Source organism: Muscardinus avellanarius (assembly GCF_963383645.1).
Source record: "Muscardinus avellanarius genome assembly, chromosome: 7".
Classification (NCBI taxonomy): Eukaryota; Metazoa; Chordata; class Mammalia; order Rodentia; family Gliridae; genus Muscardinus; species Muscardinus avellanarius.
This window is the reverse complement of record NC_137793.1, coordinates 80,733,697-80,804,749: the sequence shown is the minus strand read 5'-3', so window position 1 is coordinate 80,804,749 and position 71,053 is coordinate 80,733,697. Positions and strand designations below refer to the sequence as shown.

Here is a 71,053-nt window from a genome sequence, read left to right as displayed (position 1 = left end):
GCGCACGCTTGTAATCCCAGCATTTGGGAGGCTGAGACTGGAGGATCGTGGTTCAAGGACAGCCTCAGCTACTTAGTGAGGCCCTCCACAACTCAGTGAGACCCTGTTTCAAAATAAAGAATAAAAAATTGGGCAGGGGGTGTAGCTCAGAGGTCGAATGCCTCTGGGTTCCATCCCCAAACCCACAAAAGAAAAAAAAAGGAATAAAATGAATAAATAAAAATATAAATATAAAAAACAACTTCAGAGAACCTTCATCTAGTTCTATCTCCTCTTTTAACTAAGGAGGACAATTTAGAGTATCTGTGTGGAGCTGTACAGCTCCTCGATGCCAATCTAAGTCTGGAACCAAAGCCTGGCCTCCTTCAAGCATGCCTCTCAATCCAGAGCATGATACAAAGTCTAATATGGGACAGAGTTCAAGAATTGTGGGGCCAGAATAAGAAAAATCCCCTGCATTCACCCTTTTCCCCTTTATAATCCATTGTAGTATATATTTCCATGATTTAATGTGCCCCAGCCAGGAGGCAGGGTCCATTCTTATTAAAGAGGACCCAACTGATAAGCTCCCTCCCAAAGCCCACAGGATTGATGTAGTCATGCTCTCAAGGAATAGAAAACCTGCAAGCAGAGAGTGTAAAGCTATCTTGGGGTACACTGATTCCTCTGAGGTTATAAAAGCTGGGCAAGCTCTGGAAGCCGGTGAGCCTCACTCACTGTGCCCAGAGTGAGTCACTCCTCCTTGCTCAGAAGCTCCAAGCGAGGGCTCCAGCAGAGCATGGTGTCTCTTCCCATGGGCAGAGCTGAGAGCCATTATCTGTGGGTTCAGGACCACAGAGGTGCTGCTCAAAGGATCTCTCTTTCCTGTCCCCATCTCCTCTGGCTTGCCCGGGACTAGTTTAGGAGCACCGCCGCTGTTCTTGCATTACACATATATTGGATTGGATTGGATTGGATTGGATTGGATTGGATTGGATTGGACTGTCTTTGGATCACAATGATGCTCCCAAGACTCTGGGAATAAGAGCACCTATTCCTTTAATAAGCACCCCAGACTGGAATTTTAAATGGCTGTGACTCAAGTAGGAAACTTTGGGTAGGGAGATCAGGGGTTGGAGAGGGCCAGAATACAACTCCAGAAAGTGGATCTAGGAAGCATGGAGTCCTTGGGTGATCTAGCACTTTGGGTTTGTGCGACAGCAATGAGGAGGCCTCTACAGAGGCACCTCATTTGCCTGAGAGTTCTGTCTAGGACCAGTGATGCTCCCATGACCACACGAAGCCTCGGGAGGAGGGGAGAGCAAAGGCCGCCTGCCTCCTGGGCTCATGGCCCAGACATCTCTCACCAGCACCTCATTAGTGCCCAGGCTGGCTGCCACCAATGATCACACAGCCTGTTCCCAGAAGGACAGAGAGGGCTGCACTGAGAGGGACCCTCTGCCCCGCAGCGCACTGCCTGCCCTTTAGGAAGAACATTCCCTCTGTAGTCTCCTCACTAGCTGCAAAATTTTCCCTAAGAAACCGGAAGACCATCCAAAACTTACAATTGCACAGTAACAGGGAAGCAGGCATGTGATAGGCTCAAGAGAAACAGCAAGATGGGATGCCAGGCGTGGTGGCACACGCGTGCAATCCCAGCATGCCAGAGGCGAAGATGGGAGGATCGCAGTTCACAGACAGCCTCTGCTACTTACCAGGCCCTTCGCAACTCAGTGAGACCCTGTTTCAAAAGTAAAAAGACTAGGGCTGGGGATGTAGTTCAGTGGTAGAACACTTGCCTTGCATGCCTGAGGCCCTGGGTTTGATTCCCAGCACCCCAAAAATAAATAAATAAATAAATAAATAAATAAATAAATAAACCAAAAAATAGGGCCAGGGGTGTAGCTTGGAGGTACAATGTCCCCTGGGTTCATTCCCGGTTCCACAAAAAAAAAAAAAAAAGAAGAAAGAGAGAAGGAAAGAAAGGATGAAAGGAAGGAAAGAGAGAGAAAGAAAGAAAGAAAGAAAGGAAGAAATGCAAGATGGACAGTTTTCATACATGTGGAGTTACTTCCTAGTGAGGATGCTGGCCTCAAGCAGGGTAATTTCATTCAGTCGAGTGTATCACAGAAGACAGGATCAGCTTATCTGGGAGGGGGTGCCCTACTTAAGTATAACAGTCAATGAGGGCTCCTTTGAGTGTCCAGCTCAAGTTCTGAGGCCCTACCTACATAGTCTGTCCCTAAAGAAGCCAGGATGGTGCTGATTCTGTGGCCGCTGAGTCCTCTTCTGCTGTGGTGATAGGCAGAACCTCGTGGCAAGGGCTTTGGAGAGGGCGGCTTTGCCACTCTCTGTACCAGGGCTCAGATCTCCTTGCTACAGGTTCCTCATGAGAGCAATGTAAAGATGCTCACCCACCATTTCATACCCATCTTAAGCCAGCTCCTCTGCAAAGCCTCTACCAAAGCCTGATTGGTAGCTCTCCAGGGCTAACCTCCTCATTTAACGTGGTCTGGTCTTTAGTGTGTGTCAGGTAGTCATAGGCACTAGGGACTCCAAACTGATACATGGTTCCTGTCCTTTGAGCAGACTTCCCAAGTTTTGAGTTGCTTACTTATATGTCTATATGCTTATATTTGGTGTTTCCAGTGTTATTAAATATTTTCAAGACCAGACTCATGTCACAGAAATGTCTGCATTTTTTCCAGTTGGATATATAGGAGTTATACAATTAATAAATGCTTTTTGAATGAAGAAGTGTTATCTCTACAACTCAAAGATGGTCCCATGAATAAAACTGTTTTAGCCGGGCGTGGTGGCGCACGCTTGTAATCCCCGCACTTGGGAGGCAGAGACAGGAGGATCGCGCAGGTTCAAACCCAGCCACACTGGCTTAAGAGACCCTGTTTCCAAATTAAAAAGTATACAAAATAGGTCTGGGAGTGTAGCCTGGAGGTAGAAGGGCTTCCAGGAACCCCAGTACTACCACAAAAAAACTTTTATTTATCAGAAAACATTTTTTGCCAAGGGTATTTTTGTGTGTATGTGTGGTACTGGGGCTGGAACCCAGAGGCATTCTACATCCAAGCTACACCACCAGCCCTATTTTTTATTCTTTATTTTGAAACAGGGTCTCGCTGAGTTGCAAAGGACCTCACTAAGTAGCTGAGGCTGTCCATGCATCATGATCCTCCTGTCTCAGCCTCCCAAATGCTGGGATTACAAGCGTGCACCACCATACCCGGCTCAGGAGGGTATTGCTCTGTTGAGGAGTGAGGGGCCTGAGCAGCATCTCCTGAGCTGGTGATATGAAATCAGCCCTAAATCTCAGAGAAATCTGCAGTGGCTGCTCCCATGCTCTGAAACCCAATGGAAGTTGTTACCGGAAATAGAGTGAGAGGCGGGGAGTGCTTTGGAAGCAAATGAGAGCAATATTGGCGCTTCAAGCTTCTGAGAATTTGTTTTCCTTTCCTCTGAAAGGGCTTAGATTACAAAAGTCAAAAGAGGAGGGGGAGGACTTTACCGGAAAGAAGCAGGGTGCGCCCAGGGAACACGCAGGACCTTTTGGGACCCCACTGTTAGACCTCTACCACATCTGGCGTCAGGGTCTTAAGGGGGTTTCTTTGAGGTCATGGCCAGTGGGAACAGAGCTGCTGGAAGGACTGGGGTTTTAGATCTGGGCCCCTGTGTTTTCCACATTGCTGATGGTGAAACGAAATCATTAGGATTCAGTGTTTGGGAGGAGGGGTGGGCGGGAAAGATGTTTTCCATGGCCCAGCCTCTGCTAAGAATACTATGTTTTTAAAGCTATTTCAGAGAGATGAGGAAGAAGGAACAGCGAGTACCGATCTGCTAATGAGGTGGTAGAGCCTCCTGGGGAGCAGGCCATCATCCCACGGGCTCCAGAAGGGGGCTCCAGAAGTGGGAGCAATGTGGCTGGTGGCCCCTGAGCTGGGCAGGCCCTGAATGCCCCTGCCTTGGGAAAGCATTGGCTTCAGCCCTGCTGTTCTATGGAGGAACAGACCGACTCTGTTTTCGCCTTTAAACCGCCAATGCTTTACCCTGACCCCACTCCCCAGTTGCAGGTGTCTCCCCAGTAAGAAGCTGCTTCCTCAGCTAAGGGAGCCCTTTGGCACCTGATATGCTATAGGGATCAAGTTCAAATTGGAACTTTTCACTGCCTGGTGGAGTGGGGAGTCCCTACGTTCTGGGTGTCAAGCAGAAGCAGCTAGATTCGGAGCTAGAACATGGAGGAAGCCGGACGTGATGGCACATACCTGTAATCCCAGCGCGTGGACAGTTGAATCAGGGGGATGGAAGGTTCAAGACCAACCTCAGCAATTTTGCAACATTCTTGGCATCCTAGTGAGACCCTTTAAAAAATTGGGCTGGGAATATAAGTCAGTGATAGAATGCCTCTGAGTTCAATCTCCAGTACCTCTCTCTCTCTCTCTCTCTCTCTCTCTCTCTCTCTCTCTCTCTCTCACACACACACACACACACACACACACACACACACACAGTATGGGGGAGAGAGCATTGGCAAAAATGATGTCTCACACATCACTCCCAGATACTCAGTAGCCTGCCATCCAGTTGTGATGGGTAGCTAGAGCAGTACCCAAAGAAATGGAGAGTTTCTCTCTAGCATTCTTTACCTCTGTAAGGGCCATGTCACCCCAGATGCTCCTGCCTGAAACATCGGCATCATCCCAGAGCCCTGCTGCTTCAGCAGGTGGCACATCACCCAATGCCACAGATTACTGGACCCCCAGAAGGCACCCCAAGCCCATCTAGTTTCCCCTTCACCACCCTGGGCAGAGCCACCACCATCTCGCCCCCAAGCTCTGCCTCCACCTGCTTCCATATGGCCACTCTTGCCCTCACCACTGCCTTCTGCACCAATCAGCCATAGTAGATCTTTAAAATGTCAGTGGTGCAATTTAAATTCCCTGCTAAAAGTCCTTCACATCCTCATGTCTCAGAGAAAATCCAGTGTCTCTAACAAAGTCTATACAGCCGCTAGCTTTCTGCCCGTTTGCCACCCATGCCCCGCACAGCGCACTCTGCTGAAGCCACATTGCCCCTTTCATGTGGCTCACAGTGAGTTCTGCCTCCCCTGGGGCCTTAGCATCTTTTTCCTTCTGCTAAGAAGCTCCTTCCCCTGTTCTTTGCCTGGTTGGCTCCTTTACAAACTTCTAGCTCAGCCTGTATGACCCTATCCAAAGTTACCCCTTGTTGGTCTTTTATGTACCCAGGCTTCCCGCACCTTTGGTAAGCGTGAGCATGGGAGTTTGCTTCCTCACTGCCTGTCTCCTTTGGCAGCCCCAGGAAGGCAGGCCTTCATCTATGTTATTCATTATTCCATATCCGGCACCTGGCACATCATAGTTGCTAAATAAATATGTGTCGATGACTTTGATAGAGCTAGGACACAATTCAATTCAAAATTTAATGAATAGCTATTTGCCCAGCCGTGTGCTAGATGTCAAGGGAGCTGCAGAGGAAACACAATGCCTGTTCATTACAGCCCTAACAGGTAGGAGAGAGTAGGCGTTAAGAGCGACTGGGGGATGGGAGAGAGCTGTGATTTTAGAAAGGAACCAGGCTGACTCTAATCTAACTAAACTTCTTAGTGATCATTGGAGGAAAAGGAAATGCCTCAGCTCCACTCAGATACCCTCAAGGTGGGTATTTCCATGGTACTCAACACATGCACAGCACTGACCTTAATTACCACATAGGTCACAAAGTAAGGTTTCCACCATTGGGACTCCAAATTCCTTGAGTATGTAGCAAGCAGCGTGCCTAAGTAGCAGATATTCAAGAAACTTGTTGTAATTATTTTTAAAAGCCTGTGGGAGTAAAAAAAAAAAAAACTCTTTTATTTTGCCAATTATCCACACTTTGCTCCCAATCTTTCCTTCTGGTCATTACGCAAATGATGTGAGTGTTTTAGATTATTTGGCAATCTGCTCCCATCTCATCTGAGAAATTAATTAATTGATGAGACCTTTTTTTCCCCCTCCTCTCTCTTTCTGCCCAAAAAAGCATCCCCAGAAACTTCAACTCTGGAGGCAATGGGTCGAAAGGAAGAAGATGACTGCAGTTCCTGGAAAAAACAGACCACTAACATCCGCAAAACCTTCATCTTCATGGAAGTCCTAGGGTCGTAAGTCCTGGGGTCGGGAGCCCAGGCAGGTTGGGCTGCCTGCTGTTGGGAGTTGGAAGAGTTGTTCTGGGCTAGCAGTGACTCGTGGACTGGACTAAGCCTGCTGTGACATTCTGGTAGCACTAAGGAACCTAGAAAGTTTTATGGCCTCGGGGTGGTGGGTAGAGCAGGGGGAAGGTTTGCTTATGTAATACCTGGAATGATGTATACACTGAGGCCATCAGGAATACTAGTTCCTTTTCCCAGGTCTTGTGTCCTTCTGAGCCATTTCACAATGGCCCAGTCATACTTGCTAATCTTGACAACCTGTGGATTCTTGCCCTAGTGGCAGAAGAGAGAAACTGGGGAGCACTTCCAGAGAATCCATGACCCTAACACTTTCCTGGGCCTCCTTACCCAGCTTCCTTATCTCCCCTATCAGTACCCAAGCCAACCTCATTGTCTGCTTTAGACAGATGAGAAGGGGCTTCCAAGGCCCAGAGAATTGCTGAGCTACACACACCTGAGCCAGTTCCCCAACTTTTACATATTGCTTTTTTTGTGGCACAGGAGTCTGAACCCAAGAGAATTCTTCCTTTGAGCTCTACTCCCAACCCTCTTTATTTTTTCTTTTGAAATGATTCTAAATTGCTGAGGTTCTTACTAAGTTGCTGAGGCTGACCTCAACCCTGCATCCTCCTGTCTCAGACTCACAAGTACTGAGATCACAGGCGTACACCACCATGCCTGGCTCCTTCTGCATATTTCAATAATGTGTGGCCAGTGCATAGTCCAAGCTCTTACCAGCCTGCGGGCGCCTATGCTTGCCCCTTGACAATGATTACACGGCTGGCAGCCCCGAGACAGCTTGTCTGGAGCTGACACTCTGTTTAGTCCTGCCTCTCCCCCAGGAGGCTGCAGCCTCTGACGCAGGCTGGCACAGCTCCGGACCACTGGCCCCCACCTCCTCAGAGCCCCAGCTGGTCAGCTAATTAGTCAGGCTAATTGGGCCTGGCCAGTGAGGAGCAGTTAGTGGGCTGTCCGTATAGGCAAGCTTCCCCTCTAGTCAATTCTGGAGCTGTGCTCTGCCCTGGCTGGGAGGCAGGGACCTTGGGCAGTGACGGATGCCATCACTCTCACCACAGACAGAAAGGAGCCAGGCATGGCTGACAGACAACCTCTGGGCTCTCCCAGCACAGGAAGACTGTCGAGCCCTATACAGGCAGCAGGGCCTCAGCAGTGCTGCTGGTTCTCAGAGCATTGGCCTTCCATCAAGCCTCTGACAAGACAGGGGTGGCTAGCCAGAGGGTTTGGGCAGGAAGGAGGGGCAAGGCTCATGAATGAAACAGAAATAATTTACTAAGCATACCCCGAATCAAAAGAAAAGAAGTGGGGCAAAGGAAGTCCAGGTTGGCAGGAGCAAATCTACCTTCTTTTAGACTTGTGCTGCAGAACTGTGAGAAGACAGACATACCCTCCCTCTTGGAGCCCAGCAAGGTCTACTGTAGAAGTGCACCTAGACTGAGAGGGACGAAGGAGAGTCATCTGAGAGACTAGCACTCTAAATTTTAACTATAAAATTGTTTAAACATGTACATTGTAACAGTACAATGAACACCAATATACCCACAACCTAAATCCAGCAATTGTTAACATTTCATTATACAGTTGGCCCTTCATATTCTTGTGTTCCACATCTGCGGGTTCATCCAACCATGGACTGAAGATACCCAGAAAAACAAGACATGGTGGATGCCTATAATCCTAGTACTTGGGGTGCTGAGACAGGAGAATCACAGGTTTGAGGCCAGCCTCAGCAATTTAGTGAGGCCCTCCACAACTTAGTAAGACTCTGTTTCAAAATTTAAAAAGGGCTAGGGGTATATAGGTTAGAGGTAGAATCCCCCTGATTGTGGTGCTAATCGTCCTTAGTACCACAAAAAGAAAAAAAAGAAGAAAATATTTAGAAAAATATTGTAACTACACTGAGCATGTAGAGGTTCTTTCCCTATCACTATTCCCCAAACAATACATTATAAGAGTGATTTACATAGCATTTACACTACATTAACTACTGTGAATAATCTAGAGGTGCTTAAAGTATGCCAGAGGATGTGTGTAGGCTATAAGCAAAAACTGCGTCATTGCTGCTGGGCGTGGGGGCGCGCTTATCATCCCCGCGCTTGGGAGGCTGAGACAGGAGGATCGCACAGGTTTGAAGCCGGCGTCAGCAACTTAGTGAGACCTTGTTTCTAAATAAAGTATAAAAATAGGTCTGGGAGTATAGCCTGGAGGTAGAAGGCCCCTGGGTTCCACCCTCAGTGCCACCACCACCACCACCACCACCACCACCACCACCACAACAACAACAACAACAACAACAAAACTGCATCATTATATATAAAGGGACTTGAGCATTCACCAGCCTGATATCAGAGGGCGTCCTGGAACCAATCTCCTATGGATGCCTTGGGATGTCTGCATTTGTTTTACACACAGACACAGATTCTCAGAAATATTTATAAACAAGTTGCAAATACCATAACAAGTCACCTCTGAACCCTGTACACATCTCCTGGAACAAAGGCCCTGCCTGTCATGCCTTCTGACCCATGCAACCTCAGTTATTCAAACTAGTTTTCTGCTCCCCATGCTGGCAGCGGCACGGTGAGACCCTCTGATCCTCCTCTTGCACCCCAAACTCCACCCACCACTCACAAAGAAAGTGGCTTGATACAGCTTGAGCAAAACAGTATATGCTCTCAAACTGCCATAACAGCACACATCTCTAGGTGGCGCCATTTACATACAGTGCAGTGTAAATGGTACCCTCAGGTCTGAGCAAACTGAAGGCCCTAGAGGGATGCCATTCCCCAGAAGGTTCAGAGTGAGTGTCAGCTTTGAAACCAGGCAACCACACACACATGGCTCCAAAGGTACAGGTGAAAGGAAGAATGCAGAAGGCAGATTCTAGTGTGTCACAGCAGGAAGAAACATGTAAGGCCATGTAGCTCAATTCATTCATTTTAGGTCTAAAGATGAATAGAATTTGCAACTAAACCTAGTCTAGATATGTCATACATCCATCTATTCTTAACTTAAAAAATACTTATTGAGCAAGTGTTCTATGCAACCAATGCATTGGACCTGGTGCCCATCTGCCTGCATCTTCAATTATGCCCTGCCTCACACTTCATACACAGTGCTGGCCACCCTTGCTGTTGTCCTACACCTCTGTGCTTTATTGATTGATTGGCAGATTGATTATAATGCTGGAGATTGAACCCAGAACCCAGGGCCTTGCACATGCTAGGCAAGAGCTGTACAACTGAACTATACCCCCAGCCTCCCCATAATATTTCTCGCTTTTTTTGGAAGGGGGTTGTGGTTTTGTTTGTTTGTTTGTTTGTTTCTTTCTTTCTTTGTTGCACTGGTGTAACTCATTCATCTCTTAAAACTGAGCTTAGGGTGTTTTAAGTCATTGAACAACATATTATGTGTTACTCAGCTCTTCCAAGTGGTCGTTTTTGTAAGTGCTCCTTTCCCCAGCACTCGGTCTGGCAGAGGAAAATATTGTAATAATTATCATATGAACATGTACAGTGGCTACAAAGTGAGTGGCGTCCACTAGAATTGTGTACTGCACTATCTGCACAATCACTTCCCACAGGACACTGTGTTGTGTCTATTTTCTGTGGTCCATAATATGCCATTTTTATCTGTATGGATCTGTCTCTCACACTAGAGTCTACCCTAAACCAATACTTGTCCCAGAGCCAGATACAGAGATTCTGCCAGGTCAGCAAGTATTCACTGAATGCTTGGTAGCCCTTTTCAAATTAAGTGCTATTTGCTTATTTGCCTGTATTCCTTACTAGTTATAATCGCCTTCAGAACAGAAGCGCTGATCTTTTCTTCTCTTTCATGTCTAAAATTCAGTAGATAGGTGCTCAACAAATCCTGCTTGAAGGGATTGAATGGGTGAATGGATGTATAGTGCAGGCTCTGATTAGCCCTGTTTCAAGCGCAGCTGGAGAACAGGAAACGCAGACAGGAAACTCCAAGCATTCTCTAATGCAGATTTTTAAAGTCCTTACAAAAGCTGGACCGCCATTGGGCCTTCATTCTAGAACACCCAGATGGCAGAGGAGAGAAGGACTCAGCTCTTTCCTCACTTAAATTCTGTCTCCTCTTGCTAGGTATGCTGCCAAATGGCATCCAAACAATGATAAGAAGTAGTAAAATATATATGTGTATATACACACAAATATATACACATATATGTATCATATATACACACAATATATACATCTATGTATCATATATATATATATATGGTTTTAATAGATGTCAGAAACACTTTTAAGCACTTTACGTATGTTGTTTCATTTACTCTTCTAAACAACCTTAGGAATCAGAGTGTATCAATATTCTTACTTCTAAAATGAGAAAACTTGCACCGGGCGTGGTGGCACATGCTTATAATCCCCATGCTTGGGAGGCGGAGACAGGAAGATTGCGCAGGTTCTAAGCCAGCCGCGCTGGCTTAAGAGACCCTGTTTCTATATAAAAATATGCCTTGGAGTGTAGCCCGGAGGTAGAAGGGCTTCCAGGAACCCCAGTACCACCAAAAAACAAAAAACAAAAACAAAACAAAAACAAAAAAAGGAGAAAACTGAATATATAGAAGTCAAGTTACTTGTCTCCCAAAATGCTGAGAGTCTAACATGGATAACTGGCTCCAGCCTCCACTCGTAGCTTACTTGCTGTTCTGGTGGCTTGGTTCCTAGAGCAGCCTCTGCAATTTGGAATACTACTCTGTTTTCCCATTGTGTTCTACTGACTCTGTCTTCAGATGGCCCAGCCTAGATGCTGCTGGGTTCTGTCTTTAGTCCTTGAAGATTTCACTGAATGGAAGAGAGGTACCCAGCCCCCTGTTTCTCTAAAAAAGTGCTTCAGGGTGATCATCACCTTCAAAACTAAGACAGCAGTCTTTTCTTCCTTGCTGTATCTGAACCTCCCTCCTCTTGCCGCTACCACAGACACTCCAGTGGGCCACGTGTACCATATTGAAAATGAACTGACACTGCCGTAGCTTCTCTTCAGTGAGTTTGCCAAGAGAGAAGCAGAGTCTCTGGAAATTTCTCCCCTACTATAGAAGCAGGAAAAGCATCTGCCTAGTTCCTGAGTGTGAGGTGGGTTCCCACGTGACCCAGGAAGGGTAGAACACACTGGCAGGTCAGGTAGACCTTGTCATCAGTACAGCTTGGGCCAACACACAATGACAGTGGACAATGTTCTCTGGCCAGCCAGAAGTAAGTGTTATCTCTTGTCATCTTCCCCCCAGAGGAGCTTTCTCAGAAGTTTTCCTGGTGAAGCAAAGGGTGACAGGGAAGCTCTTTGCCCTGAAGTGCATCAAGAAGTCACCTGCCTTCAGGGACAGCAGCCTGGAGAACGAAATCGCCGTGTTGAAAAAGTGAGTGGGTTGTAGGGTTGGTGGGGTGGGACAGTGGGATTACAACATGTCCTTCACCTATTACCTTTGAGAAAAACTAGGCGAGACTTCCTCACCCAAAGACATCGCTCCCTTTGATTGAGTCAATAGGTCAGTTTGCTCAGTCAGCTAAATTTAGTCAGACAGCTGTCCTGGCTGGTGTTTTTCTTTTTTTCCCCTGGCAAATTGACTAGTGAGCCCACTGGTGGCACAGCTGGTTTTGTACATAGGCTAGAGAGTAATTAGCTCAAAGGGTCAAAAGTCAATCGATGGCCAACATCAAGAAGAATCAGTAATGAAGGAAGCAGCATAAGACTTAGAAATTAGCCTCAATGTGATCCAAAGTAAATGCATACTCTGCACCCCATCTGTCATATAACAGTTGGTGACAATTACACATTATCAAATGTTTACAGCGAGACTTTTACAATGAACACTATGACTGTCCTATGATGTACTGAAAGTTTGTTAGGCACAGTGGCCGGGATCAGGACCACTGGGATGAGGCAGATGAAATTTATTTTCTAGGTGGAGACAGAAGAGTCCGTAAGAAGCTCTAATCCTATCCGATGGGAGGCACACAAGCAGAGGGCAGAGTGTAGAGATGAGGATTTATTCTGCCTGTGTGTGTTTTACGATTATGGGTTACTAAGTGCCTTTGCAAAAAAGAATGACAGTGAAGAATAAGTAGGATTTTAGGGTGAGGGGAAAAGAGCAACGAAGAAAGGGAATCCAGGCTGATAGTAGCACAGACTTTAATGTAGAATCATGGAAGTGCAAGGTCTATCAAGGAGAAAGAACTGAACTTGACATGAGTGTCATAAAGAGACAAGAGCTAAAACTAAAATGTGAAATGAAACCTGATCACAAAGGATTTTAGATGCCATGATAAAGAATGTTGGCTTTATTTCATGGACAGAGAGGAGACCTAGATGATCACATGATCAGATTGGTATTTTAGAGCCACCCCTCATAAGCATGGTGGAGGATGGGTTGGAGGAGACCAGCCAAGAGGGTAGGAGACCTGTCGTAAGACTTTCACAACAATCTAGGCATGGGGTGAGGAAACAGAAGAGGTGGTGGCAAGACCATGTGGAGAAAAGAATACTAGAGGCAAGAGGCATTTCAGAAAGAAAAGTAATTGGGTTTGGGGTTGATCCTTTAAAGTATAGAAGGGAAAAGCACAAAAAGTGACACAAGATTGAAAAAGTAGCCACTAAGTGAAAAGAAATTTCATTGCTTAGTATGGAAAAAAATAGGGCAAACTTAGAGGAATGGAAAGAGATTGGTTGAACAAATTTAATGTAGGTATTCACGTATCTCTATAGACAGGTGTATAGTAGGATGCTAGAGAGAGAGATCTGAGCTCCAGGGATGTTAGGGAAGAGATAGAGATTATAAACAGATTAAGAGCAAAGATAATAGTGGTCTTTCTTATCATTGCCCTGAATTGGCAGCATAGATACTCAATAACTATTTGTTCAGCGAGTGAACAATCAATAAATTAAAATTAGCTCTGTCAACTTATGAGTATAATTGAATCCATTAAGCAACCAGTACAACAGGTCTGTATTGTTAAAAGTAAATTACATAGACACTATTGATTAGGCATTTGCTATTCCCCAGGCATTACACTAAGCAGTGTTCAAGCATTATTTCTTTTAATCACGATAAAAACCTATGAGAAAAATGTACCTTTCAGGTAAGGAAAATGAGGCTTAGAAGGTTTGAGAAAGCCAGCCAGTTACTGGATTAGTAAGTGTCTAATTTGGATCTGAACTCAGGCCCAACTGACTCAGAATCTAAATTCTTAATACCTATGCTGTTCAACCATGAGTAAAACTTCCTAGAGACTTTCCCCCTCTACCACATGCCCAGAACTGTTCCTTGGAAAGCCAGACCCCTTTGCTAACATGATTATTCTGCTTGACTCAGCCTCTGAGTAACCACCGACAAGGTAACCTAGGTCAGGGTTTCTCAGCCTCAACACCATTGAAAGTTTGGACCACATCACTCATTGTTGTGTTGGGGGCTGCCCTAATCATTGTGGGATATTTAGCAGCATTTCTGCCTCTACCTACTAGGTACCAGTAGCACCCCTGCTCCAGTTGTGGCAGACAGAAATATCTCTGAATGTAGTCAAATGTCCCCTTGTAGACAAAATGTCACCTGGTTGAAAATTACTGCTAAGAAATTCCACAAAAATCTAGTGTCTTCCTTGTTTTACCCAATATCTTGAAAGAATAGTTTCTCAGCAACTTCCTCATTGGTTAACCAAAAGGACACTCAGCTAAACTATATCTCTTCTCCATGCAATGTCTCTGGAAAAAAATATCTGGATGTCTGTTTTGTAGAATAATTTCATGTTGATGCTTCCTTACCCTTCCTCAATTCTTTTATTTTTGGAGATCTAGGGATGGAGCCTGGGGTCTCACACTCTAATGAACAATAAGTACATGATCTACCGTTGAGCTATATCCCCAGCCCTTCCTCAGCTCTTTTACTAAAGTTTAATGATATTCCTGGAGTAACACTGAAATGTAGTTCCTCAAAAGCAGGATGGTCAATTACTCAATCAATAAACATGGGTTGAACACCAGCCTGGGAAACTTGTGTCTGGGATTATTCTGCAACAGCTTTATTATGAAGGCTTCCCAAGGACCCAGTATTCCTAATCAATGCCATCAAGAGTCTCCAGCAAGCCAGGCATGGTAGTTCACAACTGTAATCCCAGTACTTGAAAGACTGAGACAGGAGGATTGCAAGCTCAAGGACAGCCTCAGCAAATAGCAAGACTCTCAACAACCTAACAAGACCCTGTTTCAAAACAAAATAATAAAAAGGGCTGGGGTGTTGCTTGGAGGTAGAATGTCCCTGGGTTTAATCCCCATTACAAAAAAAAAAAAAAATCTCAGCAGATTCTCTGGAGCTGGGGCTGACTTTTGTCCAGATCACCTGAACCACATACCTTTCACCATGATGCTTTCTCTTTCCCAGGATCAAGCATGAAAACATTGTGACCCTGGAGGATATCTACGAGAGCGCCACTCACTACTACCTGGTCATGCAGCTGTAAGTGAAAGGTGACTCACTGCCTCCACAGAGGTCTGCTTGGGCTCGGGAGGCCCAGAGGAGGCTGTTCAGAATGAGAGGATGGTGATTAAAAGACAATCAGAAGTATTTCAGGAGGCTCTGAAATGCTGAGAGTCCTCCTGGAGTCGGTATGCTGCTGGTTGGGTACATTCTGCATGGGCTGAGGGAAAATACCGAGCTAATTGTTGAGTTGGTATGCAACCATACAGACTTCTCACTTGTTAAAAAATAGTTCCTGCAAATACGAAAATGGCTGGGCTGTCCATATTCTTCTATAGCCCTATCTCTCCTCTGGGATTTTCAGGGACTTCCTACAACCCAGAAATTGATGGGTAATGTCAGGCTTAGTTAGTGTGTGCTGTCAGAACCCTTCTCTGAGTACAACATTATTGAGTCCATTTTGACCAGTCCATGTCCATCGACTGGATAGCAAATGTATTAACATCAATCCAAAGTAAAATTACAGTAGGATTAGAAGGTACAGCTAGATAGATTTTAATTCAATATAAGGACTTCCTCAAGAGAGCCATTCGGTTAAAAAATAGGCTTTTGTGTATGTCCCACTGTATGGCAAAAATGATGCTTCATTAGGAGAGTCTCTGCATAGACAGGTATGGTGGCATAAGTCTGTAATCCCAGTACTTGGGAGGCTGGGACAGGAGGATCTCGGGCTTAAGACCAGTCTCAGCAATTTAGTAAGGCCCTCAGAAACTAGTGAGACTCTATTTCAAAATTAAAAAATAATAGATACATTTACTTATCTTAAATAATTGAAATTCAGTGTCCTCCAACCAATATATCTCAAACAACATGCCTCATTCTATTTTACATAAATTCAACATTTTAGATCTAACTATAGGTGATTATACGTAGTATTTGTGTTTCTGTGACTGACTTATTCACTTACTATTTACCTGTATTCATTTTGTCACAAGATAATAGATTTTAACTCTTGTTACAAAAAAGTCACAAATATGTAAGTTTAGCATATAATAATTAGCTCAATTTAGGCATTCCATGCTGCATACATTTTTCAAAACAACATATTGTACATGATAAATTTGTACAATGTTTTTCAATTAAAAAATAAAGAATTCAAATAATCTCAAAAAAATTAAAAAATTAAAAAAAATAAGTGGGCATGGTGGTGCATGCTTGTAATCCCCACGCTTGGGAGGCTGAGACAGGAGGATCATACAAGTTCAAAGACAACCTCAGCTACTTGGTGAAATCTCAGCAACTTAGTGAGATCCTGTTTCCAAATAAAATATAAAATAGGTCTGGGAGTATAGCCCGGAGGTAGAAAGCCTCTGGGTTCCACCCACAGTACCACAAAAAAAAATAAAATAATAAATAATAAAATAGGGTTGGGGTAAAGCTCAGAGGTAGAAAGCCCCTGAGTTCAATTCCCAGTACCACAAAAAAAGGAGGTTTCTGCATCTTTTATGTCCACATAGGAACTCTGCCTGGTAGTTCCCTGAGCATGGGTTGCTCCGTGTCCTCAAGGGCTCAGCCTTAGGCCCAAAGATACCTCTACAATGTGTAAAGAAAACACATGCATCCACATACACCACTCAGCAATCTCAGCAAGAGGGCTGGACACAGTGTGGGTTTGGTCTGACAGGCGGAATCCTTGGAAGTGTTACTGCACTAACTCAGGTCTAGGTAGCTGATTAATTCCTGGGCCTCAGTGAGCCCACGAGAGGTAGCAGGCAGTCAAGGGACTGAGGTGGGAGGGCTCAAAGCAGCACTATGGAGTGAGCAGGGACTATATGGCACCTTCAGGGGACCAATTCATTAAGAAGAACATGTAGGTGTTTGTCAGACTAACAGGAGACAAGGAGGTGGACAGGTTTAGGTGTCACTCAGGAGACACCAAACCCCCTGAAAGCACCACTCCAGGAACCAGGCCACCCCCAGTCAGGGGTTCACAGCTTTTGTGTGGGCCACCAGCTCCTACAGCAGAGCCCGGGTTTTGAAGTCAGAGGTGAAGGAAGCAGGATGGTGTGCTCTTGATCAGGGAACTGCTCTTCCATCACCACCACATGGTGCTGTCTGGTGTACCTAGCTATATCTAATGTCAGATAGTGGCGGGAAACAAAGCTAGGATGCTGAAAGAATCAAAAACCCGTAGTAAGGGCAGAAAGGCTCAGGGATTAGAACAGAGAAAAGAAGTCCCCCTCGGGAGAACACTCTATTGGCTTTGCACACTTGCCAAGACTCGTGTGAAAGAATGTTTCTCTTGTTCTGTGCAGCCCCAGTGGGTGGAAATGGTATCTGCAGGAAGGAATTACAGGTGTCAGGTTTTAACATAATATAAAGAAATATTAAGAAGATGTCATAAATGAAAGAGTCTGTCAGAAGAGGTAGTGAGCTTTCTGACACTTAGGTGTTTCAAAACAGATTAGAAACTCCTAGGCAAAAATAGTGTCAGTGATATACAAGAGATGGGGGTTGGATTTTATTTTAAGCTCCCCTGAGTCCTGAGATATCAGACCATTTGAGTCTCAAAACACTCCTATGACCTCTCTGTAATTTCAGCTTTAGGGAGCCCAATTTCTCCAAATGGGGAAAGAAATCCTGAGATGAGCATTCTTGTCTCATTTTCGCACCTTCTCTTTCTGACTTGGCCCAACTTCTGTCACATCTCTCTTTTATCGTGACTTCTCTGACTAGGGAAGGAAGGAAGACAGCTAAGAAATGTGTCCACTGTAAGAAATTATCAGTTTCTTAGGCAACCCCAACCAAGGACATTTGCATTTTAAAGGAAATTTCCAGAGATCAGTCAATAACTCCCTAGCAACATCATGCCAGGCACCCCAGGAAGTGTTCAGAGATTGGAGTAGATGTCCCCATAGTCTGAAAATCTTAGTTCTTGGGCACCTTCCTGATCTGTCTAACCACAGAGCAAATACATTGGCATTCTGTTGATCTGCATTAAGAACTAGATTCTTGCCTTTGTTTCTGTGTCCACAGTGTTTCTGGTGGGGAGCTCTTTGACCGGATCCTGGAGCGAGGTGTCTACACAGAAAAGGATGCCAGTCTGGTGATCCAGCAGGTCTTGTCAGCAGTGAAATATCTCCATGAGAATGGCATCGTCCACAGAGACTTAAAGGTGCCAAAGGGAGAATGCTGCCTGGAAACAGAGAAGAACCCTTTAGGAAGCCACATGGGTCATGAGAAGCTGGAGCTCTGTAAAATAAGAGGATTGGACTAGTTGGACTCCCAAGGCTTCTTCTGCCTTTGGATTCCGTATAGAAACCTTGGGTAGCCACACAATCATTGCTGATTTGCCCCTTAGCCTTTCCTGAACCAATCACTATGCCTTACCCCATTAGGATATCAAAATAATCTACAGATTTCTAGAATCCAGCCGCAGTCCAAATCAAATTCAACCAATACTTATTGAGGGTGTACATGACACCAGGCATTGCAGTAGACTTTGGTGAGATCAGAAGCAATTAACCAGGGTGGGTTCCCTCCAAAAACAGACAGTTCTAGAGATCTGAGAATAAGGGGAGAGGGGAGCCAACACTGAGCAAAGCCAAGGTCATAAACAAGACAGAAAGATTTGTGGTACAAAAGTGATGGTGCAAGTAGAAGGAAGGAGGGAAGAATGGGAGAAGATGAGGTTGGCCGTGGAATCAAGATCCAGGGCTCAGCTTCCTAAGGCAGTATAGCAATAGAAAGGAAAGACATGTGTTTCAATAATTGGGCCCTCTATCGCTTATTTCTTTCTCCTACAGCCTGAAAACCTGTTGTACCTTACCCCTGAGGAGAATTCAAAGATCATGATCACAGATTTTGGTCTGTCCAAGATGGAACAGAATGGTGTCATGTCCACAGCCTGTGGGACCCCTGGCTATGTGGGTGAGTCTGGGAGTTGGTGGGAAGCTGACCAGCTGACTGTGCTCAGCCATGTGGATGTAACCCACATTGAGGAGTAATTGTGAGGACACAGGGCTCAGCTTTAGGAGTTATTCAGTTATAATATTCACTTATGGGGTCCGGAGCCATTGATCCCGGGAACTACCCCTACTTCTTCAAACCCTATGTCTTTAAAGACTGCCTACTTCTGAGCCCTGTCCACAGCCTCTACCTATACTTTGTCTCTCCTGCAGACAGATTTGCTATCTCTATCTTTCCAGCTGAGCCAAGGCCAGAGACAAGGTCACAAGCCCAGAGAACAGTGGAGAGCTGAAGGATTGAGCACTAGCACCCCTCCTGCTCCCAGTCTAGAGGAGACCTCAGACCCAGTTATTAGGAGCCTGTAAGCACAGGGTTTTAGTGTGGGCCTAAAGAATCCAGATCTGGTCCCAAATGTTTACCTAAGGAAGTACTCTGGGAAACTGGCAGAGGTGAGGCATCCTGCCTGAGAAGCCCTGTGGGCTTCTAGAAATCCCAAAAAGGGTACCTGGTGAGGACATTTCTAGGATCCATATGGAAGAAAATAGAAACACAATATCCACTCCTGCTCCTTTCCTCTTAGCCAGTCATCACCTGTTTGGAGTTGGGAAGTAGGAAACAGAGCTCTGACTCCAGGAACCAGCTCTCTCCTAAACAGGGAAGTCAGCCATTTACCAGAAGATCCTGAGTTCCAGTGGGTACAAAGCTGAGGTATCTGTGGTAGATACAGAAGGCAACTCTGTACTACTGGTCAGAGGAAGACATAGCCCATTCCTTCATAAAATTGATGGAGCAGACCAAGCCCCTGCTCTGTGGCAGCACCCCAAGTCTGATGAGAATGTTACATCTGCCCTCTGGGAGCTTCCTAAACTAATGGGAGGACTCAGCCTCCATTTTCCAAGGCGCCTGGGAGGAGAGACAATGCCTCCTGGGAATCTGCTTGTCTGAACGGAAAGATGTGACCCTTGTTCGAGGGAATTCTCCAACTTATTGGGGAGACATAGGTCTGGCCTTCAGAGAATACCTGGTCTAATAGGAGAGGCATAGCCCTAGAGAAATCCAGTCTGATGGAGAAGTCAAAGACCCTATCCTGGGGAATTCCCAGTCTGATGGTGGAGTCACAGTGCCTCTTCATGGGGAGATTTTGTCTTCCTGGGAGAGAAACAGCCACAACCCTTGGGGAGTTTCCAATCTCACAGGATCTTTATCATCCCCTGGGCCACCCTGTCCTCTTTTCTAAGCCTCCTCCTTCAGCATTCACCCCATAGCCCTCTTCTCCGGCCCCCATGGTGACTCTGCCATTGGTTTGCTGCAGCTCCAGAAGTACTGGCCCAGAAACCCTACAGCAAGGCTGTGGATTGCTGGTCAATCGGTGTCATCACCTACATACTGTGAGTAGAAGCCGGCACTGACGCTGACTCAGGCTCTGAGAAATCTCAGTGCCTGCTCACCCCTTCAGGTCCCCTCTCCATCTCAGGTCCTCCTCCAAAGCCAAGTGCATATGCGCACGCCCGCACTCCCCTCCAAAGACCCCTCTGTCCTAATCTCCACTGAGTGATGATCCACTCAGCCTGTACCCACTGCTCAGCCACCTGCAGCACCCTTCTGCCGTACCCCACCCCATTTGCTGTATGTAAATGTGTTGAGTCCCACTCTGTGGAATCAACAGTGAAAGAGTGTACAGCCAAGCCAGGCTGGGAAGCCAGGTGAGCAGGTCTTCCTACATCTCGACTTTCTCCCCAGCACTGTCAGCCCAAGACAAACCTATGGACTGCATAAAGCTAGTCAGGAGCTCTTCTTTTTGCTTTTCTCCTTACCTTCTTAGGTACTCCCTTTCCTAAGCTGTTCATCACCTCTCCCCTCCCTCCCTGCCCCATCCCTGCTCGGCCTTAGCAAACTTTTCTCTTAGGATAATAATTTACCCCTTAGCATGAATCTAGTTCTCTAGTTCCTCAGTTTATGTTGAATAATTTATCCCATTCATTCATTTACTCAACAAAGATCCACTTAATGTATTCTGAGTCAATTCCTGGGTAAAGAATAGAGGAGCGAATAAAACAACCTAAATAAATCCCTAGTGATATTTTTGTGCAGATAGACATTCTACCGCATGCTTAAATATTTTTATAGAGCACTCAAGAGTGAGAAAAAGTATGGAGAGAGAGGTGGCCAGGGGAAAAAGGTGCAGAGGATCCCTCTGGGGACACCTGCTCGGGCCTTGGATCCTGGACATAGTCTTTATGGGACCTGTGTCATTCCTGACCCGGGGCAGATCCATGTCCTGGTTACAGTGCTGACCTGGGGCCCTCACTGTACCTGTGGGTACAGAGGAAGAGAAGGAGGCAGGGGGAAGAGAGAGGCTGGTCCAGCGAGGATGAGGTGACTCAGAAGCTCACCTCTTGTCCCACTTCTTGTCCCACTGCAGGCTGTGTGGGTACCCCCCTTTCTATGAAGAAACTGAGTCGAAGCTTTTTGAGAAGATTAAAGAAGGCTACTATGAGTTTGAGTCCCCATTCTGGGATGACATTTCTGAGTCAGGTAAGGCCAGCAAGTGTGAAGGACAAAATAGCAGGCTCAGGCACAGGCTTCCCTGAGAAAAGATCTTAACAAAGGATGACAGTCCTGGCTCTTTCAAGTCCCTGGGGATCTCCCAGAACAAGCTGCCAAGGAAAGTAGAGAAATCTTCATCTGGCTCAAAGGCCAGATAAATTATTTGCATGAAAGGTTGATGCTTTTGTTTGTCTACACGGGTGCAGGGTATAAATGAGAGGCCAGGAGGGCAGTCAGGTGGAAGAAAGCATTCCAGACAGGATTGGCAAAACCCAGGGATCAGACGCCAGGATGGAGTGCACAATATTCATGCAGGAAGGCATCATATGTGCCTGCTGTGCCTGTGGAGTGGAATAAGCCAACATTCACATGTGTGTCCATGTGCCGGTGCTGGCCCATGTTCAGGTGCAAATGCACGCATGCGTGGAGTGCAGGCACGCTGGTGCCTCGTGACGGGCCACGCTTCTGCAGTGTCGTGTGGGTGAGGCTGCTCCAAGCCGCTCTCCCTGGGTGGCTTGTGGTGGGCTGTTGTTAGGTGGTTTGGATTTTTCTTTTTTCTCTTTTAAGACTCTCAAAATTGCCTCTTTGGAAGATTAGCTAGAGATGTATTCACTGCCACCCACCAGCCCGGAAGTGAATTTCCATCAGTCATGAAATCTGGTCCTCAGCTGTCATGTGTCTGATTGCTCCCCTTAGCCAAGGACTTTATTTGCCACCTGCTGGAGAAAGACCCGAACGAGCGGTACACCTGTGAGAAGGCTCTGAGACACCCCTGGTGAGTGAGACATGGCCTGGAGCCCAGTTCCTCTCCCTGAAGCCCCAGAGCCACCCAGCTCATACACAGCAATCCCCTGGAACTGGCTCACCCCGATTGCTGAGTCATCCGGAGAGCACATGAGTGGCATCCCCTCCAGGAGGAAGTGCAAATGGTTCTCACCTAAGGGTGGCCGCTGTGTCATCCAGGCGGCTCAGGAAACAGATTCGGCCGGGCACTGTCATGTACTGGTGGGTGCCAGCTAGGACATACAATACTCAGTGCTAGTTACTCAAGAGGCCATTCTCTCCGGTCCTTAATAGCGCCATTTTACTCTAAGATCAAAACCTATTCCATGGGAAGGAATGTAAAAACAATCACAAGCAGCCAGTTAGTAAAACAGTCTTGAAATGCCTTTAAAAAAGAAATACTACTCCCCTGCTCAAGAACTTTCAGTATCTCCCCACACTTCTCCCACAGCAAGCTTAAAATTCCTTTGTCTTTCTAGGCTTTCCCTAATCTGGACTGACTCTTCACCTCCAGTTTCACTTCCCAGGGTTCCCAACACCTCTTCTCTGTTCCAGATAGACCTAAGAGCTAGGCTTCTCTGCCCGCTACCCACCAGCACTTCACATACCAAGCTCTTTCCTAACTATAACTATACCTATAACTATAACTATACCTTGGACCCTACCTTTCCACCTTTGAGAACATTCTGCCTCTTGCCGTCTGTGTCCCATGTTTTAGTGTCCAGGTTCCTTCCTTGAAGCCTGTGACTTCCCTACAGAACATGCAGAGCTCCCACTTCTCTTTATTAACTCTACGGCTTACCATTAACTTCCCTAGTCCATAGTATGTAAGAACCCCACACACTTGGACTGTAGGCTCCTGGGGATCAAGGTCCTCATCTCTCACTCTCTGGGTTCCTTAGTACTTGGTCCATTACCGTGCACATGGCAAGTGACTAAGGAACACCTAGAGACCAGTGAATAAGAGGCTAAAGGGAGCTTGTATCAGATGTCTCCACTGTGAAGGACCAGGAGTATCAAGGTTCCAAGTACAGTTTAGAGCTAAAAGATGTAATAGATGCTTTTAGCTAAAGCAATGGTGACCCATGTTTTCTATAAAGGGCCAGGGAGTAACTCTTTCAGGCTTTGCTGCATACCATCTCTGTTGCAACTACTCACCCCTGCGGCTCTAGCACTAAAGCAGCCACAGTCAACACCTGAGTAACTGGGCGTGGCTGCTTTCCAGCAAAATCATATTTATAAAAGCAGGCAGTGGGTCAATTCTGCCCACAGACCATAGTTTGCAAACTTGTTCCCAAAGTATTTGGTTTTGCCAAAGCACCAACCCACTATGACCTGCCCAGGGGAACAGAGGAACTATGGTTCCAGCCCTTCCCTGTTGTGTTTCCCCATTCTCCTGGAGCATCTGCTCAGCTCTAACCTGGACCTGCATGACCCCCTTGCCTACACCCTGGCTGATTGTCCACAGCCACCCAGTAGTAGAGATCCCTCCTACATCCACAGGATTGATGGAAACACAGCCCTGCACCGGGACATCTACCCATCTGTCAGCCTCCAGATCCAGAAGAATTTTGCCAAGAGCAAGTGGAGGGTGAGTGTCCTGTCTGGGGGTGGCTAGGCTGTTCTGGGACCCTGGAGGATGAGGGGGATGGAGGTGGAAGGGTTTTTCCTGGGGCATCCCTTCAGGCAGTAGCTCTCCTTGCACCCTTTCTGAAATGCTAAGTGGACACATTGATTTCAAGAGGCCACAGGGCAAGGGAAACGTTGAGCCCCGTGGCTGAGGATGTGGGCCAGACACTGCTCTTTGTCCTTAGCAAGCCTTCAATGCAGCCGCCGTGGTACACCACATGAGGAAGCTACACATGAATCTGCACAGCCCTGGAGCACGTCCAGAGGTGGAGAACAGGCCGCCCATCACCCAAGCCTCGGAAGCCTCTAGGCCCAGCTCCCCTGAGATCACCATCACTGAGGCACCTGCCCTGGACCAGAGCATGTCACTCGCCGCCCTAGCCCGGCCTCCCTGCCAGCACAGCCCCCGGCCCGTGGCCCCCGGTGGCAGGTCCCTCAACTGCCTGGTCAATGGCTCCCTCCGCATCAGCAGCAGCCTCGTGCCCATGCACCAGGGGCCCCTGGCTACAGGGCCCTGCGGCTGCTGCTCCAGCTGCTTGAGCATCGGGAACAAAGGAAAGTCCTCCTACTGCTCAGAGCCCACGCTCTTCAAAAAGGCCAACAAAAAACAGTAGGTATTTCTAGGCAAAGACAGAGCCCCAGCCCAGCTCAGTCTGGTCTGAAAGAACTCGGGCCGTGGCACTGAAAGAAACTGACAAAAAAGCATCCTTCAGTCAGGCAGACCTCAGGGTGGGAAGAGCCTGGATTTGTGACAGGTGAATGGTCTAGCCCTGCCCTCACTGCTCAGCTAGTGGCGAGGCCATCGATGAGTCAGCACATGCCTCTGTTTTCTAGTTTGCTCATCTGTAAAATGTCTGGAAAATGGGTTGAGTGAGGCATGTTTACCTGCTAGCCTAGCTCACAGAGATACTGTAAAAGTTTAGTGAAGCAAACATATAAGAGATTATAAGAACCTGCAGAAAACTGGGTAGATGTGAGTGCTCAGCATAAGAGTCCTTGAGTTTCCAGGACCTCCATGTTTGGGAGAGAAAAGCATTAGGGACGTGCTGGCTGTCTTGTCTGTTGCAGACTATGCTTTCTGAACCTCATGAAGGAAAAGCTGGGTGAATGCCACAGGCACCGAGAACATCCTCCCTGGCTCTTCCTTCTTCCTCCCTCAACCACCTCAAGACCGCTGTTCATTCCTTTCCAGGAACTTCAAGTCAGAGGTCATGGTACCAGTGAAAGCTGGCGGCGGCTCCCACTGCCGGGTGGGGCAGACTGGGGTCTGTCTCATCATGTGATCCCCGGGGCCCATGCCTGTCACTGCAACTTTCAGGTGAGGCCTAGAGGTGGAGACCAGGGCACAGAAGAAAAGCCCCATCCCAGGGCTGAAAGGGTGGGTCTGAAGGGAGAGGCAGCAACCCCACCTGCACCCTGACCCCTTTCCCTTTGCAGGGGACATGTATGGCTCTTCTCTGCCCCTCCAATTGTGACATCTACCCTGCAGAGGGCTGAAGGGGAGCACTTGGAGCAGTGCCTGGCAGGAGCGGGTTCCGGTCTAAAGCAGCAACCTTCTGCAACCTGGGGCAGGCAGGCCCTTATTGGCCCGGGAGGGAGCCTCAAGGCCTGGAGGCTCCTTGAAGCTGTGGGCAGGGGGAGTGGCATTGGCTGGCTCCCAGGTCTCCCTGACCTGCCTGTTCTGTGCCCCACACCCTACGTGCCGTGGCTCTGTTCAGTGTGCGTAGATAGTGCTCGCCTGGGTCTGTGTCGTTTGTCGTGAAAAGCTTAGTGGGCTGGCCAGGCTGTACCACCTTTTCCGAGCAAAGCCATATGGAGCCTGTGCTCAGACTCCCCGCGCTGCACACACCCGCTCTTGCCTCTCTGGCCTTGGCCTCAGGGCCAGACTGGGCTCATTACTGTAGTTGTCTGCCCATCTGCATGAATGCCAGGCAGCCCCCAGGGTTTGCCTGGAAGCATCCAAAGCTCTAATTCTGAACTCCAGGATTAGCACCCAACTGCACTGAGACCCGGCAGACCACTCCTAGACAAATACTTCGGACCCTTCCTTCCTTGCCTCAGTCTAGAAGCAATGCCATACCTTCCAAGGTGGGATGCAAAGAAATCCATGACTAGGGGCTGTGAGGACGTCCCACCTGGCCACACAGCCTCCACACACAGCCCTATGTACACAGGGAGCTGCTATCCTCATTTCAGCCAGCAATCCAATCCTGCCTCCGTCCCCTTTTTCTCCCCAAAAGTCAGGTGCGTCATTCTTGTCCTTCCTAGTTTTCTTGTTCCCACCCCTTCCAGCTTCATGCTCGGTGTCATGCTCAATAAAATGGACATATTTTTCTCTATGAGGCTTCATTTGGTTCTTTGAAAGTCGGGAGCAGCTTGGAGATTTCTGAGCCCATCTGGAGTGGATTGGGCATGAACAGCCTGAGGTCAGGCAGAAACGCAGGACCGAGCAACAGTAGCAATACCTATTAGGGGCCCATAGGTGCCAGGCGTCCAGTGACATGACGTACGCCAGGCACAGCAGACCCCCATGGTGGGTTGTGCAGAGACAGGTAGTCTGACTCCACCCCTCCCTTGTCTCTTAGTGATTGCATTAAAAAACCATGAGTTTGAGGCCCAGATCTGCCCTCCACCTGCCATTTATGTGACCTTAGGCAAGTTACTTAGCCTCTTGTGTCTTGGTTTTCTCAATGTCCAAAGGGAATAACGATGCCACTGGCATCATGAGACCGTGAAGATGATGTGAACTACACAGAACTCAATAAATAAATTACATGATCGATAATGGTTGAGAGGTTACATTAAAATGCCTAGCATGGTGCCTGGGTTGTGCTTAGCACACCAATATTTATTCACGCCATTCCATATGTGCTTGCACACACAGACATACTTGTCTACGGCTTCTTTCTGAGACCCTGAGAGACGCAGATCCCAATCATAGTCCTGCCACTAAGAATTGTGTGAATCTGGACATTTTACTTCCCTTCCCTGGGTTTCTAGTTCCTCATCTGTAAGCAAAAAGCAAATGGCTGTTCCAAGGGGAAAGCCATTCCTCTGGTCTCTCAGGGATGGAATCCACCTGGTCCTGGCACAGAGGTGCCCTAAGTTCAGATGCCAGGCAAGCTGGGCTGAGTGCGCAGGCAAGCCCATAGGAACCCCAAGTGGGAGACAGAAACAAGTAGCAAAGTTTTATTTAATGAGGACACAACCCATTTTCCCTCTTTAAGTTTCCAAGCTCCTTTCCAGAGATTTTGACTGGGCTCTTCATTTGCACATCATTTTTCACTAAATGTATATATATATATATTAGTCCCAATAGAGAATAGAAGGCAGAGACATGGCCCAGCCCAGCTCCCAGGTGTGTTGACGTGCCCACCTCTGCCATCTCTGTCCTTCAAATGTAGCTGCCCCACCACTCAGGTTCAGTGACAACCCAAGTGTATCCAAATAGCTGCACACCTGGGGTGGTCCAGACTGTGCCTTTGGAGGTGTCCAGATCTCCTAGAACTGGAAAACATTCCACCCCACTTTTACCCCAAAAGCAAAGGGGGGAAGATGAGCGGGGCCAGAGACTGGTGCCGAAGATCACTTGCAGGTGGCATAATAGAGCACGCGCCCGTTGATGTGGTCTCGGATCTGCTCCACGCGCTTCTCCAGCCCCGTCAGGTCGGCTGAGCGCAGCAGGATGGCCTGGCTCCCCCGCAACAGCTCCGACTCCATATCTGAGGCAGATGGAACAGCCAGGGATGGAGGAGTGGATGGTGAGATACCCAAAGATTCCCAGCCACTCCTTTCCCTCCTTCTACCTGAGTAGGAGAGCTCCTCAAAGGAAGATACCCTTGGAGGCAGTGGTCTCTCCATCCTTGGGCCTCCCCAGTCCCTGTCCCACTCTTAGGGAAACCTGGCAGAGCCAGACCCAGGGAGCCCTCACTCCCAGTCATCCCCTTGTCCCCACCCCTGTCCTTGTCTTCTGACTGCCTCAGCTGCACCAGCCTGAGAAGGGGATGGTCATGGGTACTGATATCAAGCCAAGCAACCCAATGCTATGGGACCCAGAGAGCTGCTATCCCACCAATGAGCCTCCAATGGGTATCGTGGCAACAGAGCGGCCCACAGTGACCAGAATACTTGCCCGCTTTCCCTCCCCAAAAATGCCATTTCAGATAAATCTAGCCCTCCCCTCTGGCCCATTCTATATACCACTTCCAGATTTTACTTGAAGGTTTGGAGGACTCTGAAGTGACCCAGTCCAGTCTGTCCCTTAATCAGGCATCTCCTCTAGCACAACCCTTAGCCTAAATGTTGGAAGGAACATACATGTAGGGAGCATGTACTGCCTTACAAGGCTCCAACTTTAGGCAGCCCTGGTTATTTTAAAAGTCGTCTTCCCATGAAGCCAAAATGTGACCCCTCCTTGCTTCTACCCACTTATCCCAGGCCTGCCTCCTATATGTGCAGAAATATATCAGCTCTGCTCCTACATGGTAGTCATACAAATCTCAGAGGCTTTATTTTCTCTGAGTTAAATGTCTCTATTCCTCATCTGATGTAATTGCTGGGTTCCTCCCTCCCCACCCTGATCCCTCTCTTTCTGATAGATGCAGGTTTGTCAATATCCCTACTGAAGACGTAGTAGCCATCCCTGGTACAGTGCCCTCCAGCAGAGGGAACAGTATTATTATTGGGCTGACATTCAGCCAGAGAGCAACCACATGGACCTGCAGGTTTGTAAAATGTTGAAATGTATCCATGATGGTGGTTCAGTAGCTGCTGCCCTGTTCCCCAGACCTTACTTCCAGCAGTTCCCCATTAGCCTCCAATTAAAGGTAAATTCCTGCAGGTATGTAAACACCTGTTCCAGTGCTATGACCTGAGCCTTTCCTGGTTGGTGGATACAGGCCATACCAGTTGCTAATCAGCTTTAATATTACCCTGAACTCTTTTCCCCCTTTCCTTGACTTCGTGTGTGTTTGCTCTTTTGGCAGGAGCAAGGTGTTGCTGGCTCCTAGCAAGCTCACGGTTACTCAGAACGCTTGTGTCTTCTTCAGGTGAGTAACAACTTGTATTTGTCCATGGCTTACAAGATATAAAGTGTTGTCAGTGACAGGGGCCACTGAGAAGCCAGGCCTTGCCTCAGCTGCACTTGTGGTTTGGACCCAAACAAGGCCAGTGGTGACTTTGACTTTTCTCATTATTTAATTTCATCTTGCTGGCTCCAGCCCATCATTTGAGACATTTGCAATTGCCTTAGAATGCTGATTCTGTTATCTGATATATTAGCTTCTATCATCCACAGATCTCATGAACACATTCTTTGTCTTCATACAAAGTATTCATGGGCAAGGCAGGACAAGCTCTGAGCCAGATGCTGGCTTCTTCCTGGAGTCAGCTGCCTGCCCTTCAGGGGTGAGTGGCCAGAGCCCCGCATCTCTTCATTATTAACTCACCAACCCAACTTCCTTTATGGTGTCAACCTAGCCACCCAATGAGATTATTTTCCAGCCACTTTTTCTGAAATTCAAAGAAACTATGTTAGTGGCATTCACTGGACACATGGGCCCAAGGCCAGGAGTGAGTGACTGGTTCCTAGATTACCCCTATTCCTCTTACTGGGGAAACCTCAGAACCCTTTTAAAAGCTACCATCATTATGTCTCTGCCTTAAGAGCCTTGGCTGGCTCCCTACTGCACCCAGGGTGAAGTGTTGCCCCTCATCTGGGCACTGGAGGCCGCTGCATGGACCTAGCCAGGGGGAGCCATGCTGCCTCCTGCCCATAGGTTCCTCTTCAAGCCTCCTCCTCTCCTGCGGGGTGAGTCCTATCTCCACCCTCAGAACAAGCCCCAAGCAGATGTCTCAATTCCCTCCTCTTCCCCATATCCTCTCCCAGGCCTGCACCTTCCTCCAGCCCTACCTCACACCTTATCTTTTCTTAACATTACCTTACTTCTGTCATTACCTCTGAAATTAGCTGTCTTCTGAACCCCTAGGAGTCTTACTATTCATGCCCCATCACAGACCACCTGGTGCTGTTTTAGATAGTTTCACGTGTCTTGCAGATGATAAGGAAAACAGCCCCAGCTGGATGGCAAGAGCCTTCAAAGCAGGCCAGATCTATGTAAACACCTCTGCACTCCCTACAATCCCATCATACACACTAGGTTCTCAGTACATTCCAACAGGTCGCACTTCCTTAGCACTGCTGGTGCCAGCAAAAGTGGGCCTCGGGAACCCGAGGCGGGGGCCAGCCTCCCAGCAGCCCACCCTCTAGGCCACCCCTCACCTCTTATCCTGTCCATCATCTCCATGGTCTCCCCAAACAACTCCTCTGCCTCTGTCTTGACGGTTAGGATCCGGCTGCCCTGCTCCCCGAGCATGGGACTCTGACCCAACCGGTTCTTCAACTCAGCATACTTCTGCTTTATTCTTTCAAATCCCTGAAGAGCATAGAACAGTTTCAGTATCACCATCATCATCTCAAAGGCCTGTGGACAAAGAACCTGACATCCCCCAACTCAGCACGTGGTGATAACTACCTCCCATTATTCCCCAAAGGGTTGGTTTTGCCTATAACCCTTCCAAGCCCCAGATTATGCCTTAAATTTCTCTCTTCTGTCTCTAGCCTCTGTCACTCCCCACCTCACTTCAAGCACAATGCCAGGCACATAATAGTAGGTTAATAGTAAGTTGTCTTTTAAGAGTAGACTCAGCAATTTGGTCTCTGTCCTAGGATTGCACATACCAAAGGTCCTGGCCCCTGGCCGAACCTGTGACACACTTAAGACACTGTTATTGGCTCTTTGATCTCCTCTGATCTAATTCTGATGGCAACAGAGCACAGCTCATTAGTCTAAGCTAAGAGTGTTCCCCCTGGGGATAGAGGAGAGAAGCTCCTGGTCACATATCAATAGACCTGCTGTGGGCCAGGGGCAATTCAACATATCCTATACAGTGGGCCTGGATGGTCTTCGGCGACCCTGATCCAGCTACGTGGAGGCAGCAAGAGGTAGAATTCGGATGCCTGGATCATTTGGGGTTAATCCTGAAGCTCCTTCTGATTCTGTTATTCACTGTGCCCTTGAGTCCATGGTCGTATAAAGTGTCAATAGCCCCCTCCTACTTGGGACCCACTCCCTGGCTGTGTGTCCCTGGGCTTGCTCTGCCCACTCTGTACCTCCTGGGCACTCAGCGCCCGCTTGCCAGCACCCTCCGCGAGCTGCTGGGCCTGAGCTGCCTGTGCCTGCTGTTGCTGGGCCTGGCGTCGCAGCTCCTCCATCCATGCCCAGAAGCCACCCAGCTGCTCCGTCATGCCCGTCACCAGCCTCTCCGCAGGGCCCAGGACTTGCTGAACCTGTGTGAAAGAGGGAAGAGACCAGGAGTTAGTGGTGGATCTCAAAAGCGGTGAACAAATTTCTCCAACCAGGACATCATGATAGCCCTTGCCAGGCCCCTCCCTACGTACTGATACCCAGGCCCCTCCTCTTCATCTCAGCTCACCCCACTCCTGGCTTCTGCACCCTGCCCATGAGACCAGAAAAGCCAGGGCTCAAAGCCAGGTCTATAACTCTTAACTGGCCTTCTCTAGATCTCCAGTTTTGTCAATTGGGTTACTTTCTAAGTATCTTCTATGCCTTATGCCTGTAGCTGTCTGTTCTTTCCTAAATAGAGGGGAGAGGACTCTGTGAAGCTTTACCTCAGCAACCCTGTCCTGGATAAGCCGAAGGGAGCGGCTGGTGCCTTGCATAGTGTCCTGAGCTTCCTGCAGGGCCACTGTGCCCTGCCGTAGGTTTCCAACCACATCCTCTACCTGGCCTTCCACCGCATGGGCTCGGCTCCTGGACATGGAAGGGGACGGGAGAGGAGAAAGAGAATGAGTGAACAATGAATGGGTAAATGTGTGGTACAACTTGGGTACCAGCCTAAGAGAACCCCCTTCCCAGCCAAGAGAAGGAGCAAGGGTGGTTAGCAAGCTCAGCAGCTCCTACCTCCCAGGATGCCACTGAACATCCACAGGGAATGGGGTACACCTAAGACACCCTTTGGGCAGTTTCCAGTATGGAAGACAGGATCACATAAGTGAAGCATAACATGGACTTATCACTTAACCATCTCCCACCACCATAAGCAACCCCTCCTGTGACCCAGCCCTCTGCTCCCCTCCTTCAGCAACAGGATTGGGTTGTGAAAGACCAGTTCAATCCCAGGCAGGGAGAAGTTCAGGGCCCAAGGCCTACCTGGCCTTCTCAGCCTCAGCCTGGAGCCTGCGGGCTCGTGCAATGTCCTGCTTGGTCTGGGACAGCACCAGGTCCACGTTGGGGAGCCTGGCTGCGATGGCCTGGATCTCATTCATCTTGTGCAGGACTGTCGCCGAGTCCGTGGGCAGCCACAGAGCCAGCACGGCCTCGCTGACCTCCTGAATGGTGGCTGGGTCTGTATCAGGATCTGGAAGACAGCCACCCATCAGGCCAAGGGAGACCACTAGCCTACCCCAGGATCAGGGCTTTTCTGAGCTGCATAGAATTCATGGGAGGTGTTGCTGGGCCCCTCTGCTGTGATGCCTGAGGAGTCGCTGCCCCTGCTCACTCAGAGGTGCCTGCTCTTTGAGAATTTCCAGGAAAGCTATAGGAGAATGATTGTCCTGTACTCCGCACTGTGGGGAGGAGGGGTGTCGGCACAGCTGTGGCAACTAAGTGTCTAGTGCCACAGGAAGCTGAGCTGTGAGGAGGAGGCAGTGCCAGACAGCTGGCACTGAACAATGCCAGTAACACACACATCATCAGCCCAAGCTGGGGGGAGTGGCCAGGGACTTGAGCTGCTGCTTGGCAATAAGACCCTTCCCCACAGCCCTCCCAAAGGGGCGATGAAAGGCAGATAAGGAATATCATGCTTTGCTGGAATGTCACCTTCTCAGAGAGGCCAGTTCTGGTCATCCAATTGCAATCTCCTCCTATGCAGGAGCCTGCTCTTTATCCTTCCTTTCTGCCTTATCTTGCTCTCCATCCGTGATATGCAAACACCCAAGTCATCTATCTGGTTCTTGTCTCTTCCCACATTCAGATGTAAACTCCATGAGAACAGAGACTGGGTTTTGTCTGGAGCTCTATCCCCAGAACATAGCCCCATGCCTGGCACTTGGAGGCCTCAGTGTTTGTAGACTATGTAATGCTTGAAAGGGCTCCAGTCTAGGTCTCCCATTTACCATTCCAGACACCTAAGAAATGTTAAGTGGCTTCTCTGAGCTCAGTTTCCCGGGCTGTGAAATGGAACTAATGATCCAGATCCTTCAGGTGTGGCAAGGAACCATCAATTAACAAGAGCTTTTACAAACTGACTTAGAGTCTGAGGGCAAAGTACAGAGATGATATCTCCTCCCATCCCTCCCTGTTCAGTTTTACAGATTTCACAGGTATGGAGGTGTTCAGGAGAAAGGCACCCACCTATCAGATGACTTGCCCTGGGCCTGAATCCTCTGGAGCCCTGGCCCAGCCTTGTTCCACAACAGATGAGCTTTCTCATTGGTGGGTTACACAGGTCTGATCTCCAACCCCCTCCCCACACTAGGAGGAAGGACATTCCTGTTGATTTGTGAAAGATGGAAGCCCTCTGTTCATTGCTATGTCCCTCAGGCCAGGCTGCAGCAGGAGTCCAAGGCATGACTGGGGTTGAGCTCATCCCAACTCACAAACATCAACCTCTCCCTCACGCACAGTCACGCTCTCCAAATACAGATCAAAGTACACCTTCCCTGGAAAACCTCCCACGATGAGCAGAGCCCCACCCCACTCCGGCGCTTCCTGTACTCTGCAAAACTTCAGCTGCGTGCCAGGCTTGGTCTGCACTACACCCAATTCATCCCTGCTGAAGCTCAGCGTGGGCTAGTAAATATCTCCTGCTCTGCACAATATCATGTGAGGAATTGAGACTGAGAGTTGGATCAGGCCCGGTCCCTGCCATTATGAAGCTTGAAATCTAGTGGGCAGGACACATATATAAATAAGGAATTGCAGCACTGAGTGACCAACGAGGGTCAACACAGCTTCCGGATAGCCACTAGAAAGGCACCTCACTCCACTCTATGCCCGGGAGGCTTTGTGGAGAGGGGAGTGTCTGAAGGATTCTTAGAGGATGAGCAAGAGTTAGGCAGGCCAGGAGAGGTAGGGGAAGGGAGACAACAGAGAGGACAAAATTAAAGTCAAACACAAGAGCTCCGCAGTGCGCATGTGTGTCCATCCCACAGTGCATAACTGTGCACAGTGGGGTAAGACCAAGGGGCTTGAATCCTACCCACATGACCACAATGCTAGATGTCCTTAGGCAGGTTGCTCTGCTTTTCTCTACCTGGATTCTTTATATGCAAAATGGAAGTCATAATAGTGCCTAGCTCATGTAATTAAAAATAAATGATGTGGGACATACAAAGATATCAGAATAGTACCTGGTACTTAGTAAGAATTTAACAAACACCACAGATTAATTTCTTTGATTCCATTCAAAGATCCTGTACAGACCAATGTCCCTCCTTCCTCCACAGACCTTCCGCTCTCCTCCCATGCTGAGACCCCACATCCTAAGAGCAGCTGGCACCTGCTTCTGGAAACAGGTCTCTGAAGACTAGAACCCACCACCATGGTGACTGTGGGAGTTTTCCTCTATCCTCCCCATGGCCAGGCCTCTCTCATCTCCTTGCTCCTACTCTCTGCCCCTGGACCCAACATGGGACTTGACCTGAGGCACAGCATCCCAGAGAAGACAAGAGGGCCTGGCTGTTCCCTGTACTTTTATTTACCACCCCCAGGCCCAGCCCTAAACAAGGTTAATTCAAGATAAGTGATTTTTCAGCCTCATTAGACATTAAGTCAGGGGCAAGACACCTGCGTTCAAACCCTAAACCTTAGCCTGTTTCTTTGTCCTTGCTTGTTGAGCCCCATATTTCTGCATCCCCAGTAACATTTTTGCCCAATGGGGCCTCATGACCTTAAGCAAGTCTTCCTCCCTCTCTCTGGCCTGCCATCTGTACTCAGGAGAGAGCCGTGGCCTATTTGGGGCAAAAACACTGTGTTAGTAGCAAGAAGAGCCACTGTCGTTACACCAAGCCCTCAGCTCCTGTGAACTGGGCTCCCAGCCAAGCAAATTCCCTGGCAGGAACCAGAAATCTAATAATATCAACTCACATTCCGGAGGCACCTTTAATTTTTCAAAGCACATTTTACATCAGTTATTTGATCCTCAGAATAAACTTGTGAAATACTACCATCCCCATTTGCCAGTGAAAGATGAGGCGAAGAAGAAAGCAACCTGCCTCAAGTCACACAAATCTCCTGAGTCCTGTCCAGGGATCTTTCCATCCCAATCCCTGCCTCACTCCCCAGGGCAACAAGGGAGAAGATCTGGTTCATTCACTAGTTCCACCAACATCTAATGCACTCTGGGTCTGGCCTTCAGCTAGGTGCTAGGGATACAGCTGTGAATAAGACAGGCGACCATCCCTACCCTCTTGGAGTTTACAGTCTGGTTGGGAGATATACAAAATATTCATAGACAGCTGAACTGGATAACCAGAGGCTAAATAGTACAATAAAGACGAGACATTAAAGAGGAATAGAGAAAAGGTGGGTGATCACAGACAAGGTGGTGAGGAAAGGGCTCTCAGGCAAGAGGACATTTAAACCATGACCTAGAGGACAAAAAGATCAATCTTGGAAAGACTGTTCCAGGCAAGTAGAGAGCAAATAAAAATCCCTGCAAGCTGGTCATGGTGGCACACGCCTATAATCTCAGTACTTGGGAGGCTACGATAGGAGGATTGAAGATTGAAGACCATCTTCAGCAATTTAGTCAGGCTCTCAGCAACCAAGCAGGACCCTATTTCAAAATAAATAGCTGGGCGTGGTGGCACAGACTTGTAATTCCAGTAATTGGGAGGCTGAGACAAGAGGATTGCAGTTTCGCAACCAGCCTCAATTACTTAGTGAGACCCTGTTTCAAAATAAAGAATATAACATAGAACTGGGGGTGTAGATGGGAAGAAGAAACCCACTGGGTTCAATCCTCACTACTGCAAAAATAATAATAAAAAGGCTAGGGGTGTAAAACACCTCTGCATTCAATTCCCAATAAAACACACACACACACACACACACACACACACACACACACCTGCAGCAGGCAAGGGCCTGACATGTTCAAGGGTGTCCAGTGAGCAGAGGAAAAGGAGCACAAGGTCATTCTCAAGGGATGGACCAGAGCCAGGTTTGGTAAGCCGAGGAAGGAGCTGGGAGCTCATCCAAGAACAAAGTGAAGCCATTGAAGGATTTTAAGCGAGAACGAGATGTGATCTGACTTAGGTATTTTTAAAAGATGTCTCAGATTGTTCTATTGAGCCTGGATCACAGGGAGCAGGAAGAACAAGAAAGAAGAGTGGAAGGCCATGGCTGTAGGCCAGCTGAGCGATGGGGGCCTGGGCCAAGGGTCTGGCAGTCACGGAGCCAAGGGAAGGAGGCAGCGGGCTGACCAACTGGACGTGGGAATGAGGGACAGGCGGGAGCTGACCATCATCGTGGGGAGAATGGAGGTGGCTCACCTGTGAGGAAGTCCCGGACCTGCTGGATGAGGAGCCGCGTGCGAGTGACATCTTCCTCCATCTGGGACCGGCTACCGCTCACCTGGCTTTCTAGGCGCTGAGCGTCAGACTGGACCCGCGAGGCAGCTTCCTCAGCTGCCCTAATCTGTCAACACGGTGTGGGTCAGAAGGAGCTTAAGTCCCAAAGGAACCTCCCAAGGACCCTGAGGATCATCCCCTACCTCAAGACATACCTACAAAACATTTGTGACCAACCCAATTTGGCCCCAGAAGAAATGATCAACATTAAAGAAATGTAAACAAAAAAGCCCAAAGGATTGGTTGCAAAGTATCTCACATTTGCTGTTGGGCTTTTAGCAAGTCACCTAACATCTTTGAGCTATAGTCTCTCGGTTGTAAAATGGGAATTCTGGATTTCGTGAGGGGCTCCATGCTCTCTGCCCCCTCCTACCTGGGCTCATATCCCCTTCGCTGTACCTACCATCTGCCTGGTCTGCTGGAGCTGGGAGTTGAAGCCCCGCAGCTGCTCAGCCACCTGGCCTGCCATCCGGAAGGCCCCCCCAGCCCTGGGGAGAGCACCCCTGCAGTGGGAGCCACAGGTTGTGCCATTGTCTCGGGGACACAGCTCACCAGGGCATGCCCCTGGGGTGCAGGCCGTCTGCCTGGAGCCGCCACAGAGCTGTGGAGAGATGGGGGTGTCAAAGAGGACTTCTCAACAAACATTCCTATCCCACACCAGGGGAACCAACAGCCAGACATCTCCAGGACAACCAGGCCCTAGAAACTGGTTTCCTTGGCAACCCCTCAGTACACAGGGGCCATGGGGGTCGGGATGGGTAAGGTGGACCCTCACTGGGGCAGGTCCGCCCTGATAGGCAGTGGGTGGCCGCAGTTGGCATATGACAAGCTGGGGCTGTGGGCTCCAGGAAGGGGGACTCCCATGCTCTGCAGCACCTTGTTGATGGTGGGTGTCAGATCAGGCAAGGAAGTCATCTCCAGATGCAGGGCCGCGAGCTGGGGGCCGCCAGTGCCTCCTGCTCCTCCCACCTGCCTCGCCAGCTGCTCTGTCTCCCTACGGCTGTCCCTGAGCTGGAGCAGCAAGCGGGCACTGTCAGAGGCCTGCTGGGCAGCCTGGGATGACCGCTCATAGGCTGCAGTCACCATCCGGAAGGCTCCTGGGGGAGGACAGAGGGCAGTGAAGCTGGCCCTGGAGGCTGAGGATGGCCAGGGCGGGGAGGTGAGGCATGCCCCAACCCGGCAGTGTACGGGGCCGTCCAGGTCCCTCTCCTCACCCGAAGCACCAGCACTGTTTATTTTCTCAAATTGCTCCTTCTTGCTCTGATACAGGATGAGGAGGCGATTGAAGCTTCTGTCCAGGCTCTCCAGGTCTCCCGGGAGGGACACCATCTCCTCCTCTAAGGGTAGATCCAGCCGCAGGCCTTGGAGAGTCTGCCTGAGATGGGAGAGGCGCATGGGAGGGGCTTGCCTCCCCAGAACCACCACCACTGAGTCAGGGAAGACAGGCTTCACAGGGGAGGTGCAAAGGGAGAAGCCATCAGCTTAGGGAAGTCTGCCACACAGGGGCTGGGGCAGGAGTGCAGCCTCCCTGATCCCTATGCAGATGAGTCCACGAAACTCTCCTTCCTTGACTCCTCTGCCCTCAACATTCCGGATTCTCCCCACCTCCCAATGAGGAGCACCATCCTGTCTCCCTCCTCACCTCTCAACTGGCTATCCAGCACTGCCTGTAAGTCTTCACCCTGAAGCTCAGACCCCATGACAGGCCCACGGCTCATGCCCTCCTGACGGGAGCTCAGGGTGCAGCCTGCACCCACACCCCTCAGCCGCTGAGCTCTCAGAGGCTCCCCCTCCTCAGGCCCTCTGCCCCTCCCCAGCCTCAGCTCTCCCTACAAGCCTCACGTCCTTTGACTTTCCTCAGTCACAGTATGTCTTTCCATGGCTGGCCCTCCTCGCCGGCATCCGCAGCCCCCTGAAAACCTGTGGACGGGCTACCAGTTTCTGAAATTTAGGTCAGAGGCACCTTCTCTGGGAGGCCTGCCAGACTGCCCCTGCATCAGAGTTTAGCTCTCCTGTAACAGGCGCCATGTGTTACAGTTCACCGTTTGCACACCAACCAGCTCCACGTGAGCCTCTGGAGGGTGAAGACCGTGTCATATTAATTTTAACATCCCTGACACCTTGTTCAACGCTCAGCTTATACTAGGTGCTTTTAAATATACATGCAGTGAATGGATGAATGAATCCCAACATTTGCTCTAGCTCCTCTGCTGAGCCCCTAAAGAAGCCCAGCACCCCCATAGGTGACAGAGCCTCAGTCTTCCTTCCTCCCGGGGTGCCCTCCCTGCTGCCAATCACACACCTGGATGTCTCTGTGCACCACCAGCCCACCCACTGCTCAGGGAATGCAAACTAATTGTAGAACCTTCCAGAACCAATCTCACTGGTGGGGAGGCATGTGGGTGGAATGGATCCTATTCCAAAAGCAAGTTGGGAGCTATTTTTAGTGCCCCTGCCTCTCGGATGCCCTCCACCAGGGTGACTAATTCCAAGCTGACTCTCTCCCACCAGCAGTGCCAGGCACTCAGAAGAGCGCAGGCTTGTGCTCCGAGTCTGGCCCTAACCTCAGGGGCCCCGCGGCTCTGCCACGTCACTTGTCAGTGCCTGTGGCCTCATCTGCAAAACAGAAGTAATATGGGTCACCACTCCACCCTCTCAGGTCTGTCACAGTAGTTGAGAGAGAGAGAAAAGCCAGGCATGGTGACACCTGCCCATAATCCTAGTACTGGGGCAGTTGAGACAAGATTGCGGGTTCAAGGACAGCCTCAGCATGTAGTAAGAGTTCTCATCAACCCAGCAAGACCCTCTTTCAAAGTGAAGATAAAATAGGGCTGGGGGTATAGCTCAGAGGTAGAATGTACCTGGGTATGATCCCTAGTACCACCACCAAAAGAGAGAGCTCTAAACTATAACAGACTACATAAATGAAAGAAAGGACCACTGTGTTCCTTACAGGAGCCTCTGGCATCATTCTTCAAAGTGCTTGGCAGGGAAAGGGATTACCTGATGGAGAAGATGGAATTGGCCACCTGGGCCACGTCCTGCTCTGTGACCATGGCACTGCTGAGAATCGCCTGGATCTGCTCCATCCTGCTCTCGGCATCCCGCACCCGAGAGGCCAGGCCACTGAGCTCCAAGCCCGGCCCGGCCCACAGGCCAGCGGTGGCATTGCGGAGGCTGCCCAGCCGCCGGGCCTGCTCCGCGAGGTCTGCATCGTAGGTCTGGAAGCACGGATGGCAGGCCAAGCACACCGGGTAGCGGTTGCAGTAACCACGCTGGCACTGGTCGCAACGGCGCCCGGTAAAGCCAGGTCGGCAGAGACACTGGCCTGAAACCTTGTCACAGCCTGAGTTCTCCGTTCCCCGGAAGTCACAGTCGCAAGCTAGGACCAGGGGGGAAATGGCAGTCAGGGGCCAGAGAAATGAAAGCATCCTGTGGGGACAGCCCTAAAGAGGAGGTCAGGCCTGGGGGACTGCCCACGTGACTCAGAGTAATAGGCCACAGGTCAAGAATGAAAGTCGGGACAATGGCCACAGGCATAGTCCTTAGACCTCACACAAGTCAACTGTCTGGCCCTCAAGACCATACCGCATCTACCACTTTCTTTCTCCTCTTTTACAGATGAGGGGACCAACCGAGACACAGAGAGGCCAAGCATGGCACGCCTCCTCCCTCAGACAGGAAAGTGATGCGAGGAGGGGACCAGTGCCCGGGGAAGGCAGAGTGGAGGCCAGGCCTGCACACCTGGACCCGGGAGCTCCTGCAGCTACAAACAGACCCTAGGAAAAGACACCCTTCCTCCCTGGGGACTCGCTTTCTCCACCCATGCAGAGAGAAGAGATGGCTTCCCCTCCCCGCTCCTGCTATCTCAGTGGAAACAAAGTCACCATCCACTGTGGGGACTTGAGGGTGGCCGCGGGGTGGACTGACCCAGAGCAGGAGGATGAGCAGTTGCAGAAGTGTGGGTGCTCAGGCTGCCCAGGCTGTCCCACAAGCATCAATACAGGATGCCTGACCCCTCACAGACCCACACACCCTGCCACATGTCCCCCCGGGTGCCCCACATCCCCCCAGGTTTGTTCCACCACACGGTTAGCGCGCACCTCGGCACCCTGTGGCCACGTCTCCATGGGTCCGGTCTGGACACTGGCGGATGGCTGCTGCAGCACTGCACTTCAGATCGCCAAACCCTTCCCGGCAGGGACACTGCCCTGTGAACTGGGTAGGGGAGGGAGCCTTCAGGGACCCACCTTGCAGGCTCGACCTCTGGCCTGGTATGGGAGGCCATGGCCTAGACCCCTGCTTTGCAGATGGAAGCCAGGGCTCACCAGCTGGCCATCTGCAGAGTTTGTGTGCCCCCAAAGACAAGGACTCCCACTCAGAGACAAGCCCTGAAGTCAAAGCCGGAGTTGCTCTGCAGAAGACTTGGGGAATATGGCATGGCCCGAGGCTGAGAATCACAGAGGGAGGGACATCTGCTGGCCTCCCCGGAGAGGAATAACGGGGACATACAGGGACGGAGCAACTCCAACTGGCTGTGGAGAGGCCCAGAAGGGAAGGGGAAAGCGAGGTGGAGATGCGGTGGGCAGGGCCCCTCCTGCTGACCTGGTTGCACTGGGGGCTGAGGGAGTTGTGCGGGTCACAGGCGCACGGCTCGCAGCCCCGGCCGCTGGCCAGCTTCCAGTGGTAAGGAGCGCACTGGTCACATTTGGGACCCACCACGTTGGGCAGACACAGGCAACGCCCACTCTCCTCATCGCAGGGCATGTCCCTCCTGGACCCCAGGATGCTACAGTCGCAGCCTGCAGGAGGGAGAGCTGTTGAGCTCCAGCAGACACAGCACAAAAACTCAGCCTCAGAGGACGTTAATAGGGAGGGAACCCAGCCCCGGAAAAGCACCTGGCAAGGCCATTCCCTGGGGTAACATGACAGACTCCAGGGGGCACTGGAATCCTCTTGATCAGGATTCAGTCCCACCCTCCAACCCAGGCCTGTGCTGCCACCTGCTGGAGCCTAGTGGACCAGTACCGGTGCTGGAGAAAGGCAGACATTAGCTCTCCAGGCAGATAAATTCACATCCTCACTGTCCACCCTGGAGTGGGATTCCCTCTGAAGAGACCACCGTAAGCAGTCTGAGGCTTGGTCTGGGGCCCCTGCACCTTCCCCATGCCACGCCGGGCCCCTACTCACGGTGGCAGCCCTGGGGATTGGCGTAGGTGAGTCCAGTGAAACCCGGCTTGCAGAGGTCACAGCGCTCTCCCTGAACCTGCTCTTTGCACACGCACTGCCCGGTCACTGGGTCACAGGGAGCCCCTGGCACTGCCCCATCCGGATCACACTCGCAGGCTGAGGGGCAAAAGCAGTGCCGCAGTAAGAAGGAGAAAAGCAGAGATTCAAGCAGATTCTAGGAGCCCGACTGCCTGCTTCAAATCTTTGTTCCACTATAGGCTTTCCAAAACCTCAGTCAAGTACTTAACTTTTGTGCCTCTATTTCCTCGTCCGTGAGGAAATAATATATTCCTTATAGCTTTTATGGGGAATGAATGATTATAAAGCAAGTAGAATAGTATTTGGCAATGTTAAGTACTATAAAAGTACTTAGTATAAGTACCATAGAGGTATTCATCATTATTTACCGAACAACTACTATGTGCCACGCATTCAGCCAGGCACTCTCCCATGTTGCCTTATGCAATCCTCATGACAACCCTGAAAGGTGAGGATTATCATCTCCATTGTACCAAGGAGGAAAGCAGGAAACTGAGGCTCAGAGATATTTTTAAAAATTACTCAAGATCACGTTGCAAATGAATTAAGAGAAACAGGTGTCAAGCTCATGTCTGTCTCACTTTCTCCACAAACAAATAATATCAACTAGAAGTGACCCAGCTCTCTCCCACCTGACCCCCTGACCTCTGGCATGCCTTTCCAAACATAAGATAGGGCTAGGGTATAGCTCATATGTAGAAGGCCCATGGGTTCTATCCTCAGTACCACCAAAAAAAAAAAAGACTTCTTCATCTCAAAAGTCTTTGCTGATTAAGCCTGCTGTCATTAGCTTGCTTCCTCGGCTGTGAACTCGTGGTCTTGGGGCATGTAAAACTGCATTACGTGTTCCACTCCCTAACATTCAGATGTTCATTCAACAAATGTTCCTTGAGCATCAGCTATTGGCCATTCACCGTGTTAGGGCCAGAAGATATGAAATGTAATCTCTGCCTTACAGGACCTCTCAATGCCAGGGGTAGGAAAATCAGTATCAGGATCTGGGTGTCAAAGCACAGGCATGTAATCCCAGTACTTGGAAAGATGAGACAGGAGGATCATAAGTTCGAGGCCACACTCAGCAACTTAGCAAGACCCTCAGCAAATTAGCAAGACTTTGTTTTAAAATAAAAAGGGATGGGGGTGCAGTTTAGAGCTAAAATGGCCCTGGGTTCAATCTCTAGTACCATAAAAATAAATAGAGAAGAAAAGAAAAATCAGTATCAAGCCCCATCACAACATAGTATGTATGCTTTGTATTACCAAATAGTGCTCAAACTTCCTGAGGGCAGAAATTCTATCTTCCTTTTTTTCTCTCCTATTCTCCAAATAAAGGCTCTCAGTTGACTGACTCATTGATTGCTGGTCCAGAGAAGTTAAGTAAGTTGCTTAGTAGTAGACTTTCCCAACTAAGTTTAAAACAACCATTCCATAAGTCCTGCCCCACAACCGAGTCTTCATGCTCCCTGATGGCCTTTGTATCCCTAGGACCACATGCTCTGCGGTGGCCACAGTATGTGGAGAGCAATGGGCCCATGACACCCCAGGTCCCAGGAGCCCCTACTCACGGATACAGGTCTCCTGAATAGGCGCACCCGGCCGCCGGTTCCGGAAATAGTGCAGTTGACACCGCTCGCAGTTCTTGCCCTCGGTGTGGTCCCGGCAGTTGTCACACACACCTCCGTGCACCCCCTGGCTGGCAGCAAACACAGCCGGATCAAAGTGACAGGTCTCCGAGTGCCCGTTGCAGTCACACCCTGGAAAGGGAAAACCCAAGACTGATATCCGGGCCAGCACCAACACATCCACTGAGTGCAGGCTAAATAGGTCATTAGATCTCTAACAACTCTGCATGAGCTCATGGCAGGGAAATGGGGAAAGTGAGGCCAGGGGAGGCTCATGTAATGTATGTAAGGGTATATGATTAGGAAGAAAGCTGAATAGAAAGAGAACTCTGGCTTCTGAATCCAGGAGGGGGGGGGGCCAAGAGCAGTAGCCATGCTGGACCAAATAGAGTCTGAATAGATTGTCCCCAGCCCTCCCCCATAGCCACCCTGCAGCTCCTGACAGGTAACCAGCTCTCTGTGGACTAAGAAATCAAATGCTCTGACTCCAAGAGTCTGAAGTAGGAAGAATATCAACAGGGCACCAGATATGTCTGCAATAGGGTAAAGCAACTAAAGGGGCCCAGAAACAGGAGGCTTTGGAGACACTGTGAGCTCCATGGAGTACCAGCAGAGACACACCGTGGCCTCTCCAGAGCTGGCTAAGGAGGGATAAGCCTGGGGGACCCCCAGCCCTCTCTCCATCCCCATCCAGCCAGGACAACTGCACAGAGTTAAGATTTCCATAATACAAAACAGGTCCTCCCTGTGTCCCAGGTGAGGTTAGCTAGGTGTAGAAGGGCTGTACTTGGCCCATTTGCTGCAGGGGAAGGGGTGACCCCAGGCTCCTACTTTGACACTCGTGGGCGTCCTGGTCCTCTGCAGCTCTCCAGGGCCGGTCATTGTAGAAGGGAGCACAACGCTCACAATTGGGGCCGGCAGTATTATGCTGACAGACACAGACATCATGGACCTGGGAGAGGGGACATGGATCACCAAGAGTAATTAATAGAGAGCTCCAGGATGGACCTACCATCTCTCCTTGGATCCTCCCACCCACTGCTCAGGGTGTGCTCCAGATCTGGCCCTTCCAGGATGCTCTGCTGAATTCTGCCTTCACCCAGCTGCCGCCACACCTGCAGTGGCTGGCCTGCTGGCCTGCCGGTGTTCCCTGTGTAATGAAGGCACAGCATGAGCACAAACATGCATGTACATTTGTGGGTATATATGCATACATCTGTATGCATATGTACGTGTGTGTGTACATCATGTGGTATGTATGCATGGTAAATGTGTGCACACACCTGAGCAAATCCATGCACGCACATGTGCGTATGGGCACGTGTCTGTATGTAGATGTACCCATGCTGCTCCTCTAGCAAGGATTTTACAAGCTCCTTCCTTGCACTTGGACACCCCCAGTCCAAGGCTGTACCTGGAAGGTGCTCAGACACCTTTGTTGGTAACCTGTGATTCTAGAAGCTGGTGGGCACTCTGGAGATTTATATTCCAGAAATCCATGACTAAATTGTTTGGCTAACGGGACTCATAAAATGAATAGTTACTAGATTCATTAAGGTATAAAAATGGAATAGTTATTGTGTATTAATTGCTTCCAAATCAAGCAGAACACCACGAGCTTGGCGATAGAGGATGTGTCCGGTGTTTGCTCCACTCCCAGCCCGCTCCCTCCCAACAGCACAGCAAGCAGAGCTTCCAGCCGCTCCCGGCACAAGCCTTGCTCTTCCCCATCTTTTGGCTTTCTCTGATGTTTTTCCTTCTGTCTGGAATTCTCCTCTCTGTGTATGCACCAGCAAAATCCTACTGAAATAACTCCAGCTAAGAATAGCACCTCTTTCAAAAGGACTCTCTGGTCCCTTGAATTCTAAACATTTCAACCCTGGCTGCATTTCACCATCACTTGGGAGCATTTTTAAAAATACCAGTGTCTACACCCTGTCCAACCTGAATCTTGGAGGGGCAGGGTCCAGGCATCGGAACAATTCATGAGCAGTGATTTCACTGTGTGATCCGATCTGAAAACCACCAGGGCCGGGGTTGGGAGCCCATTGCCCTCTACACCCCACAGCACACTGCAGTCCCACCTCTCAGCAGTCCCCTCGGCCTTGGGTCCTTGTCATTTGTCTTGTGGGCCCTAATAGGCCGCCAGACTGTCCACTGAGCTGGCCTCCACCTGGACTCCTCTACAGCCAAGGGAAGAAGTTGATGTGGAAGAGAGACCACAACCGGCCAGGGCTCATTTCACCTGTCCTCTCCCAGATAGCTCACCGTGACCCTCTGCCACCCTCTACTCCCACATGTTGATTAAAGAACTGGAGCCTCAGAAAAGGGAAGCAGTGGTCCCTCTGCTCCCTCACCCAAGGCTAGGGTCATTCACATCCTGTCTTTGGTTTCCCGGCCACGCCCCCCACAGTGGGTAGACGAGAGCCTCTCTAACCCGCCCTGCGGAACCTGCTCTGCTGGTCTAGGGTAGAATGGGCTTGGCATCTGCACTAACAGCCTGGCTTTCTCACCTGTCCTGTATCTCACCACCAGATGGGTACTCAGAATCCCTAGCCCAGTGGCTCTCAACCCTGGCAATACATTACAACCACCTAGAGCTTTAAAAACCAATAATAAAAGTCAGAGTTTATGGGTGAAAGTCCAGGCAAGTTCATTTTTGAGCTCACAATAAAATTATAATTTATAATAATATTTGAATGTTTATATATCGAAACAATAACACTGTAAATAATAACATATATCATAATAATAATGTGTATTCCTGGTTGAGGACTTTGCCTTAAGCTCAGCCTGATAGCCACACATATACTTACACAGAATTGAAAATTAAAACCATCCCAAGCTATAAAGCAAACTTCTGGTTTTGAAAACGATGGTCACTTATATTCATTTCATTTACTTGCTGAAATATTAAATATCTAAGTCTTAAACTAAATACTCTCCTAGCTTCACGAGCTCCCAAGATCAGGTTTAGTCCTCCCAGTCCTGTATCTCCCCCCTGCCCTCCCCACCCAGGCCGTCACCTGCACAGCTGTGGAGGGTCCTTCAGAGGCTCCGGGTTTGGGGGCACAGTGGTCAGCATGGCCATTACAGAAGCAGCTTCCCTTCAGGCGCAGCTGAGACACTGAGAAGTAGGCACTGGGCGGGTAGTAGCCCCTCTGGGGTACAGGGGCCAGCTTGGTGAAGTTGACTCTCAAGTTTGTGATGTCTCCCAACTCTGAGAGGGCACCAACAAAGAGAGTTGGGGAAGGGAAAAGAAAAGAAGGCAGTTAGAAGCAAGTAATTCTCCCAGGGAGGGCAGAGAAGGAAAAGGATTCTCACCTCACCATCCTGCCTTCACTTACACCAGGGACTGGCCTCCCCAGCCCTCTACCTTCCCACAGCACCCTACCCTCAACACTGCCATGGGGTGGGCAGGGCAAGCCCTAAGTCTCAACTGTGTTTAAAAAATATATATATCAGAGATCAGGAAATTTCCATGGCCCGTGTTCCAGCTTGCTTCATTCCCCACTCACAGTCCCATGGGCCAGAATCACCTTGAATCTTTTTACTTTGTGTCGCTGGAATCGCAGATGCTAAATCCATAAGGTTAAGTTGAACCTGTACAGAGAGGAAAAAGGCAAAGCCTGAAGAAGAGGTCAGCGGTGTGCTTCAAGCTCGGGAGAAACTTCCTCTCCACTCGTGCCCCCTTTTCCCTCTACTCTGAGGTTCTTCTTTCCCAGAACATGAGAAAGACAGTGAAAATGAGACCTGAACAGGTGCCCTGGATAAGCAAGACAATCTCTGAGCTCTAAGGGGTGTGTGTGTGTGTGTGTGTGTGTGTGTGTGTGTGTGTGTGTCCTCTCTAGGTGAAAATATGGATGACCCAAGAATTTCCCCATGTCCTTGAGTCAAAAATTATAATGCAGCCAGGTGTAGGGTGGTTCATGCCTATAATCCAAGTGCTGCTTAAGAGGCTGAGACAGTAGGATAGCAAGTTCAAGGACAGCCTTAGCAAACTTAGTGAGGCCCTCAACAACTTAGTAAGACCCTAAATGAAATAAGAGCTGGGCATGGTGGCTGAGACAGGAAGATCGCAGTTCACAGTCAGCCTCAGCTACTTAGTGAGGTCCTTTGCAACTCAGTGAGACCCTGTTTCAAAATAAAGAACATATAAAAATAAAAAAAAATAGGACCGGGGATGTAGCTCGAAGGTAGAATGCTCCATCCCTAGTACCAAAGGGAAAAAAAAAAAAAAAAAAGAAAGAAATGAGGCCGGTTCAGTTGTGGTAGTGCGTGTCTGGGATTTGAGTATATGGGAGGTTGAAACAGGAGATCACAGTTCAAGGACAGCCTCAGTAACATAGCAAGATCCTGTTTCAAATAAAAAATAAAAAGGGCTGAGAGTATAGCTCAGAGGTAGAGTAACCCTCAGTATAGTCCCCAGTACCACAAAAATAAATAAATAAAATAACATAGGACTGGGGTATAACTCAGAATTAGAATAGCTCTGGGTTCAATTCCCAGTAACACGCACGCACACACACACACACACACACACACACACACACACACACACACACTTATGATGAGGGCTAGAAGATACTAATTTTCCAGTGTCTCCCAGGAAGAATGAGGGAATCCAGAACACAAAACTACATATATGGATGTATGACAGTATTCTGAACAAACCCAATTTGAATGAAGTTGTTTTTTTTTTTAACAATCAAAACCATTCACTTGCTGAGCATGGTGTCCCACACTTGTTATCCCTATGCTTGGGAGGGTGAGACAGGAGGATCGCGCAGGTTCAAAACCAGCCTTAGCTACTTAGTGAGGCTCTCAGCAACTTAGCAAGACTCCATTTCCAAATAAAATATAAAATAGGTCTGGAAGTGTAGCTCGGAGGTAGAAGGCCTCTGGGTTCCATCCCCAGTACCACCAAAAAAATAAAAAATAAGCCAGGCGTGGTAGTGCACGCTTATAATCCCAGCATTCGGGAGGCTGAGACAGGAGGATCATCGTTCTCGGACAGCCTCAGCTACTTCGTGAGGCCCTCTGCAACTTAGTGAGACCCTGTTTCAAAATAAAGAATAAAAAATAGGGCAGGGGATGTAGCTCAGAGGTCAAATGCCCCTGGGTTCCATCCCCAGACCCACAAAAAAAATAAAATAAAAAATAAAAAAATAACCACTCACTAGATGTGACTTCCTTACATATCCCAGGAAGTTTCCCCGCCAGCCCTCTACAAATTAGAAAAATATTTGTCCTGTGCTCTGATCTCAGCTCTGCAGAACATGGGTACCTTATACTTGGACAAGAAGTAACTGAAGAAGAGCTGGTGCACCTGAAAGAGGGAGTTGTGTGGTCCCCAGGCAATCACCGCACAGTGTCGCCCACTGAGAGCAGCTTGGGACAGGGTTGGGGCTCACTGTGCATCTGCCAGGAAAGGCAGAAGAGAAACCACAGCCGGCTCCTCCAGGGGCTGGGCAAAGCTGTTAAGAAGGAATCTGACTCACCTCCGGAGGATTCAGGGAGAGACATTCTGAGTGTTCCTACAGGTAGGTTCTCCTTCCTAGCTCAGGGTCTAAGTTTCAGTGACCTGGGGCTCTGAGTTATATCTAACTTTTCCACTAAGAACTAGGCCAAAAGTGTTCCTGTTTCATCTCAAGTGTCTAAGTGACTGCCAGGCATGGTGGTGCAAACTTTTAATCCCAGCATTAGGGAGGCTGTGACAGGAGGATTATAGTTCAAGGCCAGCCTCAGACGCTACTTAGTGAGGCTCTTTGCAACTCAGTGAGACCCTGTTTCAAAATAAAGCATTAAAAAAAATAGGGCTGGGGCCATAGCTCAGAGGTAGAATGCCCCAGGGTTCCATCCCTAGTACCGCTAAATAAATAAATAAATAAATAAGTCTAAATTACTGCGTGAACTGGAGGTCACAGGAACTTCTCCCTGTACCCACTTTTTCAGGATTCCCAATACTACCTTTCCTCCATTTGGGTGCCCATTGGGCCTCTGGGGCAGGGGCTGGCACCGGGCATCCTGCCAGCTCTGGGGCTGGCCCTGGCGCACCCGGGGGAAGGTGGAGGCACAGTCAGGAGCCAGGTACTGGTACACACGCCAGGTCTTGCCGAAGTCCGAGGAGCGCTCGATCAGCATGCCTGCCGGCACAGGCCCCTAAAGAAACACAGGCAGGTGGCCCTGAGTGACTGAGGAGAGGGAAGGCCCTGACGGTGTGCCCATAGAGACACAATCCCAGAAAGAATCTCCTCCAAGACAGAGGGAAAGAAACCCAGCAGGAGCAAGTGGGCTCAGGAGCATCTGAGTCCAATCCTCCCAGCAACCACAGGCTGCAGAAGTTCAAACCCGGGGACACCATGGAAAATAACAGAAATAAAATCTTGATTCTGGAAGGTGTGGTTCCTCACTCAGCCATCCTCCTTCCCCTTCGAGGCTCCCAGGTCAGAAAAGGCTCTTCTTCTGCATGTCCCACAAAACTCTTTTTCCTCCCTAATAGTAGAACTGAATTCATATTCATTCTCTCCCTCCTCCCTCTCTCTCTCCCTTCCTTCCTCCCTCCCTCCTTCTCCCTTTCCTTTCCTTTCCTTTCCTCTCCTCTCCTCTCCTCTCCTCTCCTCTCCTTCTCCCCTTCTCCTCTCCTCTCCTCCCCTCCCCTCCCTCCCCCTCCCCCTCCCCCTCCCCCTCCCCCTCTCTCTTTCTCTCCCCCTCCCTCCCTCCTTTCTCTCCATCTCTCTCAGGCTATAGTCATGCTATGCCTGAACTGCTGCCACATCCTGGAACTCAGATCCTGCTTCTGTCCTGGCCCTCCAAACCACTCTCTCCAGGTCACCAGGTCACCAGAGGGCTCTTTCTGAAGGGTTATATGATCCTGACACCCTGCCATTGGCCTGCATTGGCCTAAAGATAAAATGCAAGCTCCCGTGCATGACATATTCTGCCCTGTTCCCTGCCCTGGTGAAGTCATCCATTCCCGGTGGCTCCCCAGCTTACACCCCTTCCTTGTACTGCAGATTCATAACACCAAGCTCAAAAACAGGTAACGAATCAGGACCATGTCTCCAGGACCAGTGCCACCCACTGCCACCTCCCAATTGGGCTCCATATAATATCTCCTCTCATTCACTCCTACTTCTTACCTTGGTCACTCCTGCCCCATATAAAAAAAGCTCTCTTTTAAAAACCATTAACGTGGGCTGTGTCACTCCTTAGATAAAAATCCTCCAACCCACTATTCTTAAATAAAACCAGAACCACTAGCTGTGATTGAAGAGGCCTTGGGCTCCTGGGTACCTGTCCCTGCTTGGAAAGTTCCTCTTCCTGTGGATCCCCTCTCATCTTTTGTTCTCAGTTTAAATGTCACTTCCTCCTGGAGATCTTTTTATACCTATCTAAAATACCTTCTGCCCACACCCTGCCCACCTGACCCCATTATTTTCTATTTCAGTATCTTGTTTCCTTCAAATATGTCACTGTGATTTCCAATTAATTATTTGTCAGATTCCCACTTTTTATACTTCTCTCACTAGACCAGGATTTCTCAACCTTGACACTGTTAACACTCAAGTTAGATAACTCTCAGTCGTAGGGGCTGTCTGTGCACTGTAGGATGGTTACCAGCATTCCTGTTCTCAGATGTCAATGCCACACCCAAGGTCATGACAGCCAAACATGTCTCCAGAAATTGCCAAAAATGCCTTAGAGAAGAGGGGAGGGAAAAATCATCCTTGGTTCAGAAACAGAACACAGGCCCCTTGCCTGTCTTGTTCACAGTTGTATCCCAAGCATCTACTACATAGTAGGTGCTCAAAGTATATTTGCTGAGTAAATGAATCTTCAGTCTACTCTTCCCTACACATTTGTGTAAACTCATGGCTCATCAGCCTACAGCTCTCTCACCCCATAATAACTGCACTGTACCTTCCAGACCTGGTGTGCATTCCCTTGCCCCCTTCCTGGTCATACATAGACTTCCTTGCCTATCACCTCCTGGCCTTTGCACTTAATCTACTCTTTCCTGGGATGAATATTGGGCTTCATCCAGCTACTACAAATCTGGGAAATTTCCTCTTCCCCTGGGTGCATTCTCTGACAATCCCCCCTAGACCAACACCACCACCAAGGCAGACCTAGCTAGATGTCCCTTCCTGTGCTCCCCAGCACCTTCTCGCCAATGTCACCATGGTCATCCACAGTCTGTCTTCTCTTCCCTGACAAAGGTAAAAGTAGATTGAAGAATGTGACTTAGTTTTACTCATTTTTCTAGCTCTAACATCTGACACCAAACCTAACATGTCATCAGGATTCAGTGTGTATGTGGCCAGAACCAAAAAAATAAATGGATAAGTGACAGATAAAAAGGAGTAAAACTATTCAACACTATCCATCCAAGTGAATGTTGCCCTTCAGAACTATCACCTTCAGAGGCTGGGAGCCTGTTCAAGCGATGCCGGCCTTTCTAAAAACACTCTCAATCTTCCCATAGGGCACAGCTCTTAACAGCCAATTTCCTCAGTCATATCCAAAATTGGGTCTTGCTACTCTTTACTCTGAGCTCATCTTAACTCTTGGACATCATACTGATGTTCCTGATCATCTAATCTTGTTAACCAAAGCTGATCTTTTCATATTTGATTGTCTCCATAGAATGAGTCAAATCAAATCTTCTGTGAAAAGAAATAAATGACCTGTCACAAATAAATGGAAATCTTCCCTCCACAAGGAGTGTTCCAGAAGCTAGTCCAGGAGAAAATCCAAAAGAACTTGAGACATGATAGCACTTAACAAGTGGGTTGCCCATCAAGCGAGTTGCCCCAAAGACACATCTTTCATATAGATAGGTACGTTTATCACTGCTGGTTAAATTCAACTTCATCTAAAACATTATTAAAACAGAGTGTATTGAGAATACACAACTGTATAATATTCAACCAGGTAGAAGCCGAACTTGGCAGAGCTGAGTTGATTGGATGGGTTAAGGATAGAGGGTATAGACAGGAAGGGATGTACAACCAGGGCATGGCCAAGACAGTGAGCCTGGAGGTGCCCTGTCCTCCTGGGAGCCAGCCCTCTGCTGTCATATAGGCACATGGTGTGTGTCACCCAGCCTGGAAGGGGTACCACTCAGCATATGGTGCTGTCCTTCCAGCGTGGGGAGACACAAACACTGATCCTCCACTGCCTAAAGCCACATAGCCCAGGGCCCCTCTCCTATCCACCACCATCCCCAGGATGTACACCTTAAAATCCATTGTGATGTCCTGAAGCTGCAGTCTCTTGTCCAGGTCCAGTTGTAGAGAGACAGGGCTCACATCTAGAAGGAGAAATAGTAGGAACTTTAGGTCAGAGACTCCCCACTTCTCAGCTGTGCAGAAGGCCCTGTACTAGCTAGCTCAAGGAAATTCAAAATGTTCCAGCCTTCAGTGCCGGGGCCAGAGAGGCTGGGATAGGAGCCTGCCATGAGGCAAGGCCAGTGCTGGGGCCTCCGAGGACGGAATCGTAGCCTGCCGAGGGGTGAGGCTGGTGCCAGGGCCAGCAAGGCCGAGATAAGAACCTTCCGGGTGGCCAAGCCGGTGCAGGGGCCTCCAAGAGTGGGATTGGAACTTATAATGCAGCATACACAGAGAAATATCAGAAAATAAAAAATCAGATGCTTTCCCTAATATGCAAAAATTAGGAAGAAATGGGTAATAGGCGGAAATACAGTTTAAGAAAGGGCCCTATGGAGGAGCAATTAAGGTGACCAATCAGAGGGGATGGGATGAGGGAAGATGTAATCTCTTTAAAGCACATGATGTACGTAAACAAATATATCAAAGTTAATCACTAAATCAAGCATGAGATGGAAGGAGGGGGAGGGAATGGGATGGGGATTGGATAAAGGTTAATTGGATGATGTGTGCTTATATACCCTCACAACCCTCACAAGTCTTGTATTCCATTGAGATGTTTGAGACTATAATGCACAATAAAATATATTAAATTAAAAAACATGTTCCAGCCTTGGTTCTCTGATTTTCCTCTGGGAGAATAGAATACCAGTATGTTTCTACTTAATGGGATCTATCCAAGATCCTCCTTGGTTTTGCCCAAATTTCCTCCCCACCATCACCTGATACTTATAAACCCTTAGAGAGTTTCAAGGTGTGTCTTCCACACAGATCTGTTCCTGAAGCTCACTTTCTTCCATGCGTCTACCTATTGAGACCAAGTAGAACGGCATGAAGACACTTCCCTCCTCATGACCTTCCCTTGACCTCCACTAACTCTTCTGCCCACAACATCCAACAGACCCCAAAAACAGAGTTGGCGGGTTCTGCTTGTCAACCTCCTGTGCCTCACTGCCATAAGAAATGCCTAGAAACCCAAAGATTCCTGAGTACCCATCTACCCCAACCCATGGACTCCCCCACAAGATTGCACCCTAGTAGGTAACAGGTTCTCACCGTTCTGGGACTGCCACCAGCGCATGGGGCCCGAGGATGAAGCCACATTCTCCACTCGGTGACTGTTGTAATTGTGAGGCAGCCTGGAATCACATTTGCAGCATTTCATCTGCCACTGTGGGAGAGGGAGGAGGCAGAAACTCAGAGGTGGGTCTTCACTGAATTCTCCTTGTGTCAGAGATCCCATGGAAGTCCAACCCTCAGGGATCCACTGGTTTTATTAATACACTTGGAAAGATGAATGTATTAAAGCAAGGTTACTGTCATCTCTTACTTTACTTCCTCTGTGTCCTTCCTAACATCTAGCAAGTGAATAGTAAAGAGATGTTGTAGTTGGGGAAGAGGTATAAGATAGTAGAAAAAAATAATCTTGTTATGTGACATTGTCCTGGAGAGAAACTTGAGAAGAATGCTTAAGGCAAAAAGAAGGAAGAGAAATTTGCATTAATTTAGGACTTACTATGTGCTAGACACAGGCTAGACAGTTTTATATCTTATCCCATTTAATTTGGGAAGCCTGTGGAATGTTGGGATTTCGAGAACCAGGGAATGGGAACAACACACACACACACACACACACACACACACACACACACGCACACTCACACACACACCAAGAAAATATGGGGTTATAGCACTAGCTCTGCTACTCTACTTTCTAGACTCAGTTACATTTTTTTCCCTATAAATTAAATTTGGATTTGAGCTGGGCATGGTGGCATATGCCTATAATCCCAGTATTTGGGAGGCTGAGACAGAGGATCATAGGTTTGAGGCCAGCCTAGCAACTTATCAAGACCCTGTTTCAAAAATAAATAAATAAATAAATAAATAAATAAATAAATAAATAAATAAAATGGGGCTGTGGGTATAACTCAGAGAAAGAATGTCCCTGGGTTCAATCCCCAGTACCACAAAAATAAATAAGTAAATAAATAAATTTGAGAATTGAGTTTGGACCAGAGACATTTGTTCCTCCAACAAATGTTTGTCACGTCCTGTGTGCCAGGCACTGCTCCGGGCTCTGAAGTTTGAGCAGTGAACAAGACACAGACCTGCCCTCAGGGAGCTGATGTTCCAGTCCCATCAGATGATCTCCATGGTCTTCCAGCTCACTTCTGGAACTGAAGGGTCTTTCCCAGATTTGCCGTTCTCTGTCCACAGGAGAGCAAGTGGCTTTGCTGAGGAGGCCCTCGGTACTCCTCACCTCCCCCAGCCTGCTTCTCTTTTTGAGCCAGGCAAGGGACTGAACTGAATGCCCTTGGACCCACTGCATGGCAGAGATCACCAAGGAAAAGAACACGACCAGAGGCCGCTTGTCCCTTGTTCTTGTAGTTTGCGCCTATGTGTACGCATGTACACACACCCTCCAGAGATACATGGCCTTGTCCCAGCTATACCTCATGCTACACTTAAGAAATTTGTTTTCTCTGAGTAACCATGATCCTAAGTCCCATTCCCAGCTTCAAGAGCACTGTTCAAGGGCTTCAGATTCACTCACAAAGAGAAGGAAGGCTCAGACAAGGAACTCCCAGCCCTGCTGGTCCTTCAATTCCTCCGCACACCCCAGGCCTCTGCTTTCCCCTACCTTCCTCTCACCAGAACCACCAGGGCGCTCTGCAGCCTCTGTCTGCCCCAACCCCCTCCTGTCCGCAGAGGCTGCAAATTAATTGTGCTGATATCTGAAAACAGTTGGGGTCTGCTAACCTCAATGAATTTTCTTGACAGCTCAGTTCCAAAGAGATCCATCGAATGTGCCGGATCTATGCCTGGAGTTATAGAAACTCCTCTCCTGACACCCATCTTCCCTCTCCAGCAGGGAATGCAGAGGTGGCCAGGAGTCCTGCCCTCTGGCCTCCACTTCCCACGCCCCTCCCCAGCTCTTACTTCCAGGCAGCAAAAGGAGACAACAATCCCCCATGCTGCTGCCTGGAGGGACCCCTTGTCATGGTATATATATAAAAAAAAAAGCCTTACTAAGCACTGTTCTTTGGGCATTTAATGCTCAAATAATAGCCAGTATATGTGCCCTACATTAACTGTCACCCACCATCCCCAGATCCCTCATCCCTGCAACTGTCCATTCATTTGCCCTGCTATATTTTTCTTCATGGTATGTGGCTCTACTTGAAATATGGTGCATATATTGCCTATTTATTTATTACCTATTTATTATTTGTTATTATTTGTGTGTACACACACACACACACACACACACACACACACACACACCTGTGCGCGCGTGCGCGCAGAACTGGGGATTGAACTCAGAAGCATTCTACTACTTCCAAGCTACCCCTCCACCCCTTTTTATTTTTTTTATTTTGAAACAGGGTCTCACTAGGTTGCTGAGAGTCTCACTAAATTTCTGAGGCTGGTTTCAAACCTGTGATCCTCCTATTTCAGCCTCCCAAGTACAGAGATTACAGGCATGCACCATCATAACTGTATGTATTATTGTTTATTTTCTACTACCTGTTGATTGTTTCACTTAAGTATTATTTCACCTATTTATTATTTGTTGTCTAATAATGCTTATTTATTATTTATTGTTTATTGCTTGTTGTCATGTATTGTCTATGTATTATTTACTTCTCATTGTCATGTATTGTCTGTGTATTGTTTATTTACTTCAGGAGGATACAAGCTTGCCTACCTTCCTGCTCTATTCCCTGTGCTTACAAAAGTTCTCAGCACAGAGCTGACCCTCACTAAATACCCGTTGAATAAAATGAATGAATAGGAAATGTTCAACAAATGCCGACTATTTTCACTAACTTCATTGATAGACGCTTCCTTCCTGCAGTCAGGGAGCTTGAAGAGGGGTGGAGGAGTAAAGAGGTGATCAAAAATCAATTTTAAGTGACAAGCCTGTCATCTGAGCTACTTGAGAGGCTGAGACAGGAGGATCACTTGGGCCCATGAGTTCAGGGTCAGCCTGGGCAACATCGTGAGACCCCTATCTCAAAAAAAAAAAGAAAAGAAAAAAGAAAAGAAAAGAAAGAGAAAGAGAAAGAAAGAAAGAAAGAAAGAAAGAAAGAAAGAAAGAAAGAAAGAAAGAAAGAAAGAAAGAGGGAAAGAGAGTTGAGTGATATTTACACTATTCCAAGAACTGTATTGGGTAACTTCAATACAATTACCTACTTAAATATCATGATGACCCTTTGTGATAAGCAGGATTCATCCTTTCTTACAGATGAGAAAGCTGAGGCTCAGAAAGACAACATGACTTTCCTACTGAGGATCACCAGAGCGGGTCCTTTACACCTCCCTCTGGGCTCCCTTCTCCCTCCCTCTTACCCTCTTATTTCTACAGGACACCAGCTGAGTGGCAGACCTCATGGAGAGCACAGCAAAGTGTCACCATCTCTGTCTTGCCCAGTGGGCCCCAAAAGGGTTTGAGCTGACCTTGAAGCTGATTGTGGGGGAGGCCTAAGGTAAGAGAGCACTTTGGGGAGGAACTGGCTTCCCCAGCTAGCTCAGTTGCAGAGACTGGAGGTGTGGCTGTGGCTGAAATACCTGGGCATTTGACATAACCTTTTCTGGGCAAGAGCCGCTCTGGCTGGAGTCTGACTCCCCTTAGAACCCTATTTTGGTCCCTGGCAGCAGCTCTCACTTCTCCATACTCTGCCCCGCCTCTCAGGGGCAAACTTTTCCACTCCTCAATCTCTGTCTGCACTCAGCACATGTCCTGAGGAGAGATGAGGGCCAGCTGCCTTCCGGCGGGTGCCCTGTCGCCAGCTCTCCCCCCTCAGGCTATGCTGGGAGCTGAGCCCAGCCTCCCCGGGCCAGAAAAGTGCCAGAAACAAGGCTTTTTCTTTCCTGGGGCCATTGGACAAGGAGCTAGAGTCTGCGGAAATGCCCTTGATACTCCCAAATGACAGAATGTTATGTAACTATTAAAAATGGTTTAGAGAAAAAAAATTTTAAGTACATGGGGAATGTGATTACATTACATGTTGTGGAAAAGACATTGGACATAAACTTGTACATGCATTATGATCTCAAACATATATTTTGGAAGGAAGAAAGGATGTTTAGAAGGAAATGGACCAATAAATTAGGTGAAACCATTTGAAATTACTGATTCTCACCCACTCTGACCCACAAACATGGCAACGACATATAATTCAACCTAATAGCTCTGGGTAGTGTGACTATAGATGACTATTTTTCTTCTTTGTTATTTTTAATATATTTCAAAAATTTATACCTTGAATACAGATTAAGTTTTATACTAAGTAAAATGGCGGCATTATAAAATAAACTAAAAATGTCCTGAATGTTCAGCACGAGCTCATTGCCCTGCCCCCCTCCGGCTTCACAGGGCCAGTCGGCACCCCACACCTTCTCCATTCTCCTCCCACGTGTGCAGGTGCTGATGGAGGGATCAGATGGCCTCATGGGCTTAAAAACTATGTGCTGCTTATCATAGTAACATAGCTAAAGGAGGGATTTAGTTCAATCCTCAGAGGCAGGCTAAGCCAACAGGCTTGAGACAGGTATTTTAAGTAGTCCCGTCAACTCGCTAGTGGGACGGAGGCCTGAAATAGAGTAGCTTATGGCAGGAGCCCATGCAAATACAAGTCGTGCATTTCTTCTTTCCCTCTGGGACTCGGCGTCCCTCTCTATTTAATTCCATTGTGCTTATATGCAGTATGTGTACGTCCGTAAGTAAGTGTGTGCGTACTCGAGCCCCAGCGTGAGGCTCACCCTCTCCTGTGGGTTACGTGCCTCTAGCGCCCACAGAAATGGAAGCTCCCAGCTGCAGCTGCCTCCCGCGCTGGGGTCATTTGGCCAGCATCCCTCTGGATGTGCTACCGCACAGACACAGCACCATTATCAATTCGTCCTGTCAGGCCTCCAGCCAGTTTGGCTCCCGCTTGCTCTCCAGCTGGAAAGGCTGAGCCTTCTCCCTTCTCTTAGAGCTTTCTAGAAGCTCAGAAGTCTGGCCGGAAGACAAACCCTCCCAGAGAGCTGGAGGAAGGCAGAAGAGTGAGCAGGAGCCAGCAGGAACCTGAGTCACAGTGGAGAGGGGTGAAGAGGAAGGCACATGCTAATGAAGGCTCTGTGCCTTTGCAGAACACAGAGCTGATTCTGAAGGAAAATAGGCTCTGGTTATGCATGGCACAGCTCCTTCCCATGAGGGAGCCAGGGGACTGCCTGCGTCCATCTAAGAAGCTATAGTCAGGGTCATGGCCACCAGCCAGGGCCAAAAGAGAGAAGCCAGGACCAAAACAAACTAAAACAAAACAAAAAATCCAGCTGCCTTCAAGAAAAGACATTTCTTCCATGCCAGCTTCCTCATTTGGTAAAACGCAAGGGTTGATGAGATAATGAAGTTCCATCTTGCTCAAACATGCTCTTGGAATTCTCCCTTACTCCAGCTTATCAGCTCAGAAGTTAATGGCACGCTCAGCAAGTACACAAAGGAAGCGAGACTTAAATAAGGCATTGGCCAGATGTAATACTGGGGAAAGTCTTCCCAGGGAAGAGGGCAGTGAGGGAGGGAGGCTTCAAGGCCGTTTGGTCGGCAGGGTTATCTGCTAGATTCCACAGTCCTCAGCATTTCTGTCTGTGGATATTGCTGGTAAAGGTTAGAAGTCAGGGCCTGCCACACTACATGGTAATAGGTGTTTTGAGAGGTTTTTAACTTCATCTTCTACCTTATTATGAAGTGAAATTTTGAACAGAGCTCATCCCTATCTCTATTTAACCAAGTTTGGAAGATCATTTTCTGAAGTTAATTATAGAGATGATGTATCTCCCACACCCTAAAATTACACTGCACCGGTCTGTCTCCTGAGCACTACATATATATTATCTCATTTTATCCTCCTCAAATTCTTGTGGTAGATAGGTTACATTTCACAAATGGTGGACATTCCCATTTTACAGATTAGGAAAGTGAGCCTTAGAGAAGTTGAGAAATGTGTCCAAGCCCCTAAAGTTGAGAAAGGGAGAAGCAGAGATTCTTGTCCCAGGCTATCTGACGCTAACCTACCTGTGCTGTTCTGTTTTAAGAAGCACAGAAGTCACCTAGCAACCACTGAAAACTACAGACCACAGTTGGTTTGTAGACCACCCTTTCCACTGGCCTCTCATCCTGAGAAGGGCAGCCTCAACTCTAGCACAGACGTCTCTAGGAACCAAGATGTCCCCAAGGTCTGAGTGCAGCATTGGCCTTGTGTGCCTAGGACCTCTACAGGTTTCATCAGTGACAACGGCTTCCTCACAGCCCCTGCCATGGCCACGGGCAGAGGTCAGACAGCTGGCAAAAAATCAAAGTAGGCCTTCGAGACATTGATCAGAGGCTTTCAGGGGCCCAAACCCCAGCAGCAAGAGGGTGAAAAGCCAGGTCAGCAAAGCTGAGGCCATCCAGGCGTGTATCTCAGCCTTTCCATTACACCTTTCCTTTCCTTGTCTCCTTTTGCCCCACAAGCCCCATTTCCAAGCCTATAACAGTCAAGACCCTAGAGTCTCACATTCCACCAGCTCAAGTTATCCTTCTCTCTCATAGAATCCCTCCCACACACACACCTTTCTATTTTCTTCTAACCCCTCACAAATGACTCATTCTCATTCTGACTCTCTTAGGACCCTTTGCAAAGGGGTCACAGATAAGTTTCTGATATATAAACTACTGCAGTGGTCTGAATAGTTGATTGTCAGTTGATGTGGTACCTTTCCCAAAGGCGATTGCATTTAAAACAAAGAATTTGATGATGTTCCATCCAAAAGAGTAAAGCCCCAGTGGTAGGGATCTTTTGGCCTCCTTAGAACCTCTGGGAAATGGGAAAGCAGATGTTTTGGTCAGTCCGTCAGGCTCAAAGTCCTTTGTGGGCAAAGGACAGAGATCACAAGTACATATATATCAAGAGAGTAGACAGCTGTCCAAGAAAAGAAAGGCAGCGGCTGCTTGTGTGTGTGTGCATGCGTGTGGGTGTGTTTATGTGCATGCGTGCATGCCCACGTTGGAGAGGAGGGAACCTCCAACTGGCTATTGCTCCCCAGCTTCTTTCCAAGAGATAAAAATGACAGCTGTTTGGTTTATGCAGTTAATTAACCTGAGGAATGTGCTGTGTAAGACTGTTATTAAGGCAACTGGATAATTAAGTTTTCCCCAAAACAGGAAGAAAATGGGAACTAAATGGAGAAGTTAGGGGAATACACATAACATTGGGGTCATTGTCAGGAACAGAAGCCAGGGCTGAAAAGCTTCCAGGAAAAACCCTGTAGTCCTTGAGGAGTGCGCACCAACTCACAGATGACCAGCAGGCATGGTTCAGCCCTTGCCGCAGTCCTGAGAGAGACTGTGCAGACCCTTGGGGTCAAAGGCACAGCCCAGCTATCACTGAGAAGCAAGCACTGGGGCTAACTCCTCATTTCATAAAAGGGATGTGCAGTGCTGGCCCAGCATGGTGCTGCACACCTGTAATTCTAGTCCTTGGGAAACTAACACAGAAGGATCTCGGGTTTGAGGCCAACCTCAGCAATTTAGTAAGACCCTGTCCCAAAATTTAAAAAAAGATCAAAAGGCCAAGGGGTATAACTTAGAGATTGAATGCCCTGGAATTCAATCCCTAGTACCCCAAGAGAGAAGAAGATATGGTGGTCAACAAAGGAACCATGACCTTCACAGGATCAGAACCCAAGCCTAAGTCTTAGAACTGGGTCAAGAAGTAGAGAGTCCTCATCTTCTCTCTGGAGCTACTCTGCTGCTGTGACTGCCAGCGGATCTTCCAGTGGATCTTCCAGCGGCCTGACTTCCTGCAGATCAGACTGGCAGCCGTCACCTTGGGAGGCAGAAGGGCCGGCCCCAGGAATGGGCGATTCCAGTGAATCATGTGAGCATGCATCCTGAGCAGGGAACAAATGCTCTGAAGTGTGATCTTCAAGCAACCCCTTGAAGTGGGTGCTATTATTGCTCCCATTTTTGCAAATGAAGCTCAAGGGCAAAACAGAAATGAAAGAGGGTAGTGAGACATCACAGTCGTGTGTGTGTGTGTGTGTGTGTGTGTGTGTGTGTGTGTCTGTGTCTGTGTGTGTGTGTACGCACATATGTGTGTCTATGTGTGTTACTAGGGATTAAACCCAGAGGGACATTCTACCTCCAAGCTACACTACCAATCCTTTTTACTTTTTATTTTAAAATAGAATCTAAGTTGCTGAAGATCTCATCACGTTACTGAAGCTGACCTCAAACCTGTGATCTCCTGCCTCGGCCTCCCAAGTACTGAGATTATAAGCTTGCACCACCACGCCTGGCTGTCACCGTCACTTTCATCTGTTCCTGAGACTGAGAAAATAGTGCTGATGCAGTGACTTTACCCAGAAGTTGTCCAGGAGCTAGAAGAAAGCAGGTCCAGCCTTTTTGGTAAAGGACAGCTTAGGCCCAAGCCCAGTGAGTTAATGGGTCATCAAGACAGGAGGGCCCAGAAGGGCAAGGTTGGGACGGTGAGGAGGAGGTGCAATTAGGCAAAGCCAGCCAAGTCCAATGTCCATTGCAAGGGTTGCGACATAGATCCAAAATGCACAGAAGTAAGCCCTTGAGACCAATAGGGCTTAACTACTGAGACAGAATTGGACAAAGGAGGTGACATGCAAACAGGCTCTGACTGGCCCACAGAAAAGGAGCTGCTCCTTGGAGGTCAAGAGCTAGGAGAGACAATTTGGAAACTCTAAGGAGTCCCGACTGCGCCTGCGACTCCTATTCCACCGTCTCCCTCTGTGAGCCGGCTAGGGTTGGAGATGGGAGGTGGAGAAGAAATAAAGGCCTAAGAGTCATAAACCCCACTGCACTTGTGTTTTTGCTGCCTCAGCAGCCAGCAGCAGGTGCTCAGTGATTTTGTACTGGGCTCAGGGTTCACCATGTCATCCCTGCATGGACGTAGAATAGAGGTACTAACCAGAGAGACCTTAACTTGAGAGAGGTGTACACGCAAGAGGCCAGAGCGAACAAAGAGCCGGGGTCCATAGGGTGAAGGGGCAGGTGCTAGGAATAAGGTTCTGACTGTCAAGCTCATTGCTGTGGCTATCCAGAGCACCACAACAATGTTATGGGAATCACAACAGCTACCTCTGGGGTATTGTGACAATTAATTGAGATAACATGTATAAAACACGTAGTATGATGCATAGGGCCCATAATATGTTAATAAATGACAGTTCTACGTGTCATGGTGGCGTACACTTGTAATCTCAGCATTTGGGAGGCTGACGCAGGGGGATCGTGGTTTGCAGACAGCCTCAGCTACTACTTGGTGAGGCCCTTTGCAACTCACTGAGACCATATTTCAAAATAAAGAATAAAAAAATAGAATAAAAAAGAATAAAAAAATAGGGCTGAAGATGTAGCTTGGAGGTATAAAGCCCCTGGGTTCCATCCCCAGTAACACACACACACACACACACACACACACACACACACACACACACACACGAAATAAAGACTAAAGCTGGAACTCAACAGAGCTAAAATCTAAATGCTTGATTTTTATCACATAGCCATTGTTGCCCTGGAGAGGGCTCAGAGGACGTCCTTACAGAGGACTAGCTGGGAGTGTCTGGGCCATCAGCACTGGAAGCTGTGGCCTAGAATAAGTTAGGCACATAAGGGAGAAGAAAAGGAAATGCACCGAGAGACAGAGAGGTGGAAGGCAGGAGAGAAACGCCATCTGTCAGCGGGTAGCTTGTTCCCAAAGAATCTAGGCACAAGGGGACACCCTAAAGACCATCTTGTCCAACATTCACTCACAGAAGAGGAAAGCAAGACTTAGGGGTAGTCCTTGGCCCAAGGTCACGCCACACGTGAATGACAGACATGAAATTATACACCTCCCTTCAGATGTCCCCATCTCCTACTCATTCCAAAAGGCTATTTGGATTTATTTCCCTGTATAGCAAAAGAAAAAAGAAAAAAAAGAGCCAATGCTTCTCAGCTTTCATAGGAGAAAAATAGCTGAGATTTATCCATCCCTAGGGTTGCAAAAGTCTAGACTTCTCTTTTGCAAGCACCCCACTTTGCTCTCAGGGGGCTGCTTACAAGCAGGGGAGGCAGTTGACTCCCTGGAGCATCTGAGAGAGGCAGAGGGCAGGCCAGAGAGAAGCCAGAAGCCCAGGCCCAGCAGGGGAGAGGCTGTCCAGACAGTGCTTGAGCAGGAGCACGTCCCAACACCAGACCTTCTGATCTTCCTTCGCTCCCTCTTGCAGAAGGCAAGTCAGTCCAAGGAAGAGAAAATTTCAGACCTGGGATCAAAATTGGGGGTTACGTGGGAAGTGGGCAGCTAAAATGACTCTGTTGCCTAGAAAGCTCAATACTTCCGGGTCCTCCAATACTTGTGGAGTAATCGGGCCCACAGGGAACACTTTCCTTACCCAATCCCATCAAATGGGCTTTCCCAAATCCAAGTGGGTGAGATGCAGACACCATAGCCATCTCTACATAAGCCTCCAAAGTCACAACCCTGTACCATCTGTGCTTAAAAATAGCCAGAGAACACTGGGGACGCAGGGGACAATGAGGCCCAGAGGTCGTATTGATTACCACCTTCCAGGCCTGAGGACAAGGTTGGTCTCAAAAGGGGAAAGCACAGATAGCCTAAGTCTCACTCATGGCAATCAGTTCTCTCTCTCTTCTCTCCTCTCTCCTCTCTCCTCCCCTCCCCTCCCCTCCCCTCCCCTCCCCTCTCCTCCTCCTCCTCCTCCTTCTTTTTCTTCTCTCCTCTCTCTCTCTCCTCTCTCTCTCTCTCTCTCTCTCTCTCTCTCTCTCTCTCTCTCTCTCTCTCTCCCCCCCCCCCGTCTCCAAAAGGCTTCTCCTTCCCTATTCTTTCATGCTTTGTGCAAGCTTACGTTTTGAGGACAGCAAATTGGCCAACGAGGCAACTGGGAGACAAAAAGAAAAAAGAAAAAAGAAAAAAAACACGTAATGATTTCAACTTTAGTAAACATGAAGATCAAAGAAAGACCCTACCTTGTTGAGGGGAAAAGAAAGAAAAAAGTTCCAAGCAGGTTGAAGGTTGAAGAGCAACATGGAAGAAAGTGTAGAACGGCTCTGATAAAGGGCCAGTTGCATAATAGGCAGTGTTCATCAACAGAGCCCAAAGAATTGAGTTTCTGGATTTGTTCAGCTCCTTTTTCAACTCTAAGTCACTCTGACCCTCACTAATGACCTCAAGTCACATCCCCAGTTATCTCACTGACTTAAGTGTTTTAGCAAGTTTGACTATCTCCCACCTTGTCTAGGTTCTAGAAACATGTTGTTTGGTTTAAATCTAGAATGGTCCCTGGCAAAGCTCATCTATTAGCAATGCAAAAGTGTTCAGAGATGAAATAATTGAATCAGGGTGATGATCACAGACGGATTTATAATTTGAATGAACTTACCGGGTAGTAACGGTGGGCAGGTAGGGTGACTGGAGGAGATATGTCACTGGGGGTGTGGTGTTGGGGACTGTTTCTGTCCCTCGTCCTCTCCTCTCTCCCTCTCTGCTTTCAGCTGCCATGAACTGAGAGTAGCATTTCTCTGCCATGCACCTCTGTGACCACAGTTTCTGCCTTGGAGCCGGTCAGTCATGGACTGAGCCTCTGAAACTGTGAGTCCAAATAAATCTTTCCTCCTCTAAGTTGTGCTTGTAAGGTATTTTGGTCAGAGCAACAAAAAATTAATTAATTTAAAAATAAATAAAAAGCTGACTAATACACATGTGGACCAGCAAGGCTGACAGTTAAGTAGGTCGACTCTTTACACATGACAGTGGTAAAACAGAAGAAAAACTCCAGCCTACAATTGTATATTCTCCTGCTAGCTCTGCCCCAATCACACTCCAACACTGAACCGAAAGACAGTGGCAATTAAGGGACTGTGGCACTACCCAGGTCACACCATGGCAAGTCAGCTCATACGTGCCCACTCCATGCGCCACCAGCCTTGTCTCTGTCCACTGAAGATAATAGCTTAGGCTTTACACACCAGTTTGTCCATTTCCCTGTCCCCAAGGCTTGAAAAATTATCCTTTGCTCATGTCTACTAGACCCAGGCTCTATAGTTGATAAAAACGTCTCCAACTCTACCCAGCAAAAGAGAGAAAAGGGATGCTAAGTTGATTCTGAGTACGTTTTCTCCAGCTCAGCCAACATGCAAATCCCCCAGAGGTGGGGATCTAGTCCAATGCTTTTCTTGCACTTCACTCCTACCAGGGCATAGGCCTGTCTTGGCCTATTCAAGTACATTCTAAATATTAGGCAAAGAAATGGTAGGCTCACCTGACCAAGCCCAGCCCACATCCCTCCGGTCCCAGAGGCCAGGGAAGTAAACGTACCTCTCCATACTGGGTGCAGTAGGTCTCAGGCTTGGTCAGTCCACAGGTGGATGAAGCTCGGAGAAACTGGGTCCTCCCAATGAGCAAGTCCCCGGCAGGTGGATAGCAGGCCCCCCGAGAGCAGGCTTGCTGGGCACACAGTAGGCCAGGCAAGGCTGAAATCACAGGGGGTGATGGGGTGCAGCCCAGAGACAAGAGGGGCTAACCGGCCAGCCCGACATTCCTCAGGAGAACCAGTCGGCAAGACTTGATCCTGGCCCTCACTCACTGCCCCCTCCCTGCTGGTGGTAATGAGTGCAGTCCTTATTCTATTAAGTGAGAAAAGCTCTGTCATAGTTGACAACTTAAAATTGAAAAAAAGCAGAAGAGAGACACTGACAACCAAAAACTACTGATGACCCTTAAGTGTGGCATTTGTATGTGGCTTTTAGAGTCAAGCGAGAAAGTGACACAGGCTCAATCACCAGGACCTGGTCCACCGCTTGCTTGGCCTGCAGCAGGCCATGTCAGCCACCCGGAGGGCCAGCTGACTGCTGAGCCGTTTATAGAACATTGAGAGAGGCCTGTGTTCTTTCTACTCTTCAGTCTGCAAAACTGACCCAGTCACATTTGGAAACTGTTCAGTTACCATTCCTTAGAATGCTCAGGCCACACACTGGCTCTAGAACCGGTTTGAAGGTGAGATGGTAAGCCACACGTGGTGGTGTACAGCTATGATCCTAGTACTTGGGAGGCCGAGACAGGAGAACCACAGGTTTGAGGCCAGTCTCAGCAATCTACCAAGACCCCGTTTCAAAATAAAAAGTAAAATAGGTCTGGGGGTGTGGCTCAGAGGTAGAAGACCCCTGAGTTTAATGCCAACTACAAAAAAAGAAAAATTGAAAGGATAGGAAATGAACTGGGCTGAGCCCTCAGGAAACCACAAAGCACCCTCAATAATAGGAAGATGCCTGGGAGCTTTTCAAGAGAGGCAGATAATCTTCCCCAAAGGCCCCAAGGATGGGGACATAGATGTCCCCATTAGACTAGTGTTCCAAACCAGAGAGACCACAGTGTGACCGGTGACATTTGCCCTTTGACCAACTCTCCTATCCATGGCTGTCACCTCCCTGCTATATAACAGGACCTGGAGGATTGGAAGGGATACTTACCCAAACACAGGAGAAAGAGTGGTCTCATCATTAGCCAGTGGGGTGGTCCCCAGGAGGACTTCGCCTGGGACAGAGCAGAACAGCCTGGGTAAAGGAATACAACTCCACAGGACATGCCATCCCCTCTCATTTTCTATTTCTCGATCCATGTTTCCTTCAGGTGTCTCTCTCCCCTGTCCCCCCAGTATTGGGGATTGGACCCAGAGTTGCTCTACCACTGAGCTACATCCACAGTCCTTTTATATTTTAAGACAGGACTAGCCTCCAACTGGCAATCCTCTTATATCAGCCTCCCAAATAGGTGGGATTACAGGTGTGCACCACCACACTCACTTCAGAAGTCATTACCTAGGATCATGCCAAGGACACTCTGAGCAGCAAATACATTTGTAGCCAAAAGCTTGGGAAATTCCAGAATCCTAGATTCCAGACCCAGCTGTCATGTGATGCACAGGGTGCCCTGGGAAAATCCCATCCCCTCCCAGACTTCAGCTTCCTCCTCTGAGATGCTTGGAAAGAAGGATCAACCCTGCTCAACCCAGAGGACCATAAGGGCAACATGGGGAGGCAGAAAGGACAGGATCCTTTGCAGCAGAGATGTGGGGAGGTCCACAACATGTTCCTGCCTCAAGGGACAAGGCCGTTCTTTCTCAGGACCTGGACCAGTAGTTTCAATTCAGTCCAGACTTCAGGCGCAAAGGTGAATACAACATGGCTGAGGGTCGGTGGCAAGCACTCTCCCACCATTGGCAAGGTCTCCAGCATCAGTCAGAGCCACATGAGGTTGTGGTGACAACAATTCTGGACTGAGCAGGTAATTGGAATGGAGACGGAAAGAAAGGGACCTGGCAGTTTCTTAAAGAGTAATAGAGGCTGGGCGTGGTGGTGCATGCTTGTAATCCCAGCATTTGGGAGGCTGAGATGGGAGGATCCAGATTCACTGGCCGCCTCAGCTACTTAGTAAGGCCCTTTGCAACTCAGTGAGACCCTGTTTCAAAATAAAGACTAAAAAATAGGGCTGGGGGTGTAGCTTGTTGGTAGAATGCCTTTGGGTTCCATCCCCAGTACCACAAAAAAAAAAAAAAAAAAGAGTAAGAGAGGATTTCATCTGAACTGAAAGCAACCCAAAATGTCTACAATTGTGGGCAGGGATTTTGAAGGAGGCTGGAAATAGAGATTCAGTAGTCACAAGCAGAAGTCTGAGAAGTGTGCCTGGCTCACAGAGGCACGCTCCATCTGGTTCTTGCAGTGCCCCCTCTGCCTTTCACTGGACATTTCACTGGGGCATTTCCAGCATCTTTAAATTCTACTGCTTCAAAATCATTCCTTCCAGCCAGGGTGGTGGCCCTTGCCTGTAATCCCAGTACTTGGGAGGCTGAGACAGGAGGAGTCACGGGTTTGAGACCAGCCCCAGCAACTTAGCGAGACCCTATTTCAAAATAAAAAATAAGATTAGTGCTCGGGATGTAGCATGTAACTTAGAGGTAAAATGCCTCTGAGTTCAATTCCCACTACAAAAAAAAAAAAAATCATTTCTTCCAATACACTTTATGGAGATTCAAGAGTCCAGGTTGCGGACATGTGGCCTGAGGTCCCATGGCTGGCAAAGGCCTTAGAGAAAGATCTACCTCCTGGTTTTCATCCAGTATGCTCAGGACCCCCTCCCGGGGACTCAAATAAAATACTCTGTGCTGGGCCAGCCCACCCTTCCTGCTCCTCTTTTGTGCTCAGCTGCAGATCTGGACCTGCTTTCTTCTAAGTCAAGGAGGGGCTTATCAGCTATGAAAAAGCAATCCAAACACTAGCAGACATTTTAGCCAAGCATTTAGAGCTGAGCTCACCTGAGTGAGCTCCCAGGAAGAGAAATGAATTGGGCTCTGCAAGCAGCCGCAGCCACCCAGAGACAGCCCTGCTCCCCACTCAGCCCCCACAGGGCAGGTGAAGGCAGGTAACATACCTGGCCCGGTGCCCGTTGCTACCGTTCTTCCTCCTGATGGCCTCTCTGAGAGCTCCCCTTGGATGTGGGGGTCTTTTCTCTTGGCTCCAAGGTTTTAAACAGCCTCACCTCTGGAGACTGCCTGGCTGGGCGTAGACCCACTGCAGGGCGGGCCTCAGGAATCTGGCAGCCACCACGCCCATCCGTCTCGTCACTGCACCCCACCTCCGGTATGGGACTGGGCAAGTGGGCCGGTCTCCATGATGCCCGCCTGCCTGTGGGTGCCTTGAGGGCTGGCGGGGCCCTGCAAATAGCACAAGGAAAAGTTAGTGATGATGAGAGACCAAGACATCGGGGAGCAGACGGCTCTCACACTGGTAGGTCAAGGCACAGTCCCAAGGCCAGTAGAAGTGTTGGACCATCCAGGACAGAAGACCAGGCAAGGGATACAAAGATGGCAACATATATACAGAGTGTTTAAGCCCCAGACATATCACTGAAGGTGAGAAGACCCAAACACCCAGGACCCTGGAAAACACCAGACCCCTCCCAGTAGAAAAAGGAGGAAATGTCCAGCTTCTTGGGGACTTTGGAGAGTCCTTAAAAGGATCAAGAAAGGGTCAAATCTCGACTCACCCAAGAGAAGCTTAAGAGGGATGAACAGAGGAACTCTCTGCCTTGCCTCCGGCTCCCTCGGCAGGGTTGGCAGGGAGCCCTGAGACAGGTAACTACCTGTGAGTCATGGCCCCAGCTGCAGAAAGGGCTGGTCGCGGAGCCCCTCCCTCCTGGGCAGGAATGCCAGCCTGGAGGGCCAGAAAACAGACCTGACCACAAGTGGTGGAAGGAAAGGCTGAGCCATAGCTGGACTAATAAAATCAAAGCAGACTTCCCCTGGCCCCCTGCCAGGCCTGCGAACGTGGCTCCTTTGGTGAGACCCCAGCCAGGTTCCTGGCTTGGGCTCCTTGGGCATAGAGCCACTGTAGATGCCAGAAACAGGTCCAGGTTGAAATGTTGGTCTCATGGGACACTGTTCCCCCAGGTTGGGTCAGAGGGCTTTTGGGGAGACCTGGAAGGTCACCCAGTCCCTCTGTTGCCCCAGGAGAGCCTGCACTGTCATCATTTTGGAACATTATTGCTTCAAAACTGCAAGTTAAAACAGACTCTAAAGCTGGGTTGGTGGCACCTGCTTGTAATCCCAGCATTTGGGAGGCTGAGACAGGAGGATCATGATTCGAGGACAGCCTCAGCTACTTAGTGAGGCCCTCTGCAACTCAATGAGACCTTGTTTCAAAATAAAGAATAAAAAATAGGGCTGGAGGTATAGCTTGGAGGTAGACTGCCCCTGGGTTCCATCCCCAGTACTCAAGGAAAAAAAAAAAAAACAGACTCTACCCATTCTAGCAAGTCAGTATCTCCTAGGCAGAAAGTTTTCTCCCAACAGAGGATTAGACTCAAGCAATTGGTTTGCAAGCCCTTAAGGGAGAAATGTAGGATTCTGTGGGTTAAACTGGGCACGTCTAACTCCCAAGTTCTACTTTAGCACAAGTTCAGTTGGGTGGGGGGAATACTGTAATTAGCAAACAGGCTGTGTGTTGTTAAGATGCTAACTGCCACTCCAATAAACGTTAGCGTCTTGCTGCTGTTAGCATTCCAGTGGAATCTGTCTTAACTCAGCAAGTGAAAGTCTGTACAAGCAGCTCCCCTCCATCCGCCGCCACAGAACACAGAGAGGCACCATCAGGTACACTGTGGAGAAGGGTCACCTCAGCCACCCCTGCGCTCTCAGCCCTCCCACATGGTGGTCTTTCTCTCCACACCCCCAAGTCTCTGGATGTAAGACTTCCAGGGAGCTTTCATCCTCTGCCCATCCCAGAGGATGTGATAAAGAGCTCAATTATTAACTCAACAGACGTGAGCAGGTGTGGCAATCGCGGATCCTGTGGTGGACCTCTCCTCTGTGAGTGGCTGGGGCCCTTTAAGTCCCTGCTCCTCCCCCTGTCTGAGTCCAGGAGCCCAGGTGTCTGACACTTCACAAGCTGGGGCAGGTCCCTGAGTGGTTTGGCTTCGC

The 71,053-nt window shown here is 48.7% G+C and overlaps 2 protein-coding genes across 3 annotated transcripts in view; one reads left to right on the top strand and one right to left on the bottom strand.

Annotated features, from left to right (window-relative positions):
- CAMK1G (calcium/calmodulin dependent protein kinase IG) overlaps positions 1-24,868 on the top strand; it is a gene marked incomplete at both ends in the record, with an annotated part of 27,795 nt that extends 2,927 nt beyond the window's left edge. Inside the window, 11 exons of one of the 2 annotated variants that reach the window (XM_080698441.1) lie at positions 6,031-6,151; positions 11,478-11,606; positions 14,622-14,696; positions 17,694-17,832; positions 18,464-18,587; positions 19,939-20,014; positions 21,049-21,161; positions 21,870-21,948; positions 23,460-23,547; positions 23,771-24,195; positions 24,778-24,868. In XM_080698441.1, coding sequence (XP_080554567.1) covers positions 6,031-6,151; positions 11,478-11,606; positions 14,622-14,696; positions 17,694-17,832; positions 18,464-18,587; positions 19,939-20,014; positions 21,049-21,161; positions 21,870-21,948; positions 23,460-23,547; positions 23,771-24,195; positions 24,778-24,868 — 1,460 coding nt within the window. Of the gene's footprint in view, positions 1-6,030; positions 6,152-11,477; positions 11,607-14,621; positions 14,697-17,693; positions 17,833-18,463; positions 18,588-19,938; positions 20,015-21,048; positions 21,162-21,869; positions 21,949-23,459; positions 23,548-23,770; positions 24,196-24,777 lie in introns of those variants that run through there. The other variant, XM_080698442.1, reaches the window with a different exon arrangement.
- Positions 24,869-27,170: 2,302 nt separating this feature from the next.
- LAMB3 (laminin subunit beta 3) lies at positions 27,171-67,077 on the bottom strand (the record flags this gene model as incomplete). Its single annotated transcript, XM_080698228.1, has 22 exons — positions 27,171-27,307; positions 29,866-30,019; positions 30,757-30,933; positions 31,276-31,417; positions 31,817-32,024; positions 36,163-36,307; positions 36,644-36,841; positions 37,117-37,337; positions 37,455-37,615; positions 39,244-39,622; positions 40,344-40,458; positions 40,846-41,042; positions 41,431-41,586; positions 43,074-43,262; positions 43,962-44,082; positions 46,157-46,350; positions 46,670-46,733; positions 49,101-49,292; positions 52,373-52,446; positions 53,579-53,693; positions 65,899-66,053; positions 67,050-67,077. The coding sequence occupies 22 exons, from the start codon at positions 67,075-67,077 to the stop codon at positions 27,171-27,173; spliced, it is 3,522 nt and encodes a 1,173-aa protein (XP_080554354.1).
- Between the last annotated feature and the right edge of the window lie 3,976 nt (positions 67,078-71,053).